The 69,297-nt window shown below is 42.9% G+C and overlaps 1 protein-coding gene across 1 annotated transcript; it reads right to left on the minus strand.

Moving 5' to 3' along the window:
• Window positions 1-14,147: 14,147 nt before the first annotated feature.
• LOC142842422 (dual specificity protein phosphatase 16) lies at window positions 14,148-56,502 on the minus strand. The gene is made up of 6 exons (XM_075959151.1): window positions 56,140-56,502; window positions 54,320-54,458; window positions 38,175-38,338; window positions 22,305-22,464; window positions 17,758-17,881; window positions 14,148-16,467 (listed from the first exon to the last, which is right to left on the minus strand). The coding sequence occupies exons 1-6, from the start codon at window positions 56,365-56,367 to the stop codon at window positions 15,306-15,308; spliced, it is 1,977 nt and encodes a 658-aa protein (XP_075815266.1). The 5' UTR covers window positions 56,368-56,502; the 3' UTR covers window positions 14,148-15,305.
• Window positions 56,503-69,297: the final 12,795 nt, after the last annotated feature.

Below are 69,297 nucleotides of genomic sequence, written 5' to 3' on the forward strand. Positions count from 1 at the left end.
TTTGTCAGCCACTTTCTTCTGTGTCCTGCAGAATATCTGACAGACTCTTTCATGAAGCAGGAACCCTGAAGGACCATCTCACCTTTAGGCAAGTTCAGCAGTCATCTCTCCATGGGTCCCGCATGTCCAGTTCATACGGCATAACATCAAGCAGTCCAGGCAAGAGCAGTTTCTTACCCAAATGGCTAGCAAACTCTATAAGGAGCCTCTTCGATGCCCATCTTCCTCTTGAAGTAATTGGTGCTGCCAGGAACAGATGCGTCTCATTTTTATGAAAGTCTTAAGTTATTAAAACATTTTAAATGCTATATTCAGTAGTCTTTGAGAGGTTTGAAGAATAACTATCCATATGAAATATACCTTTATACATCTAGAAAATCTAACAAGACTACAAGCAATTATAGATGACTATTAACCTATATTTCTTAATTATACATTACATTTTTAAATGAGCTGCACAAACACAATACCTTAATTAACAGCTAAAATATACATATAACAAAATGGACCTTAACTTTGTATCAAGAAAGCAAGATCCATACCAATGCAAATCTCTATAGTGTGTCCCCCCCTTTAAATATAAACAAACATTTATAAACAGTCATTTAGGGAATTTGGGCATAGTTCTCTCCAAATGCTTTCTGCTTTTTGTTGGGTAAAGTAATTTTTCAGGGGTGTTCATTGGGATCTTGGTCCATCAAACCATATTAGTCTGGAAAGATTACACAGGTTCTCATCCTCTCTGGAAACAAAAGCAGAACCTCTTTTCTAAAACAACATATCCTTAGACACAAATTTTGAAGACAAGATACCTTTAAATTATATATGTTGGTTAGTTAGCTACTTCACAGTCAAAAAATTCAAAGAAAATACAACAATGTATATAATCCGGACTCTCTGTGTATATTCCATCTTTACATGGCTTATTTTTCTTTATTCCTATTACTTCTTCTACAAGTTTACTCTGTCTCTTGAAAGACTTTGCTTTATTTTTTAAAACAATTTACTTCCTTTTATAGTATTTTTCTTCTCTCTCCCAGGTCTACATATGTATTTATCCAACACTGTGACCCATTTAGAGGTCCTTTTTTTTTTATCTGAATCTGTCTTTATTGTGTATCTGTAAACTGTTACATCTTTGTTGTAGTAAGAGCGGCTAGCTTTATACCCAAAATAATTACATGGAAACTGTATTCTTTTAAACACTGCTTGGCCCATAAGTTTTAACCTCTTATTGGCTAGCTCTTACATATTGATCTAACCCATTTCTAATATTCTGTGTAGCACCACGAGCTGGCTTACCAGGAAAGATCTTAAGCTGCGTCTGTCTGGAGTGGGAGAATCATGGCGACTGCCTGACTCGGCTTCTTTCTTCCAGCATTCTGTCTGTCTACTCCACCTACCTAATTTTCTATCCTATTAAAGGCCAAGCAGTTTTCTTTATTAATTAACCAATGAAACAACAGATAGAAAGATGACCCTCCTCCATCACATCTTAATTTAACCCATCTCCATTAATCTGTGTATCACCATATGGCTGTGGCTTACCAGATGTAGGTGGGTCTTCTATCTATCTGTTACTTTCATTGGTTAATTAATAAAGAAAACGGCTTGGCCTGATAGGTTAGAACATAGGTAGGTGGGGAGGACAGAACAGAATGCTGGGAGGAAAAAGGCAGTGAGGCAGACATCATGGAGCCAGCTGCCAGGTCAGACATGCTGAATCTTTCCCGGTAAAGCACCACCTTGTGGTGCTATACAGATATTAGAAATGGGTTAGATCAATATTTGATAGTTAGCCAATAAGGGACTGGAGATAATGAGCCAGGCAGTATTTAAATGAATACAGTTTCCGTGTTATTTCCAGGGCTAAGCTAGCCGTGCAGGAGCCAGGCAGGATGAAAAGCAGGCCTGCTTGCCTCTTCACTACACTTACCAGATAAAGTTCTATCCAGTGTCTGTCTCTGGCGGTGGCCTTCTTTCTCCCAACATTGTTTAGTTTTCCCCATCTAGCTAAGCTCTGCCTTGCTATAGGCAAAAGCAGTTTCTTTATTCATTAACCAATAAAAGCAACACATAGGCAAAAGGACCTCTTACACCAGGCACCTTTCATGTGTCTGTGCAGAATGTCCCTGGTGTCCTGATAGAACTTGATGGGTTTTCTTTTCTTTCTTTCTTCTTCTTTTTTTTTTTTTTTTTTGGCTTTTCGAGACATGGTTTCTCTGAAGCTTTGGTGCCTGTCCTGGAACTAGCTCTTGTAGACCAGGCTGGCTTCGAACTCCTAGAGATCCACCTGACTTTGCCTCCTGAGTGCTGGGATTAAAGGCATGTGCCACCACCGCCCGGCGATGGGTTTTCTTAATACAAATTGACAATACTAATTGTTTTTCTAGATACAAATCCCTCAAATATATATGTTGTGAATATTTTCTTTGTGTGTGCATTGTTTTTTTTCATTTCTTGTTTTATATTTATTTATTTATGTGTGGGGTATGCACATACCATGTTGTGCAGAGTAGTCTTTTGAAACATTCTGCTGTCAGAGACAGCATGTGGTGATGGAGGACAAAGTTTGAAGAGGGGGCTAACTGAATGGTGAGATCTTAAGGGCAGCGTTATCTCTTTGTGGTGTTAGTATCACAGACCCCCACATCGCAAAGGCTTATGCAACAATAATTGTTTCTCCCTGGCCTAGCACAGTGGCTCTTAACCACAGAAGCCCCATGGCTTGGGCTTCTTGTAGCTTCCCTCCCTGCCAAGCCATGGGCATGACTCACATGTTCTCCCTCAGCTGCAGCAGAGAGGATGGAGGAACTAAGCAGACAGGGAGCAGCTCACTACCAGCTGAGCTGAGAAACGTTACTCAAGGCTGCTGTGCCTGACACATCCACCAGAACAGACCAGGACACAGGCATGTGACCATAGGAGGAAGGGTTTTAAAACACAAGCTGTTCACTGTTTATTAGAAAATCAAATTGTTTATTTAAAAAGTTAGGGCTTCTTCTAGAAGTTCCCATAACCTAGTAACTTGCCACTTTTCTCTTTCTGGGCCTGCTTGTGTTTCCTGGAAGAGTAAAGTCATGTTAATGTGCACACAATGGTGTGGAGGGAAGGAGTTTGGGATTTGAGTGTCTCTGTCCTTGGGAGCCAGCATGGCGCATGGCATGTACCGAGAGTCACTGATGTGGAATGGCATCTGCATTGTTCACCCCCCGAAGTGTCACCTCCCCTGCAGTATCTACATGCCCAGCTGGATATGGGGCCATGCAGGCAAGTGTGTGCATCCTCACAAATGCTTCACAAGTTGGCTGGAAAACCACTGAGCTTCATGCGTGTCAGGATCAATGAGTTGATTGCCAAGCACTTTAGTCATGACCCATAGGAGCCTGGGGGGTCAATTCAGGTCACCTCCTATATCTGACTTCATCTGTCTGTCTCTGTGGTTGTATCAAGGATGGAGAGCAGAGGATCTCCTAAGCAAGGTATTCCGTGATAACTAGAGAAAGTTCTACAGTATGAGCAGTTGTATGAGCTGTGCTGGTTATCCCTTCCCACTACCACTGCCCCTCACAAGAGGTTTATTTTGGGACGTCTTGGCAGGCCCAGTGGCCAGCAACTGGCACAGTGCTTCCTAAAAGCTAGGGAGTTCATGTGCCCGTCCTCTTAAGGTACATAACTTTGACACTGAGTTCCCATTCAGGTGGATTTCTTTTGTTCTTCCCCTCCCACCAGCTCCTCTTTGTCTCCTGAACATTGGAAAATCACTGAAGAGGTCCTAATAATGCCCCACCCCATCTCACTCTAGAAAAGTAGAAGGATTGGCTTTCTTCAGGCCTGGCCTGGATCTCCCATTTTTGTGAAAACCTTTCTCAGAGGCTCGACGTGGTCAGACATTCTGTGCTTCATGCTGGAGGCAGAAGGGAGTAAATAGGAAGAGAGGGGCAGGAGGAGTGAGCGTAGTGTTCAGAAGTTTGGAGTGAGATGAGCATCTTGTAAGGGTTTGGTCAAGAAAGGGGTCATGTGTAGGTGTGGGGTCCTTGTAGAGCGGTGCAGGCATATAAAGCACAAGAGATGCCCTCCCTTACCTCCAGCTGATATCTCTGCAGCTGAGGAAGGGGCATTCCAGGGAGTGTTCAGGCTCTGACGTGGTGCTCTGGTCCTCCACGTGGTCTAGAGGTATAGTTAGCACTTTGTGTCCTGGCCTAGGAGCTGTGACTTCCCCTAAAGTTTTCCCCCTGACTGATCACAGCTTCACTAAAACATTCTGGGAAGAAGAGAGATGAAGACCAGGTTTTGAAAAATCCTGTGTTGGATATCTGTGTGCACTGTTTTCTTTCCCACAACTTTGTAAAGACAGGTGTGGCCTTTAATGACAGATAGATGGTCTAAGAACTGTGTTAGGGAATTTCCTCATGGCATGTGAAGTGTGAGCATGCACCGCTGTATGGTGGAGCCGCAACACACTCGGGCTGTGGGCAGTGCCTGTGAGTCCTCGGCTGCAGCCTGCACAGCATGTTCTGGGGCTGGATGTCAGCTGGAGACACGGTGGCAAGGGTCTGCTCGCTTCCACAAAGCCAAACATCAACAATGCAGCAATAGAGCTAGAGAGCGGGGTGCCCAGGAGGGCACTCGGGGTGTCAGTGAGCGTTGAGGAAGCTACTCTACCTGACTACACTGGACACAGGCCACACTGCCTTATAGAAAACGTCTCCTGGCCAGGCAGAGCTGGTGCACGCCTTTAATCCCAGCGCTCAGGAGGCAGAGACCGGTGGAGACCAGTCTGGTCTAGAGAGCAAGTTCCAGGACAGGCACCAAAGCTACAGAGAAACCCTGTCTCGAAACCACGCCCCCTCAAAAAAAAGTTTCCTCAATACATTAGTTTTAGCTTACTAGAGGGCTTTTACTTTATAAACTCTTAGGGTTTTTTGTTGTTTCCTTTGCTTTTTGTTTAGAGATAGGGTCTTACTATGTAGCCCTGTTTGTTCTGGAACTCTCTAGTAAAGGTTTGTGCTTGGCTAAACTTTTTCTGTAATACACTTAAAATGCACATTGTACTGCTATGCAGAGTTCTCTTCATAGCCATATTCTGCAAGCTTTTTCCTAGTAGCTTAAAATGTTACCTTTGAAACTTTATTAAAAGTTGCTTTTATTATGTGTATGACTGTGTTTGAGTGTACCTGTGTGCACCACACAGGTGCAGGAGCCCTTAGTGGTCAGAAAACTCCCTGGGATGGGAGTATGAGGTGGGTGTGAGCTGCCATGTGGGTGCTTGGATCTGAGCCTTAGCACTCGGCACCTGTGAATCACCTCTCTGGCCCCATTCAGGGTAGAGCGAGGCTCATTGGTGTCACCCTTCCGGTCCTCAGCTTGTCCCATTTCCCTCCCTCCTTCCCTCCCTCCCTCTTTTTTTCCTTCTCCTCTCTCTCTCTCTCTCTCTCTCTCTCTCTCTCTCTCAGAGAGTTCTCTGTAAAGCAGAGACAAAGCATCTAGCATAGGTTCTCGACCTGTGGGTCACCACCTTGGGGGCCAGCCCTTTCACAGGAATCACCCAAGACAATCAGAAAACAGATGTTTACATCGCAGCAAAATTACAGTTACAAAGTAGCAATGAAAACAGTTTTATTATGGTTGGGTCAAGCATGAGGAACTGTATTAAAGGGTCACAGCATTTAGAGGGTTGAGAGCCACTGGGAAGGCTGGGTGTCCAGGTGGAACTCTAGAGGAAGCTGACTAGTGTCAGAGGCAGTGACCATCTTGAGGACTATTGAGACCCGTCCTGGGATATTTGGGAGTGTGTCTTACTCATTCCTTGTTGAGATTTCTCTCTGTGAAAGAATCCTGGGGCCAGTGAGATGGCTGAGTGGGTAAAGGTGCTTACAGCCAAGCCTGATAACCTGAGTTTGATTCCTGGGACCCTCGTGGTGGAAGAGAAGAACCTGTACTCCCCAAGTTGTGCTCTGATCCCCACAAGCGCAGCACGGCACAAGGAACACCCCAGTACACACAACTGAAAACAAACGAGCATCCTGAGTGTAGGCACCAAATGGAGGAGCTGACTGCCTTGGTCGAGTGAGCTGCTGGAATCTATACCTTCTGTTCCCTTCTCTGCAAGAAGAAAACTGCACAGCAACATTGCTTTTTTTCTTGATCACTAATTATGTTTTATTTCCTCTGGGTGTACACAGCCTCACCCATGTGCAAACGGGCCAGAGTGTGCCTGTGGAGGTCAGAGGACACCTCGGGGTCAGTTCTCACCTTCCACCATCTCGGTCACCCACTGAGCACAGTGCAATGCTTCAGCCATTATAAGGTTGTCCCTAATACTATAGCAGATAGAAACCCCCCATTGCCTGGTCATGGCCATGTGGTATGCCAGTGAAATAAGCACCAGTTACATCCATGTCCAGACTCAGGTACACACAAAATGGCTGCCGGGCACATCCATGACCAGCACTCGGGTACACAGAGTGGCATAGGAGTATTGAAAACGCAGCTCTTACTGGCTCACTGCTGTGCTAGAGCAGTGGTTCTCAGCCTTCCTAATGCTGTGACCCTTTAATACGGTTCCTCAAGTCGTGGGGACCCCCAATCGTAAAATTATTTTTGTTTCTATTTCATAACTGTGATGATATTGCTATTTAAATAGCTGATATACGACCCCTGCAAGAGTCGCGCCCACAGGTTGAGAACCGTTAATCTAGACACTTGCTAAACAGGGTATAATGTGTGTGTTTGCTTCTGTTTGCCTCCTACAGATGGATCTGTCCGTGGAAACCCTCTTTTGCTTCATGCAGGAGCGCCAGAAAAGATACGCCAAGTATGCAGAGCAGATCCAGAAGGTTAACGAGATGTCGGCCATACTGCGCCGCATCCAGATGGGCATCGACCAGACGGTGCCACTGATGGAGAGGCTGAACAGCATGCTGCCCGAGACTGAGCGCCTGGAGCCCTTCAGCATGCGGCCTGAGCGGGAGCGGCACTAGCAGGCACCTGCCCCCCTGGCCGCAGCTCCTCCAGCCTCGCGGGGCCCTAGTGTTTGCTTAGATGCGGTTGACCGACACCCGACTTTCCCAGGTGGTCGTTCTTGATTCCTGAAGTTGGGACAGCTGAATTCCTATGAGTTCTTTAAAGAACATTGCCTCCAGAGTTATTTTTATTTTGCTCAGATTTTTTAATTAAAAGTGTATATAGACTAGCTCCTGCAATGAAACTGGAGAAAGCGTTAAGAAACTGTGTTCTCCTTGGCACCCGGGAGACTCCTGCTTCTCTAGGTTGTGGTCGTAACTATAAGATCTAAGTCCCATTTCTGTCCCCACGACAGCTGCCATCACATCAGGGGGCTGTCTGGCGGTGTCCTTTTCCCCTCCCGGAACACTGCCTGTTTCCAGGTACCTGCCCCTCCTGTGGGCCGCTGGAAACTGAAGGCGCCCTTCACCCACTCATGAAGTTGTCCTCTGTTAGAGCTGCTCTCCCATACGGAGTTCAGCCTTCTGTGACCGCGGGCAGACCTCGGCCTCCATAACAAGGTCTGCACCAACATCTGATCGTACCCAGAGACCCGCTGATGCTCCAGGGACATGTGGGGCTACCTAGCCTCTGCCTTCCACTGTCTGCTGTGGATCATGAAGCTGAGAAAAGAACTTCTGCCCATCTCAGGAGTTCAAGGAAGAAAGGCCAAGGGAAGGAGGGGTGGAGTGAATGCGGGGCAGAAGAGAAGAGCTGGGGTCTGGAGAGATGGGGCTGGAGCCTGCAGCCACGACCTTGCTCCCTGTATTCCTTCAGGAGCCAGAAGAGCCTTCAGTGTTTTTATAAGATTAAAATTAATCTGCTTAATTTATTGTGTAACAGCTAAACTTGATCTGATTCTAATCTTTTTTATTTTTAATTTTATTATTATTGTGATTGTGTATATGATGTGTTGTGTATGGATTGTCACAGTGCGTGCTTGGAGGTCAGAAGACAAATTTGTGGAGCTGGTGCTCTCCCACCTTTATGTGGGTTCTGGGGATCGAACTCAGGTCTCTTGGCTTGCATGACAAGCATCTTTACTCAATGAGCCATCTAACCAGGCCCACAAAATCCTGGTTCTTGATCAGATACTAATTTATAATGTTTTTAAAACCCCAACTAAAATGTAGGGCATAAGACAGTCGAATGGCAGAGGAAGTATGACCGTATACTTGTAGCTGGCCTGGAATTCACTCCTAGGCCAGGCTGAGCTTGTGGCCGCTTCCTGCCTCTGTGTCCAGTGCCAAGGTTACAGACTTCACCATTCCCAGCATGTCTAGTATGTTCCAGATGACTAAATACATAAAGATTGTCCATTTGTTTGGAGCTGGAAGAACCCAGAAAGGACCTACCACTTCCAGGGTAGCCTCTGGGTCATAGTCTGGAAGGGGCTGATGTCTTCATCCCTCATGTGGAAGGAGGTGAGGTGGGCTGAGAGAGCTTTGGGGAGCTGCAGCAGCGAGCTGGGTGTGGGGCCATGGTTTTCCCTGTGTTGAGCCCCCAGTGAAGGTGGTCTGTACATATTTTTTCTCATGACTGGAGCTTTAGCCATTTCTAGAGCAATTCCCAGGAGTTACAATGTAAAGCAGATGTTCTGTAGCATAAATCCTACTAAATACCCTGAGATGGTTCTAGAGCGTGCCCTGGGTGAAGGAATGGCAGCCCGCATCGAATAATCCCTCCAGTGTTTCCAGTGCTTTGCCTTCTGTCTCCCGGGCATGCTCAGATGTCAGATAACTGAGACTGGAGTTCCAAACTGAGTTTGCTCTTTTTCCATTGATCTTTTCTCCCATAGCGTTTCGTTTTATTTTTGATTTTTCTTTTTTTTTTTTTTTAAATATTTATTTATTTATTATGTATACAATGTTCTGTCTGTGTGTATGCCTGCAGGCCAGAAGAGGGCACCAGACCTCATTACAGATGGTTGTAAGCCACCATGTGGTTGCTGGGAATTGAACTCAGGACCTTTGGAAGAGCAGGCAATGCTCTTAACCGCTGAGCCATCTCTCCAGCCCCTTATTTTTGATTTTTCATACTGCTTTAATATTATTTCCACAAAGCATTTTAATATGTGATGTAGCTAAATGAAGCCCGAGTTGTCCTCAGAAATAGTTTTTTCCTTTTCTCGAAGTTTCAGATGGGCAGAAAGTTGCAGAGTACTGCAGGAGGTACACATGGACTGGGGGCTTCTTCTCAGTCACCACCACCATTGTTTTCCCCTGAGTTTCTGGAATATTTAGAACCCAGCTCTATGCAGAGATTCTCCTAAGCCTTCAAAGAAAGAAGGGCTGATCGATCGTTCAGAGCTGTGTGTACAGTGCAGGCTTCCGTTGCTGCCATCAACTTGACTTTGTGTAGTGAACGCCTGAAGTGCAGCGCAGACTCAGCCCGAGGGCTGCGCGCTCTGGCCATCTCCTCATTTCATGGCAGAAGGGTTGGGGATGAAAGAAGCTGCAGCAGCCAGCTCGCTTTCTTCAAGAAATTAGGGCGAGGCTAGAGCTTGTGTTGGGGATCCTCCTAGTTTAATGTGTTGCTGTGGGGTGGGGAAGGTGGTGTGAGCTTGGCTAAGCTGAACTATTTTTTTCTTTCTTTCTTTCTTTCTTTCTTTCTTTCTTTCTTTCTTTCTTTCTTTCTTTCTTTCTTTCCTTTTGTTTTTTTGTTTTGTTTTTCGAGGCAGGGTTTCTCTGTGGTTTTGGAGCCTGTCCTGGAACTAGCTCTTGTAGACCAGGCTGGTCTCGAACTCACAGAGATCCGCCTGCCTCTGCCTCCCGAGTGCTGGGATTAAAGGTGTGCACCACCACCGCCTGGCGCTGAACTATTTTCTAGAAGCCCCTTCTGGTCTCCTTTAGGGTGAGGCTGGCCACCAGCAAAGTTCCGCTGAGATTTGGAAGAGGGTGCGCCCCCTTCCGTCTTCTACACCGCTACTGGGATCTGCTCCAGCCCGGGGAGTGTTGGCTTCTTCAGAGCATCCTTGCACCTGGATGAAAGCTCCTGTGTGAGGAGAAGCTGCCGAGGGCTTCTGGGGTCCTTTTCCAAGGGAATCTGGGAAGGCGAGTGATGTATCAAAACCTCCTCATGCTGTGTCTCTTGGATGACTGCTATTCTATGTGGCCAGTACAGGTTTTTGTGGAAATGAAGAAATAGCCTGGAGTTGTCAGAGAGCCCTGGATGGAAGTTTAATTTTTTGGTAAGCCATTTTTATTTCCCTGAGCCTCAATACTATAGTTTGGAGCTAATGTCCCTCAAAGGTCCATGAATGTGAAAAGCCCAGTCAGTCCCCAGAAAATGGTGCTGTTGGGAAGAGGGGGACCTAGGAGATGGGGCCTGGTGGAAGGAAGTCTGGTCATTGGCAAGCATGCCCTTGAGAGAACAATCTCTCACTTCCCATCCACTGTGAAGTCTATGATACTTAACTCTAGTTGTTTGTTTTGGTTCTTGAGATAGAGTTTCATGGAAGCCACGCTGCTGGCCTTGAACTCGCTATGTAGCTGAGGATCTCAACTTTCTGATGGTCCAGTCTTATGAGGGAGAGTCTTCTGTTTTGTGTTAATTTCATTGGTTAAATAAAGAGACTGCCTTGGCCCTTTAATAGCACAGAAAATTAGGTAGGCGGAGTAAACAGAACAGAATGCTGGGAGAAAGAAGCAGATTCAGAGAGTCGCCATGGTTCTCCTACTCCATACAGACACAGGTTAAGATCTTCCCTGGTAAGCCACCTTGTGGGCTACACAAATTATTAGAAATGGGTTAGATCAATATGTAAGAGCTAGCCAATAAGAGGCTGGAACTAATGGGCCAAGCAGGGTTTAAAAAAATACACTTTCCGTGTAATTATTTCGGGTATAAAGCTAGCCGTGCAGGCGGCCGGGTGCCGGGGACACAGCCCCACCGCTCTTATCACACACCAGTCTCTTTCCCTGAGTGCTAGGATAACAGACACCCAGCACCTGGAGAGCATCTTTACCTGTTTAGACTGTGAGCTCCCAGCATGGGGTGTTCCTCCCTCTTTCCCTTCCTCCTTGCTTTTTAAACCAGGGCTCCACCCTGCCTCTAAGATCCTGCTTTGCTTCCCTGTGATGCACTTACCTGTATTTAGGGACAAACAGAACACTGACTGCAGATTCTTTATTACAGTGAAAGGCAACTGAAGCTGGCCTTCACCTCTTGTTCTATGTGCAGATGTTTTCATACTTGTAGAGTGGCATTAAAGCCAGTACTAATGAGGCCTGTGGCGCACACTTCTAGGCTCAGTGCTTGGAAGGCTGAAGCAGGAGGATCACTGTAAATTCAAGGACAGCCTCAATATCCACAAACACACACACACCATGTTATACTCTTAGGGCATTGTAGGTTTCACTTTTTGCTGGCTACTTTTAAGTCAACTTGACACAAGCCAGAATATTTGCGAAGAGGGTACTTCAATTGAGAAAATGTTCCCAATAGATTAGCCCATGGGCAAATCTGAAGTAATTTTCTGGACTGATGTAGAAGAGTCCAGCTCACTGTGGGCAGTGCCACCCCTAGGCTGGTAATCCTGGGGTCTATAAGAAAGTGGGCTGTGGAGGGCAAGCGAGTAAGCAGCATCCTCTATGGCCCCTGCATCAACTCCTGACTCCATGTTCCTGCCCTGCCTGAGTTCCTACCCGACTTCCTTCCATGATGGACTGTAATATGCAACTGTAAGCCCAATAAGCCCTTTCCTCCCCAAGCTGCTTTTGGGCATAGTGTTTTATCACAGCAGCTCAACCCTAGGACATGTCTTTGTTTCCCTCAAGGTTGTATCATTAGTAATCATATATATGTGCTTCGATGCATGTCTGATTTCTTACCTTTTCAAGTTAACGCCTCAGAATATAAAATATACCGTGAACCTAGATACCTACAGAGTAAATATTTGATGAAATCAGTTTCAGGAACACCATGGGCTAGAACAGAAGAATGGTTCCATTTTGTTTGGGTTTTGTGGTTTCTTTGGTTCAAGTGCTAGGGAATCAAACCCAGGGCCTTGCACATGCTAATTAGGCACTCTGCAGCCGGGCTCCATTCCCAGCAACAAAGTCTCTGTGTGGACTCTCCATGGTGTGTGTGTGTGTTAGTTCTCAGAACGGCGGCACTGGTTCTTCTCTTGTATATTGACATGGGCTCTGGGGAATCTTGAAATCAGGTTGCCAGGTTTGCATGGCAAACACCTTTACCCACTGAGCCATTTCACTGGCTAACGATTTTCTTTATACCCATTCTGTCTGCCTTGTATTGAACAGCATTTCTCCGCCTGCCTCTGCCTCCCAAGTGCTGGGATTAGAGGTGTGCGACACCACTGACCGGCTAGTGTGTACTTTTAAACTGGTTAGGCTAAGCTTCTCATATGATTAAATATCTAAGTAGAAGTCATTGAGGCATATATAGGATGGAGAACAAATTTTTGTTGTTGAGACAGTATATCATGAGGTACAGACCGGCCTCCTAACCCACTGTGTGGCCAAAGATAACCATAAACTCTGAAGTTGCTGCTGGGATCCACTGTTTACCATGTCTGGTTTATGTGGTGCTAGGGATCAAAGTCAGCGCCTTATGACTGCGGTGAGCACTGTCCCAAATGAGCCTCATCCCAGCCTCCCAGGACAGCGTAAGAGCTGCCCTTCCTCCGTGTGTCTGTCCTTGAAGGACTACAGAATCCTGTTTGTGCTAAAGTCCATGCAGGTACCTGTCTTTTCCTTCCTATGCTGTACTTGTATACCCTGAAATCAGGCAGGTAAGAAGGTTCTACAGTGTGCACTTGGCATAGGGAACGCAGGCCAGCACCCACTGTTCCATGTGATGTATCACCCGCCACTTCCATTTTAAAAGGCTAACCTCTCATCTGTGGTGCTATGACCCCCTTCTTTTGTAACAAATAGGATGGCTCCCATCAAGGTAAGACCTGCAAGGAGAGGTTGCTTCTCACACTTATGTATAAACAGGTACCAGTTTCAATTTTATTTCATCATATTAACATATATGACATCAAAACGAGAAATGCACAACCGAACCATTCAGCAGCTTGCCTTACTCCACACAACATTATATTCATATTACACATTTATACAGTCTTTCCACTCTGACTTTGCACACGGTCTCAACGGTTCCAGCATTTCTCAGTGTCTAGTTTTGCTCATTAAAGTCACTGCTCTGCATCTGCAGAAGACTCCAGGCTTCCCTGTGCTCACAGAGCCAACACCACACCACCCACAGTGCGCCGCAGAGGCAGCCCTTTCAGTGCGGCAGTTGTGACCCGACATCGGGTAAGATGACATTAGTGATGAAGACTGACCGCTGTAGAGAACGACTGTCACTACACAGAAGGGACCATGGCCCAGAGAGCCCTACACGACATGGCAGAGGCAGCGCACCACCCAGATACGGAATGATGGAGCTGCTGCTTTCATGTTTAAATTATGTCTTACCAGCGTGAGCAGATTTTAAGAGGGTGGGCTCTTACGCATTTAGTGTGTGTATTGAAATTTACTGTGAAGCATTGAGAACTTCGGATTACATAAGAGATTTTGATGTATATCAAAAACACAGATTGCTGAACAGAACCTCCACAGAGTGGCAACCTGTTCCCCGGGCAGTGTTCTGCCTTCGTCTGTGTCCAGACACAGCTTATCTGTACAGGACGTCCATGAGGACCATAATCCTCCTGATCAAGCCCATCAGCTTCGAACCATGTCATTCTATGCTGGTTTTAACAATCACTATAGGAAACATTAAGTCACATCCTAGTCAAAGGACTGTCCATTTCACAAACAGAGAAAAACCTGAGACGTGAGTCAGCCCCTGCTACACTTAGAGTAAAGAACAATGACCGTACCTGCCCCACCCATACCCTGCTGACGTGAATTAAGGCCTTGAGAAGGACTGTACTCTGGAAGATAAAACAAGCCAGGGAGCTGAAAGGCAGATAGGCACGATCATGTGCACACTTGTTCTTACTACCTTGTGTTCTCCGCTGCCAGGATTACGTCCACACGGTGATTGTCCGCCAGAGACTGAGAAACAACCGTGGTCCTCCATCTGACATGGCCCTTCCTCAGCCTGCTGGGACAGCTTTTGAACACAGCTCTCCTGCATTCACAACTAAACAAAAATCCAACAACCCCTTTGTGACTTTTGTAGTATGTTTTATTCTGAATAGGTCTTGCTTGCCAAAGCCCATGGTAAGTCTGGAAGTCTAAGATGATTCTAGAAATAGTACCCTTATTGCATACCACAGGAAAAAAAGACACCAAGGAAATTTGTTTCCTGCTTCAAGTTTTACCTTCTCGAATCTTCCTGTGTGCCACGAGACAGAACTGAGAAGCATCTGTTCTGGCTGAGGACTGAGGGCGCTGTCACTCTGCTAACCAGCCCAGTGATTCACATTTATCTCCAACCCAAGTCTGTGGTCGATTTAAGGATTAACAACCCCACTTTAGATAATCAAATGTTTGCTGTCCCATCCCTGGCTTCAGTCTCTAAGCTACCTGACTGCGCAGTCTCTAGCTATGCTGAACTCTAGTTGGCTTCCCCTCTTCTGAAGCTGAGAAGAAGAGTACAATGGCAGCTGCCCATCCAGGCACACTGGGATTTTGTGCACAGATGGTATGAATTTGTCTGGAAAGTGATAAGTTATTTATTCACAATGCCTAGAAAATGGGCTCCTAGACATGGTAGTGGTGATGGCCCCAAATGTCCTGTCTGAGGTACTGGATTGGTTGAGTAGATCTGGGCAGGGCTCCTAACAGTTCATCCAGCAGAATGATGCCCATGTCCTTCAGCTGCCAATCAAGCTTGAATTTATGACTCAGCTTTGGACAGGATCATTGCTCTTGGACTTACCACTAGGGTCTGTCCCTAAAAGGGTCTTTCCCCTGACCCACAGCTGGCTCAGTCTCAGCGCTAAGGTGCACAGGGAAGGGCCCGGACAGAGGTGAGTTCTGAAGATCTCTGTTGCACATGAAAATAGGAGGGATTTTACCCTCTAACATCAAAAACAAAAACCCTCGCTTTTGTAGGAACAAGATGTGCAATTCACTGAACAAAATCTCTTCTCCTGGCTGGGGGAATTCTAATATCTACCCTTCCACTCTTCTGAGAGAATTAGCTGCTCTCAGTGCAGGTGCTGAGAGAATAACTGTGTTGATCCATCTTTTGCTTTTACACCGTAGCTCTATATTCCAAAAATATATATGTATATACATATACATATTTCAGATTTACAGGGAATATTTTTTTGTGAACAAGAAACAAAACAAAATGTCATCAGAAGGGTCTTCTTCTCAGGAAACCTCAATGATTTCCATGCTGCCTGAAAAGCTAGACTGACTGCCCACTTTGCCTAGCTCCTCCCTCGACCTGTTCTCTGACATGATGCTCTCTCCGAATTCCATCTGGCAGCTTCTGCGTTTAAACTGCTTTTCAAAGGGGCTCTCTTCGTGCCAGCTGCGTCTCGAGTCAGCTCTGTCGCTGGGCTTCTGCCGCCTGCGAACAGAATAGACTTGGTCAGTGCAAGTGGGCAGCTGGCTACAGCTATAGGCAGAGTAACCGGTGTTGCCTCCGTAGATGGCGGAAGCGGAGTAGAAGTGTGAGGGCTCTGTGGCAAAATACCAGCTGCTGGGCAGGGAGGGGGCAGAGGACTGGGGCGCCAGAATATCTGAGTGCCAGCCCTTGAGACCGTGCCCTGCAGCAGACTTGGTGAGGTGTTGCTGGCTGGTGGAAAGGCCGAAAAGAAAGTTGGTGTGGTAATTGTCCTCAACACTCCCACTCCGATGCAGTGGTGAGAAGAAGGACCTCTGGGTGGTCCCACTACTGCTGGTTCTCACTGAGTGTAATCGCTTGCTCTGGCTCTCTGAAGGCCTGGTGGGTTGGGGCTGCTTGGGAACGTGGGCCTCCTCCTTATCTGGGCTGGTTTCTGGAGTCTGCTCTGATACCTCCTGTACGGGGGAGAACTGGCAAAGCTTGCTGGTCCCATCCAGTGTGGCAGAAGGCCTGTAGTACTCCACAGCATCCTCTGACGAGAAGCCATGGGAAGATGCTGCCACACTGGCCGAATACGAAACACACTTGATATCAAGAGAGAAGGAGCGCTTGAGCTTATTGCTGTCTTCCAGCTTCTCTGAGGACAGCTGGAGCCCGTTGAACGCCTGTACCAGGGGGCTGTCCTCTAAGAGTGACGGCTGTAAGCTGGGCACACTGGCAGGATGCATAAGCCTTTGCCCTGATGCCTCTGAGGTAGAGCTGACACAGGGTGGACTTAGAGACAGCGCACTCTTCCATCCGCCCTCCGAGGCTGCAGACTCGCTGCATTTGTCCAGGTGCAGCAGCTTGAGTTTGCTCTTTGGCCCTGACATTCCAGTCTGCTTAATAGTCTTCTCGTAGTCCATGAGTTGGCCCAGAAAATTAAAGTTCGGCGATATGGTAGGTCTTTTTTCTTTCACAAATCTACAGAGAGGACAAAGCAAAACCCCTGAATATTACAACTGCACTTTGTCTTGAGGGCACCAAGAGAAAGTGAGGCATAGAGTTACTACACCTTCCCAGTGCTTTGGAATCGGGTTCATTTACAAGTTTAGGACCAAGGTGAGATACCTTACTCGGGGAGCCATGTGGGCGGTAGGATGTGTGCCAGTGGGCAGCCTCCTAAGAAGCCAAGGCTTCCAGTGCAGTGGATAAGAGGACTGTTTGCTCAGCTCCGCCCCGTTATACACACATCTCCCAGAGATGGCACCAGATGGCAAAGCATCGCAGCACTCAATTCTACAGTTCTTTTTATATTCAGAATGACAGAACAATAGGCTACAAACTGACCTCTGGGTGCTAACTACTCCTGCTGTGCTGCCGTGTTCCGTCCTTAACCTGCCTATCCAGATAGCCACCAAGTCCCAGAGTGAACACAGCTGGATGTGATGGGGCGGGACTCAAAGCCTGGACTGTCTAATGCCTGGGCCCATTTTTGTGACCACCATGTTAAAAATTCATCAAGACATAAAAACTCAAATAATAAACTGTAATATGAGGGTGTGGGCCTTCCCACCTGGCTTCAGCCAAGACAGAAAGATGACAGGGACAGAGACCTAACTGGAGAGAGCTGGTGCCAAAAGCGGACCCATCCCTTCAGTGATCAGCAAGAAAGACTGTCTAAGAAGCTCACTTCGTTCTAGAATTTATAGTTTGAGAAACTCAAATATTAAAATAAGTCAGCAGGGCACATCTATATTCTTGTTTTTCATATGAAAACCAGTTACTTCTTGCCGACAGGGCGGGTGAACTCAGACTCACCTGTTCTCACAGTCCTGCCACTTCTCGCAGCCTAATCAGATACTACCTATAAAATCTGGCCAGTTAGACAGGACAGGAAGTTTTATTCAGATTTTATGAATGAGTGCATCAGACTTTTTCATCTAGGAAGTACGGTCAAGCAGAACACTGGTGGGCACTGTGCAAGAGACACTTTCCCCGCTTACCAATCAGAAAAGGCCATGCTTCTCTAGCAAGGGAAGGGAATACACTTTACTGACCTATTGTTACGAAAAGGCAGCTGAGGGTGAACATATGGCTAGAGAGAACGACAGCTAACCCACACTCTTTCTCCATCTCTGCAAGGCCATGGCCACCAAGGACCTGTGACCAGAATCATCTGGGTCTGCCTTCATCTACTCAGTCGCCTTCACAGGTCTTCCTGTTTCAGGGGAAACGAAAAGCATGTTCCATAAGCCATGTTCCTGCCCTCACCTGTAAGCCTCATCTAGAGACATGTCCATCCTCTTCATGATGTAGGCAATAGCAATGGTGGCAGAGCGAGAGATTCCAGCTAAGCAATGTATCAGCACACAGCCATTGGAAGCTTTTGCTTTCTCTGTGGGAGCAAATTTAAGAAAGGTCACTAGGAATTCCTTCAGTAAGGAAATCTTATACTAAGCATTACCCTGAATGTTACCGTCAGTGATTTCACCTGAAACTTCAAAGCAGGGCTCACGTACTGAGCCTCCTAGTTATCCGTTAGTGCTGTTTATTAGAAGAAGAAGAAAGGCCATTAAGATCCCAAAGGATTACTAATAAGCAATGAGTTACTACCTCAGATTGCTTGGTTCTTATTTCAGAGCATTTACCATGCAGAATGCATGTGTGTGTACAGAGAATGTATGTATGTATGTGTGTAAGAATACAGAGTGGAAGACATCAACCGCAGCTACCATTCCTCAGGTGTAAAAAGGAGCACAGGTGTATGTATGGTTTTCAGACACTATTTCACGGGTCTGGAACTCACCAAGTAGGCTAGGGTGGGTGGCTGGCTAGCCAGCAAGCCTCGGGGCGTTCTTCTGTCTCTGCTCCCCAGTACTGCATTACAGGCAAACACCACGGTGCCCATCATCTTTCTGTGGGCTTTGGACATCAAACTCAGGTCCTCATGCTTACACAGCAAGCACTTTAACAGGCAGAGCTATCTCCCCAGCTATTTATTAACTCAAAACTCATGTGTATGCTGGACCAGAGCTCACTAATAGGAAGCAGGAGTTACTAACATTTTGCATCATCTTAATCCCCCAGAACACGTTAGAGAGACTCGTGGAGACCATTAGAAGCAAAGCCAGGGGATGCACCCGGTGCTGCCCTCTTTGCTGATGAGGAGCTTTAAAAGCTTACATGTAGGAGCAGATGACAGTATCCCAAATGGCCTGGAAGCAACTGCCATGACTGATTCGGTTCTGAACAACTACAAATGTGCTCAGCCATGGAGCCAAATCCTTCCCTTTCCATTTATTAGTCAAAGTTGAGGTTAATTTTTGAGACGGATTTTTCTCTGGATAGCCTGGAACTTGCTCTGTAAACCAGACTGGCTTTGAACCCAAAGATCTGCCTGCCTCTGCATCCCAAGTGCTGGAATTAAATGTGTGAGCCACCACCACTGGCAGCGAGGTTGAAATTCTTAAAATTATAAGAACACAAGGAACCTGCACTGGCTAATGAATATAAAGCTGGTTCAGCCTTGCAGCCTGTGATACAGACGTCTAGTAGATGCGATTTATTATTCATTATATACTCGTTCATATATATAATGAATATGTATATGTATATTCATTATCATTTAAGAGTAAGCAACAAGCAGTGTCCCTGCTAGAAAAGGAAGCCATACAAGAACAAATGAACACGACCCACACTGACACACAGAACCAGGCTGACATAAATAACACATGGCCTGCATGTAAATCCTGTTGTATTAGCAACACATTTATCTTCTACTCCATGTTCTTTCTTTCCCTTGGGATGTAAACTCAAAGCTACGGTTTACACCTAATGGCAATTCCGATTTTCTGCCACAGCCACTGTACTTTTCTTGTAATTTGGTTCTTCCCCCTTTTTTCTATCTCAAGGTATAAAATGTGTCTACACTGATCCCAGTCCCTAGCTGAACGCTGCTCCACACCCAGGCCTGGAAGCACTACAGGGGAAATGCAGTGCAGACCACTGCCCACCATGTTTAAAGCCCCAAATTCCACTCCCAGCACACACTAAAATCATCGGTTTCGGCTCTCTTAATGTTGAGTGTATTTTCTATTATGCTAATAATGATCTGGGCTGGAGAGTGGCTCAGTGGTGAAGAGTACTTGCTGCTCTTGCTGAGGACTGGGGTTTGGCTCCCAGCATCCACCCTGCAGTGTGCGAGTCCAGAGCCAGAGTATTAGATGTCCTCTTCTGACCACCTCAGGCACCAAGCACATACACACATGCAAAAAAATATGCAAAAGGATAAATATAGATCTAAAATAAAAATTTTAAATAATGATTATCTATAAAAACTAGACTATAAGAACCTATAATGGTCCTGTTCTCACACTCCTCAATGGTTCAAAACTAGCAATATTACACAAGCAGTTAATACTGACATATTTTTTAAAAGATTATTTAAAAAAAATGGGGGAAATGGCAGGAAGGCTCAGCAAGTAAAAGTGCTGGATGCATAAGCCTAACAGCCTGAGTTCAATCCCTGAAATCTACGGTGGGGGGAAAGAACCCATGCCCCAAAGCTGTCCTCTGTGGTGGCACACGTGTGCCCACACTCATGCATCACATTCGCAAATAACAAAAAAATTAAAAATTTTGAAGGAGGTTGCAAAGAGGTAAAACTGACAGCCATACAGGCAACAGCCTGAGTACCAGTGAAGCCACAGAACAGAAGAGATGCTGCCTCCAAGCAGAAGTGAGAGCCGACTCTAGACTGTCCTCTGACCTCCACACACGCTCATGTGACAGGTCTGCTGGGTCACACACACGCTAGACTCAATACATAAAAGTAAGTAAACAAATGTTTTTGGAAGCCTGACAGTAACACACACTGCAATGTGGATGATGGATTTCCCTCTCCCCTCCAACTTTTTCTATTATGCTCATGCTGGGTTTACAGCCACAATAATTTTTTTCTTTTTTGTTTCTCGAGACAAGGTTTCTCTGTGTAGCTTTGGAGCCTGTCCTAGAACTCGCTCTGGCCTTGAACTCACAGAGATCCACCTGTCTCTGCCTTCCAAGTGCTGGGATTAAAGGCACGAACAACTACTGCCTGGCTCATCTGATTTTTAAAAATTAAACATAAAAGTGCTTATTCTATAATGGATTCATTTCACATAGTCTTGACAGACTGAGTGTAACCCGAGTCTCTAAGTGGAAGTCTCACACACAAAGACTTGGCCAAGAGGGGAAAGGAACCGTGCACAGGAAAGCCCTATCAGTCCTGAGCAGGGTGCTCAGGAAGCAGCCTACCCAGGCTGACACTCACAAGCCCTCCAAGAAATAGCTGGAGCTGGCTGCAAAGATGGGAACATTTGGGGGGGGGCAGTCTTGGGAACATTAGGCTAAGAGACATATTTTTGTGTAGGAAACTAAGGAGCCTCTACAAGTTCTGAAGTGGGGAACATGAAGACAGAGATGGTGAAGCTGGAAATAACAGCAAGTTAGTACTACAGAAACCCAAGAACAATGTTTAGGCTTAAACAGAAAAGTACAGAAACCTTTGTCTCCAACAACAAATAATCAAGACGGAGGGAGAGGGCTGGAAAGTTAACTAAGGGAGCACTGAGGAGTCCCAGCTCACAGAGGGAAGTGATGGCCGGGGAGGTGACAGCACAGACCTACAGATGGGGAAAAAAACTGCTCCTGGCCATCTCTAAAATGTTCGTTAGTCAGAGAGGGCAACCTGTGCCCGCAGCCCCAGCGACCTGGGATGAGTGCCTAGGCCCAAAGTCTGAGGCCAGCCTCACACACAGCGGGAGCCTGTGTAGGAAGAAGCAAGGGTAGAAAAGGAAAAGTACAAACATTTCTTCAGAGCTGACTCTGAGCCAAGACTGCTGTAAAGGTTTGATGCATACAGATCATTGCTTTGGTCCTTATATTATCCCTATGAAGGTCCACGACCTTCAGCCTCTACTTCAGGAACCAGGCATGCGAGAGTTTTAAGTTAGGTACACACAATCACTTAACTGATAACCGGGGAGGAAGGGCTCTTAGTTTGGCGCCAAAGTACATCCTTTGAATCAACTCTCTATGTTGCCTCAGTGCAGAATCAAGGACTTGGTGGGGGTGGGGTTGAGCAGGAGCTTGAAACATGTCTCTGAATCAACACGACATGCAATGGGAACATTAATCACAGATGGTTTCTTCTTAAGGACAACAAATGGAATAGTATGCTGCATATACTTCTCAGAGGTGCAATGAAAAAGTATTAGTCTGGCGAATTTTCTTTATGATCATTTTAGTGTGAACTGTACGGTACAAAATAGCTTCTGTCCGTGCGCGTGAGAGTATGTGCTGGAATTTCACTGCACCAAAAACTACTTGAAACTATCCATGCATGACCTGAGGCTCAGGAAACCTTGTAACAAATAAAAGGACTTCATACCTAACAGGGTATTTTCACAGGACCTGACTTTACCCAGGGAAAACACAACACCAAGTAAGAGGGAAAGTCAGCCAGATTTATCAAACGTTTTCAAAAGATTTGCAAAGTGGAAGGGTGAGTTAGCTCTGAAAGCTTAACTTATTTTTAAGAACTTGCAACGCATAATCACAGATCCTGCAAGGCTTAACCTTGGTGCTGTTAAAAGTCAGCTAGTAGGTCACAAGGCCAACGGCATGGCACACGTCCCCTTGACCACTAAATGTGGAAGTGACATCATATACTGTTTTCAGACATGAAATCTCTAAAAGAGGCAAAAAGGGAGGGGTAGCTATCCCTACCCGTGACACTATGACTCGAAGGGCCTGTCCCCTGGTCTTCAGCTACATACCTATGAAATCCACAGACTTGTCCAACCAGGGCAGAATTTTTTCACAAAAGCTGTCATTCACAGGCACTCGCAGGAAGTGAGATTCAGGAATGAAGTCAGGCTTTGGACACGTATTGCTGGCATTTAACACGTAGCCAATCCCATTCTGTTGCATCAGTTCCTGTAGAGGGAAAGAGCAATTAAAGAAAGGGACTAACTGTACTAAGAATCATTTTGGAAGATTAATGTTTAATACTATGACAAATATTACCAGTTTCTTTGTAAGAATTACTCACATAGTAAAACCCCAAAATCCAATGAAGTGACATTTACATATGCTATGAAATAATCCCCTGTACACTGTAAAGATTTGTCATTCAAATTGGTTTAATAAAACACTGATTGGCCAGTAGCCAGGCAGGAAGTTTAAGTGGGGTGACCAAACTAAGGATGCTGGGAAGGAGAAGAGCAGAGTCAGGGGTCACCAGCCAGATGCATAGGGAGCAGGAAATGAATGTGCCATGCTAAAAAAGGTACCACCACATGGCAGAGCGTAAATAAGGAATATGGGTTAATTTAATATGGGTTAGTAAGCTGGGTGGTGGTGGTGCACGCCTTTAATTCCAGCACTTGGGAGGCAGAGGCAGGCAGATCTCTGTGAGTTCAAGGCCAGCCTGGTCTACAAGAGCTAGTTCCAGGCAGGCTCCAAAGCCACAGAGAAACCCTGTCCGAAAAACCAAAAAAAAAGGGGGGGGGTTTAGGTAATAATAAGCCTGAGCTATTGGTCAAGCATTTATAAGTCATATTAAGCCTGTGAGTGGTTACTTGGGAATTGATGGATGGGAAAGAAATGTCTGTTTACATACACATTTAAAGTTGAAAGTGAAAATAGTAAAAGCCATTTAAAATAGTATGCCTGAGGAGCAACTACACGAGATCAATACAGTGAACCTCAGTTGTCTCCATTGCGAGAGAGAAGAGGAGGACAGAGAACACAGGAAACAACATATACAGCCCTTTTCCCACATGGACCAGGCTGGGTGTTCTCCAAGACCCAGGCCTGGGCATTCTTGTTGCTTGGTTTAAACAAACTTTTTGAAGGCTACATCTATTTATGTGAGTTCACATCTACTAGATATTGGGATGTCCCATAGGCCTTTCCCATTCAAATCCCAGAAACTAAACACAGTATCCTTCTCCCTTTTTTGTCCTGAACTCCTGTTTCCTCTCTCATTTCAACACTGATGAAAATGACACATTGAGAACATCCACCCAGCCAGTTGGCAAGAAAATATCACACGGCTCCTTTTCCTTTCTCATAATCTAATCCCAATTTCAAAGGCCTACTGTAGTGATGAGGTGAGCAGGCCTGCTTTCGTCCCGCCCAGCTCCCACATGGTTAGCTTTACACCTGAAATAACAACAAATTGTATTCATTTAAACACTGTTTGGCCCATTAGTTTCAGCCTCTTATTGGCTAATTCTCACATCTTGACTAACCCATTTCTAATAATCTGTGTAGCACCACGAGGTGGTGGCTTACCGGGAAAAGATTCAGCATGTCTAACCTGGCGGCTGGCCCCATGGCGTGTGACCAACTATGCTTTCTTTCTCCCAGCATTCTGTTCTGTCTACTCCACCTATCTAAATCCTGCCCTATCAAAAAGCCAAGGCAGTTTCTTTATTAACCAATGAAAGTAACAAATAGACAGATGACCCTCCTCCATCATTTCCCCTTTTTCTATTTAAATAAAAAAGAGGGCTTTCATTTTAACAGAGTAAAATTACATATAGCAAAAGTTATAAAGCGAGAATTATAGTTACAATATTTATATCTATTTTATCTTTTATCATAACTATGGAAAACTATACTATAACCATTCTTCAACTCCATCAAAGACTCCAAAAGGATATAGTATTACCTAAGTAAATAAGAAGTAAGCAACTTCTAAAACTCTAGAAATGACAGAGACATCTCACTGCCTGGACAGTCACCCAAAGTTCCTCTGTACCGTTGGGGCATCTATCTTCAGCCTTCAGGCCCATAGTATCCAGAAGACTTTTCCATAAAGCAGGAAATTTCAAAGACAGTTCAGTCACTTTCTGCTGTGTCCTGCAGAATGTCTCGCAGACTCTTTCATGAATCAGGAACCCCGAAAGACCATCTCACCTTTAAGCAAGTTCAGCAGTCCTCTCTCTAAGGCCTACCAAATCCCTTTGGTATGACTTCCTCTATTCATCCTCTCTTCCCATTCACCATTCAGCGAGTCTTCAATATGACTCTGTAGAAAGCCACCAGGGCGCTCCTGATATCTGGGGTGCATTTTCCCTTCAAACCATATTCAACAACTAGGGCATTTTTTTCTTCCCTCTTTGAGACAGTATCTTGCTGTGCATCCCAGCCTGGCCTCAAACTCCAGACCCAAAATGATTCTCCTGCCTCAGCCTCTAATGTATCTGGGACTACAGGTGCATGCAATCATACTCTGCTAATCTTTCTTTACAACTAAGAGTAGGCTAAGTGCTCCTGATGCACACAGCCCGAGAGCCGGGCCTGAGATCCACCCTCCCTCTGTGTTTAGGAGGCTCCACTCCCGTCCTCCTGGTGGCTTTCTTCCCACTTTCCCTACTCAGCCTGACTTTATGAATTCCTTCCCATGGACACACAATTAACTATTCCAGGTTCTGACCTTCTAAAGTTCTGGGTTCACACCATTATAACAACCCAGCATTGTATGTTATATTAACAGTTAATTGTTTTTTTTTTTTTAGTTCCCACACCGGGAGTCGAACCTGGGCCGCCTGGGTGAAAACCAGGATAACAGTTAATTCTTGTCTCCCCCATCAAACAGTAAGACAATGAGTAAGGTCCTTGAACTGGTTTTGTTTTCCTTGCGTAATTGCACTGATAACGAATTTGTTATGTGATAAACATTATCTACCACAGATCCATTGACTAGGCTAGCTGAAGCCCCACCTGATGAGTCTACCCATGCGGCCTCTCAGGACATCTAAGCCTGGAAGATTAGACTAAGCAACTCTGGTCATTCTTTTTCTTGGAATACCACCATTTTTACACTTTTCCAACTACTTTAAAGACTAATGGTAGTTTCCTGAAACATGTGGGATCTCTCTACTCATTTTACACACTTGGCATAGCAAGTGTATTTTATTTTGTACAAAGGATACAGATTGTCTGTGCAACCCTTTCTCATTTCTGAGATAACACCAAGAAACACCTTTTGACTTATGTGGCCCTCTTGGATTGACAAACCCCTTCTTTACACCAGGGCACAAGGCTCCCTGATGGGCTCATCTGCTCCGGTGAAGCTATGATCAGACCATGAAGATCTTAGTGGTATTCATGACAACCTCTTCTCTTCAGAGTTTGAGGCAGAGCACACCCGTTTGCCTCCAGGTGACCCACAGATACACTAAGTACCATCTGACTCACCACAGGCCCGTATGTCCCTGATAAAGACTGAGGCTTTTCTTAGTAATGTTTTTGAGGAAGCAGGCAATACTTTTTTCTCTTCTTTACCAATAGTATTACTAAGTTACATTATGTTAAAAAGCAGAATGAGGCCGGGTGGTGGTGGTGCACACCTTTAATCCCAACACCCGGGAGGCAGAGGCAGGTGGGTCTCTGTGAGTTCGAGGCCAGCCTGGTCTAGAAGACCTAGTTCCAGGACAGGAACCAAAAAAAGCTATGGAGAAACCCTGTCTCGAAAATCAAAACAACAACAACAACAAAAAAGCAGAATGAGGGGACTGGAGAGGTGGCTCAGCAAATAAAAGTGCTTGTTTTTGCTGAGCTGAGGTTCTGTTCCCAGCACCCACATGATGGTTCACAATCATCTATAACTCCAGTTCCAGGAGCTCTGACCCTTCTTCTGAACTCCATGGGCACTGAGCATGCACGTGGTACTTATCTGTACATGCAGCCAAAACTTTCATATATGTAAAGATAAATGAATCTATTTTTTTTCTTGGTTTTACAAGACAGGGTTTCTCTGTATAACACTCTTGGCTGTCCTGGAACTCACTTTGTAGACCAGGCTGGCCTCAAACTTGCTGAGACCCACCTGCCTCTGCCTTCCAAGTGCTGGGATTAAAGGTGTATACCACCTGGCCTAAATTTTTTTAAAGAAGCTAAGGAAAACAGTAGCAGAGTGCTCTACCTACCAACTCAATAATGAAGACACAGACTTTTAGAAAGGGTGCAGTGTGCTTACTATAACAGTCCCAATGCAACAGGCAATGTTAGGGACAAAACACGCTGCAAGTCACTGATGACCACACAATATGGCAAGGGGCCTGACATGCAGCCTGACAGCCACACTTTACAGAAATGACAATTTAACCTATATTCAAAAATACTGATGACCTTTATTAGAGGACTATTAATAGAACACTGTGATATGTAGTACGTATTAAAAAGATAGCATCTTAAATATTAAGAAGCTAATACCTACTATATGCCAGGCACTGTACTGAACATTTATGAGTTTACTGGATCCTCACACTTTCTGTGTGGTATGTGCTAGTACTGTCTCCATTACAGATGAGAAAACTGAAGCTAGAGGTTCTAGAACATATCCCAGGTCTCACCTCCACACGCTGGTCTTGCCTGCTATACACAGATTTAAATTCAAACACACTCACTCCAGAAACTATCCTTTTAGTCCCATAATATGCAAAACTTAAGTTCCTTTTATTGCAGATTAGCCTGAACAATAAAGCAACAACCCCAGAGACCCACAAACTAAGTGTTGTGGCACCTTTCTTTAATCTTAGTGCTGGGGAAACAGAGGCCGCCAAATCCCTGAGGCTCCCTGGCCTACCACCCTAGCCTACAGGCTAGGACAATGAGCGACTTGTCTCCGAAAGCAAGGTAGACAGCTCCCCCAAGAACAACCCCAGAGTTGACCTTCTGGCCTCCACTCACAGCATGCAATCCACCCCTCCCACAAAACTATCACCAGCTGCTGCTGAACATTCCTTAGGGAATAAGACAGAACTTGCTAAACGTAAGGTCAATTTTTAAAACAAAAAGGCGAACAAAATACTAACATGCCACATAAGATGAAAATGCAACTTGACTACTAAGTTAAATTCCATGGGTACCTTTGTCTATAGATTTGTAGCTACCACATCAGTGGGAATGTCAGTTAAAGAAGAAAATCATTAATGATGAAATGTGACTTCTAGTCTAAAATTACATATTAAATTATTATATATAACATAAAGTAAGAACAGGGCTATCTGGGAAAAGTAAGAGAAATAATTATGCAGGACAGTGGACAAAAATGTTTCGACCACAGTACACGATACATTTGAATGAAAATGTCTTCATGAAACCTACTACGACATAGGTAAAAAGAACCCCAAGTCAGCCTGGGCTAAAAACAATTAGTAAAGCAAATGCGCATGAATTCACTAATTTCTAGGGCAAGTTCTCTCCTTAGAGGAGTAGGGTTTAGGAAAACCACATGAAACACAACCATCTGTTTTTACTGTGTAAAAGAGCAAGGTCTCCCAACGGGCTGGAGATGTAGCTCGGTGGTAGCACAGTTGCCTAGCATACATGAGGCTCTGGGTTTATTCCTATTACCAAACTAAAAAACAATAAATACATAGTAAAAAAAAGAAAGAAGTAAGGAAACAAAGAACTTAGGAAACAATGTCAGTACAGACATCTCCATTACGACTGCCTCCAAACATTTACAGCTGCCTCATTCCCACCTAGTTTACTTAGGTCATTCAGAGACAAGTCTCTTCCCTCACCCTCATTTCATCAGCAATGCACTATTCTAATTAATGCACATAATTACAACAACAAGCATACTGGCCCAAACAGGCCTGAGGCAGACAGCTGGCTTCTGGTAAGCACACTAATCAGACTCTAGTGTCAGGTGTGCTGCAGGGAGAGCCACGGCCAGACTGAGGGCACACGGATTTGACACAGGATCTCTGACGCTAGTCAGATACATTTTAGTTCAATACAACTCGATTAGTTGTTCGCTTTACTGATGTTTCTTTTATATTTTGATGAATGTGCATATAAGTGGCTGATAGGGTATATTAATTTAAACTTTCTTATTTTTGTATGTGGGTTTATAGATGCAACATGCATGCAGTGCCCACAGAGACCAGAAAAGGGCGTCGGCTCCCCTGGAACTGGAGTTAGAGGCATCTGTGAGTTGCCCACATAGGTGCTAGGAACCAAACCTAGGTTCTCAGAAAGGACATTTACTGTAAGTTTTAGTGGTATAACTTAAAAGTACATTTATGAAGAATAAGTATTTTGTGAAATGATTGTTATTCCTCATAAGTGGGTGCTAATGCCTTTGTCATAAATTAGATACATTTATATAATTTTCATTTTATTTTGTCACATTATATAAAATATATATAACTGAATAATTACTCTGTTCTGTAATTAAATAGCACAATCTTTAAGCTTCTAGACTAGTCATCTTACACTGTTAAATATTTAGCTTGGACTTTGAACTAGTGCTAACAGTGCCCTTCCAATGATAAGATAAAGCTCTGGTCTTCAATATCCCTGACGTCATGGTGCTTGCGTTCTTTGGACTCCCCTTCACTGCTTACCCTCAGGGCCTCCAGCCTGCCGGGTAATAGCTACAAAGTTTACGGAACTCCCACTGCCTACAGCCCACTCCGGAACTCTCTTCGGTTTGCTCACATGCTCTTCACTCTGATGATCCTATGCAGGTCCCTGTTCTTCTGTTCTTCGTCCCCATGGAAGCTGCCTCCCTTGTCCACCTTGCACTCCAGAGGCAACTGCTGCAGCCACCCCCTTGCTTCTACCCCAGTTCCTTCGCCCTATCACTTCTCATGCTTGCCAACTCTAATTACTAGTTGTCATTCATCCTCCACTGAATCTGCATGTGTGCTCATGTCTCCGAACGCGGCTATGGAAAAACCTCGGCAACGTCATCTGCTTTCACTTTTGATTCCGACTCCTCAGCAATCAAGGTTTCCCGTCATGTGCTGTCCCCTCTCATGCCATTCCATCATGTCCCTTCCCCTCAAAACTTTGATTTCTGCTCACCCTTTCTTACTCTTAGTTGATGGGAGATCTCGTTTTCCTGCTACATGGATTTCATCCACCACAGGTCCTCTACTAGCCACACATCTGTCCAGTCTATCTTCCCAGCAGCTGTCAGTCCCTCTACTTGCTAAGTAAATTCAATTTTTTCTTATTCAAGGATGTGACTCTAGTAATTGCTGGCTTTTCTCCTACATCGGTTTTCTACTGTCTGGGATGATCTCCTCTACTAACAATCAAAGCATTTCTCCCATCTTTAAAATAGCTCTTTGCCTTAAGCTCTTCTTTTTAGCAGAATTCCTTGGAACAGTTGCTGATGCCGGTATCTCCATTCCTTTCTATCTATTATGTCTTGCACCCATTTATCCCACAGGCTTTCCTACCCCTCAACAAGATGCAGATCATATGTTACCCTTGATCTCCATGTTACCCTATCCAATAGCCAATCCTTAGCTTTCATCTTTCTTGACCTACAGCACCATCGGGCACACTGAATTAGACCCTCTTTCTGGGTGGGACCATTCACTTGCTTCCTGGACTAGTCTCCATTTCTTCCCTTTTTCAGTATTTATTTCTAAGAACACTTGGTTGAATACTTTCAGTGCTAATTGCCCTATGGCTTAATCTACTTCTCCACTTAGATTTTCTTAATCTTATTTTTATGATACTAAAAACTGGCCACATGCTAATGACTCTGAAATGTATACCTCCTCTTTCAAAGACCTCATTCTGAATTCAAACCCCACCTGGCTACTCAGTATGTCCACCTGGAAATTTAGCAGGCATCACAAACTTGGTGTGCCCATCCTGCACCCTTCCTGCACTTGCCAGCTGCATCCCAAGTCTCCTTGACATCAGACACATAACACACACACACACACACACACACACACACACACACACACACACACACTCACTTCTGCCATCTGGTCTACCAGAAAACTCTCAGCTTTGCATTCAAATCTAGCCAGAATCCAACCACTTGTCATTCCTGTTACCAACTTGATTCCAACTATTATCAGACTACCAGGCCTGCTTTATGGCCATTTTGCTTCTGTCCTGTAGGTCACACAACCTATCTTCCAACACTGGCTCTAAAGTGATGTCATAATATCTTGCCCTGTTTCTCCCAGAGGAAATCTTTACAAGGCCTCAATGCACAGTCCTGCCCTACACCCTCCCAGTCTTCCTCTCTGGCCAAGCCTTCCATGCTCATGCTGTTCCGGCTACTCTAGTCTGCTTGTTAGCCTCTGATCCAATTCACTCTGCTCTCTTCCTAGTGGCTTCTTCTGCCTGCGTCCCTCTTCTCTAGATAGCCAGATGATTTGCTCTTTGACCTCTTTCAGGTATTTGTTTAAAGTTATCTCAGTGAGATAAATTTAAGCTTCCAAGCCCTTTTCATTAAAAACCATACTACACAGATAATCCCAACCTCTTACCCTAATTCGGTCAGGGTACTTATCTCCATAAGCACTTATCACCATAACACACAGGTAATAAATAATGGATTGCACTATATAATTTATCTATATGCTCCACTTACTGTCTATTCTCTTTACAGATGTATCCCTAGTACTGAGAATACTATCTGTCAAACAATAGAGACTCACAAATGATCAATGAACCATTGATCTTTAACATATCTTTAAAATGACTAAAATTATGATCTAGTAACTACTTTATTAGTATCTTTTGATGAAGAATCTCCATAGATGTTTCTAAAACATGTTCATTTGGGAAGGCATAATAAAATGTGATTAAACTATGATCCAATCATTTTATAACTTAAGAGAAACTGTTTTACCTGGGATTCCCATATTTATTTAGAAAAAATGGGGGGCTTCTGAGTAAATTAACAACATGGGGAAAAAACATTTTAGCAGCTGTGCTGAAGTAGTTTTTAAGGACAAGTTAAATTGCCTGCATCAGGTCGCAACTGTTTACATATAAAGTTATAAGTATTTGAAGAATAATCATACATATAGGGGCTCATCAAGCATCAAGGTGCTCTTTAAGCATGTTATGGGGCATGAAGAGCAGGCCGTCTACTGAGAGGGGAACAGTGTATAAGGCAGACAGCTGACAGAGTTGCACAGATATCAACACCAAGAGGAGTCTGGTGTACATGGCAGAGCAGAAGAGTAGCACTGGCGTGAACCCAAAAGGAAGGATTCTGAAAGGACCCTCAGTGAGAACGCCAGCCTTCATCTGAAGCTTGGACAGAGACACAGCATTTCTACAGTACCCAAGGAAACTGTTTCATACCTACAAAGATAATAAAATTACTGGATGTCCAATCTCTTTATTAAAAAAAATTCACAACTTTTGCGTATATCCTCTTGTGTAAACACTATGTAAGCATATGCAATACTACATTGTTTCAGGAGGAAAGACAGATGCGAAGTTTGTATAGGTTCAGTACACATGTAAGTTTTTGCATATTTTTAATCTGGAATTGGTTAAATCCATCATAGACATGGAACCCAAAGATACAGAGGGGTAATTGTACAGTTACTGTGAGCGGAATGCAGAAAAGAAACAAAGACAAGAGTGCAGCAGTGTCCAGAAGCACTGGCTACAGTCCATTCTGACGCTGAGAAGATAAGCAGAGAAGAGATCAGAAGAGCTGCAAAATTACAGTCAGGTCATAGGATGTCTTAAAGTCAAACTAAGGAGTCTTAATGCTACTATGCATCAACTCATGTCTGCAATTTTTGCCCTCAGAGGCTAAAGCAGGAGGATTACATCAAGTTTGAGGCTATCCTGAGCTAGATAGTCAGTTCCAGGACTTGCTGGCCTAGAGACTAGGATGCAATCTCAAGAACAAAGCAAAACTTAAAATGAAAAGACATCTAGGCATGTCATGCTCCTGGACAGCCAGAGCTACATGGCAGAAACTTGTCTCAGCTACCCCATAATCCACCCCACTTACTGTTAAGTAAAAAGAATTTTACCAAATGCCATAATAAGAAGGCTGATGAACACCAGACTTATTAGAAACAATTCATAGATAGTGTGGCATGGAATAATCAATGAGTCCCACACGCCCAGAGCACAGCCCAGCACATTTTCAGTCCCACAATGTCCTGGGTTGATTCCCTGTCCTCCCTCAGCTTTAATTTCGTCCTGTTAATTAAGGCTGGTGGTGAGAATTTCATAATGAAGGCAACAGTATGAGGACATACAGTATGTGACATAAAGTCTCACTAAATATTACATCGCTTTATCCTATTTTTAAAACAGCTTGTAACTGGGCATAGTGGCACATGCCTGTAATCCCAGCACTCAGCAGGCTAAAGCAAGAAAGTTCAAGGCCAGTCTGGGCTCCATAATGAGACCCCCCCTTTCTTATAGGTAGAATGTAAGTTATGTGATATATGAAATTTTATATATATTTTTTATCCAAAAAGCATGTAATGTAAATTTTCCATGAATTCCAACTTTTCCTTTCTTTTTCTTTTTTTTTTCTTTCTTTTTTTTTTAATTTTTCAAGACAGGGTTTCTTAATGTAGCCCTGGCTGTCCTGGAACTTACTCTATAGACCAGGTTGGCCTTGAACTCATAAGAGATCCACCTGCCTCTGCCTTCCGAGTGCTGGGATTAAAGGTGTGTACCACCACCACCTGGCTAATTCAAATTTTACTTCCTCTTAATTGGCATTAAATAAAGCAGGTCAGCTCTAGGAAAGGGTTCTCCTGCAGAGTAAAACCATGAACTTAAACAATGGTTAACACATAATAAATATGTCCAAAAATAATGTTTATGGCCAGGTGTGGTGTTACAAATCTCTCTGAGTTCATGAACCACCTGGTCTACATAGTAAGTACCAGGAAGGTCAGTCAGGATTCTATAGCAGGACTCTATGTCAAAACAAAACAAAGATATTCATATTTATGAGTCAAAAGAGAATGTTTAATTCTGTTATTGTAATTTCCATTAACTTACTTCTTTGAGACAAGGTCTTGCTATACACAGCAGGTAGCCTGCGCTGGCCTGGAATGTTCTGTATCCCCCAGGCTGGCCTTGACTGGCAGCTCTCCTGCCTCTAAAGTGCAGGGGTTGCCTGCCTGCACTATCAACTCTTGGCACGTCACACTTTTTATTTCATTTAAAAGTTTATCTCCTAGAGTAGGAAATACACTCTCTCTATAGTTAGAACTAAGTCTATATTCTGTTCATAAGATCATGGAGTCTTATGGATACTGATGAAAAGATGGCCTTACTAAGACTGTCTCCCTACACACACAAGTTCTTTATGTTCAGCTAGTCTGAGAGCAGAAGATCTCACTGAGTCATACAGGCATTACACCTCTGATTAATGTTACTTTAATTTTTCTGAAGTCAATTTGCATTCAACATTGACCTCAAGTTCTACCTCCTCCTCCTCCAGCCTTTCTCAGACCACTCACTGCATGTGCCCCCACCATTTCATCTGAGCATTACATGGGGACTAGAGTTGGGAATTATCAGTTTTCAGGGGAAGAAACCAAGGGTTAGCAACTCAAAGTGACAGAGAGGCTAGGTGGAGAATTGACATGAAAACTGTTTCTACCCAAAGCTGTCTCTCAGCCACCGAGTCAGGCTGCGTCAGCGGGTCGTGTGAATTATTCTTCTCCTCTAAACGGCCAGAATGAACACTGCATGGTGTTCTACACAGGTACCTACAATATTCTTAGTGATAATCTGGTCATCTTCCCCCAAATCAGCCCTTGACAATGCTGTGTACAGGCTATTAACCAGCACCTACACAAAATAAATACGTCAGCACAAGTCCTACCAGGAGCATAAGAAAACAGTGTGGGAAAAATCAATTTTGCATGTTAAAAGGCCACAATAAAACAAAAAGCACCACATAAAGCAGCAAGCCAGGTAACAGCAAGTCTTTAATCCCAGCACCTGGGAGGCAGAGGCAGAGGGATCTCTGAGTTCAAGGCCAGCCTGGTCTATAGAGTTCCAGCACAGTCAGAGTTGTTACATAGAGAGATACTGTCTCAGAAAACAAACAAACAGAACACACACACACACACACACACACGCTGATGGCAGATACTTTACTGACAGTGGGTCGCTCCAGACACAACAGTTTTAGGCTACTCACAGTAGGTAATTTTATCAGCACTCTTTTACTTTTATGGGATAAAGGAGGAAACTAATCAAAGAACTTGAAGGCTGGACAGCCAGCTCAGTGGCAGAACACTTGCCCAGCATACACAAGGTTCCAGAGTTATAAGAGAAAAGAAAAATAATCATTCAAATAGCGGAGAGTCTCAAACTTCTCTCAGTCCAGATAAGAAAAAGGCATCAGCAATGACTTTAATACAGTACAATCAACGCTTCTCATTTCAACTGTAAAGACCAGAGAACAAGAGAACAGATTATAAGAAACAAACAGTACAGTGTAAGGGAAAGAACAGTACAGTGCAGCCAGTGAGTTCTCATGGTTTTCAACAGACGGCACACCTCTAGAATGTGAGAAGTAACTAGTTCATGCGAGCAGTTGGACCTTAATGTCCACTAAGATACCTGAGGCTTCATATAGCTCTTACCATCTAAAGCGTGGCCACGCCAAACTGAGCTGTAAAGTATAAAACACATGGCAGACCTCGAAAACTTAATACAATGAAAAGAACATAAAACACATTTTTATACTGACTATTAAAATATTGACTTAAGTGAATGACTTAATTAAAATTAACTCTAAATTGTAGTCAACGTTTTAAATAAAGCTACTAGAATATTTTAAATTATGCATATGACTTGTATTATATTTTTACTGAAAATCACTGATGAAGAATTGGTTGTTAAAAAAAAAAAACAGAAGGAGGCAGAACTCAAGTATGATCCCAAAGACTGATGGGATTTGCCAGTCCTTCTGTACAGCCTGATACAGAGAATTCCATTTTCCAGAAAACAAGTAAGATCTCTGCCACTGAAGCCCATGACAAGATCTTGGGTGAATGACTTAACAATTTGGGGCCAGGCTACATCCCAATCCTATGTGGATTAAACACAACAATGTAAACAGTCTGAGCTTGAAGACCTCACTATATAGCTCAGGCTGGTGCATGTTGGGATTACAGATGTAAACCATTATTCCTAGGAGCCAAGCACTTTAAATATAGTAGCATGTAATTGAAATTTGGGGTCAACTTATCTTCAACAACTTAGCATTGCATTATACTCCCTCCATTATATTAACTAGGAGCCTCCTAAGAAAATAGCTGTGCTTTTAACATATTTTGGTGGCATTTTATTTTGTGTGTGCATATGCATATTCACATGAATGCGTGTGCGTACATGCGTGTACTGTGCATATGTTTGTGTGTGTATAAGCATGCTCACATGCGCATGTGGAAGCCAGAGGTCAACCTTAAGTGTTACTCCTCAATAGCAATCCACTTTATCTTTTAGGTAGGGTCCCTTACTTAGCAGGACCTAGGGCTTGCTGAGAAGACTAAGCTGGCTGCACAGTGGACTCCAGGGATCTAATTGTCTGCACCTCCTCCATGCTGGAATTATAAACACAGACCAGTACTCCGTTTTTAACATAGGTGGTGGGGATGGAATTCAAATCCTCATAAATGTGCTGCATGCACTTTACTGATCAAGCTATCTCCCTAACCCCAACACACATGCTCAAGCCACGGCCAGTGAGACAGACCACTTCCTGTAGCCTGTGTAAGCTGTAGAACTCTCAGCTGCCTCTCTAGCACCATGTCTGCCTGCACACCATCATGGCAATGGACTAAACCTAGGCACTTTTGTAAGCCACCCAATTAAAAGTTTTCCTTTATAAGAGTTGCCATGGCCATGGTGTCTCTTCTCAGCAATAAAAACCCTAATTAAGACAATGATGCTTATGAAAGAGTAAATCTGTGCCATGTATCTGTAATCCCAGCCTTCTGAAGGTAGTAGCAAGAGGATCAGAAATTGAAAGCCAACCTCAACTAAAAAAGCTCAAGACTAACCAGGGCTTATGGACCCTAAGAAAAATGAAACTTAAACAACTAAAAACAAAACGGGGTCATGTTGTGAGTTCACTTAACACTTCTGGAATAACAATTTTCTCACCTAGCAAAATAAAAGTGGCTAACTAAATCTCTAAAATCTTCAGCTCAAAAATTCTTGTCAACAATGAACCTCGTGGTCAAAAACAAATTCCTGTCCAGTGTTTCGAAGTTGCTCAGCTTTCCAATGCGTCTTCAGCTCTCTCTCTTCCACACCTTAGTGACAGTCTTCCATAGTGACTTCTGCTGAAACTAATGTCCCATAAACTTCTCTAAGTCCATTCTCCACCCACAAAGACTCTACATTCTCTGTTTACTGCACACCTAGAAGTCCATGCAGCAAGTGACACCAGAAAGCTGTGCATTTCCCAATTCTCAATCCAGGTTCTGGGCTGATTGCCTTCACCCCGTGAGTCCTCACCCAGTTGTTAGGATGAAAACGGAACAGAGAAAACTCAATGTGTCATTGTCAAAAATAAATAATACAATGTTCTGTAACTATTTGTACTAACTGGTTAAGGTTTACCAAGAATAAACAGAAACCTTAACTAGTGTTTTAATTGTTTTTAACCTGGATTAAAGAAGCCAAACATCTCTAGCTTTGCTACAGGAACACATGTAACTTTAGAAAATTAATTTTGCTTTCTGTAACACAGTTTACTAATCTGTAAAACAGGATTAATAGTAAGCCACATGCTCAAAGGCACTGTGACCCCACCAGAGGGGTTCTGTTCATACTTAAACTGTCAAATCTCAAGTAGGCAGATCTCAGTAAAAAGCAAAAATATTAATAACACACTGTGGAGGCAAATCCTACAGAAGCAGGGGCTGTGCTGTAAAAACAGTGAAAATGCCTCACCGATGCACAAAGACAATATTTTTCCTCCTAAAACATTTGTTTTCTATCCGCTAAGAAGACCACTATGTCCTTTCCAGCCAGTCTGACGGTTCCCATCACTCCAGAAGACACTAAGGGTAACCGCTGCCTTTATCAGGCAGTGTTCTCAGATCACCAAGAGCTGCATTCGGATCGCCACGTGCTTCTTCAATTAGTAACACCATAAATTAAGACATTTTTAGAGAAAATTCTCTTTTCCAAACAGGAAGAGAACTTTTATTTTTTAGCATTCCTGCTTAAGAGCATGTAAGCTACAGAATCAGATCATAGTTCTACTATTGTTGTGATTGTGCATTAGCACAGAAGCCTCCATCCAATCTGCGTTTCTACAGGTTATGCCTATTCAGTGCTATCCACAGCTTTTCAGCAAGAATCCATAATCCTCTCTCTGCAAATTGTTCCAGCCAGCTTCAAACACAGCGGAACTGACAGAGCACACTTCTGAGTCTCTGTCCTTGGCATTTTTGATCATCTCTCCCCATTCTGCTGCCAGCTGTCACCATGAGGACCTTCCTCAATCCAGGCCTGACCTGAATGCATTGTAAGTGTAGGACACCCAATTACAGTAATACAAAAACTACCAGCCCAAGAAGACAAAGCTAATGGTATGAAAAAAGAAAGAAAGAAAGAAAGAAAAAAAGAAAGAAAGAAAGAAAGAAAGAAAGAAAGAAAGAAAGAAATCTTATTTCAAGTTTCTTGGACCTATGAGGAAAACAAACAGCAACAGTTTGGGTGTCCTATGGCAATAAGTAATACCAAAGCAATACTAGAAAGATAATGCGACCCCTGTGGGAGGGAGCTCGTCGCCGGCACACTAACGGTGCTCCTCCTCTCTGGGATCACAGAATGTTCCACCACTTCTCCAGCTGCTACCAACAGACACATACAGAAAGGCGTTTGGAAGCACCCACCTTGTTGAGGACATCTCGTTGGCAGCCAAGATAGAGATTGGGAAGAATTCGAGTTGGCCCAATGTTGGCAACAGGTAAGCAAGGCTGAGATATGCAGGTAGGGACTAGAGTGGATTTTCCTTCACAGAGGCCAGGGAAACAACGAGAGAACTCAGCAAACCCACCTAAGAATAAACATTGTATGATTATGCCATGTACAATGTAAAATAAACCAGCCTTCTGGAACTACTTGACTAAAACCATTTAAAACAGACCCAAGCAGGTAACACTGCCTATGCGCATCCTTCCTACAGCTGCTGATGCTAAAACTGGTGTAGAATCCAGCGCTGACTCCAGCTTATAAGGCTGTAGTATGGACGGGCAAGTTCCAAAGGCCCTGAAGATAATCACTGCCTTCCTTAGACAGTCTCTTAATCCTCACATACTCTATGACATGTGATCCCCTTTCTCTCTCCATAAAAAAATGTTACTATGGGACATTAAGGATTTTAAGTCAATAGCAAAGAAGTCAAAAATAATTATTCACAATAGCAAACAAATGGGTATTTTAAAAAGTGATAAATTGAGTGTTACTCGTTTAGAGTAAAAATAATGCTGTAAATTCTTCCAGGATTCTGGGTAGTAGTGGTGGTGGGATAAGACAAGGTCATGAGCCAGGCAGTGGTGGCACCCGCCTTTTATCCAGCACTGGGAGAAGGGAGAGGCAGGCGGATCTCTGTTGAGTTTGAGACCAGAATGGTCTATAGAGTGAGTTCCAGATCATCCCAGGCTACATAGAGAAACCCCATCTCAAAAAACAAACAAAACAGACAAGGTTGTGAGTAAGCCTGTTTGCTTCAGTCAGTCAGGATGTGGCTGCGGATGGCCCTGAGCTCCTCTCCTCCAACCTGGGTCACCCTTGCCTGGACAGTTTTCTTAACCTTAAAACTTATCTTTATAACAAGTCATTACAGTTCTGCAGGCAGTCAATGCTCCATCATCACTACTGTTCATTTTCCTAAGCACTAAAACAAATGCTGACAGAGCCTAGATCTATAGTATATGAATTCCCGTGGCAAGAGTCCTGGGTTCAGATTTAGAACTTGGGGTTGTCCCCCATCCCCCCCGCCAGGTTTTTTTAAAAAAAAAAACAACACATATTTATTTAGTGAGTGTGTGTGTGTGTCAGTGTGTGTCAGTGTATGTGTGTGAGTGTGTGTGTATGTGTCAGTGTGTGTGTGTGTTTAGGGGGATGGTACGAAGGCCAGAGGACAGCTTGCTGGAGTCAGTTCTCTTTTTCTACCACGTGAGCTCCGGGAATGGGACTCGGGTTATCAGGTTTGCCAGCAAAGCCTTACCCCACTAGGCCACCTCACCAGTGCCGGTGCTGTGGTCCCAGGTGTCTATTTCTAATGCACTGCCCTATGGCCTTCATGAAGTGTCAGAGTCTGGCCACAGTTCAAAAGAGAAAAATCCCTGGACTCCTCTGAAGAGGGCAAATGTGAGCAAGGTCTTCACAGGGGTTTCCAATTTAAGTAAACACTCCTATCCAAATTAAAACACAGGAACCAAACTGTTTCTGATAAATTCCTTACTACCCAAACCCTTACTTCTTAATATCTCAACTCAGGAACCTTGAAGATTAGAATTATGGGAAATACTTGCTCAGCTCAAGCATAATCCAGCTGGACCCTGTTTCTACTTATGTGCAATCCAGGGTCCAGGGTCCAGGACCAGTGAGAGACAACAGAATTTGCAAAGCAATTAAGCCATAGCAAAAATAAGTCAACATTCCTATCTCCAGTCTAAGTAACTGTAATTTTAAAGCTATTCTTACACATGAGAAATTGAAAGGTCTTAAACTAAACTGGTGGATCAGATCAGATTGGCTGCAGAAATTCAAATTACTCTGTACAATGAACAAGGCCCTCAGATCTGCCCTGCACCATACACACACACACAGCAGGGAAAGCAAGAATACGAGCCCCTAAACTCAGGTTCACTCCGGGCCCAGCACATTCTAGATGTCTGATGTGGTTAAGGTTACTGAATCCAACTCCGAGTTTCCTCATCTAAAAGTATTAACTTAGCTCACTTGCAGTATTGCGTGTGGCACACAGCAAGCACTCAAGCAGGTATCCATGGTTATTACTCCACGACAGCAACCATCCTCGACCCTGGCACCTCCTTAGGATCTGCCTAAGACACACAGTGAGAAGGCAGAGCCTCTAAGCCTTAGAATCTAAGGTTACATTTCCCAAGGGTATGGCAGAGCACTGGCGTCCTGAAAGAAGCTGACAGACAGGACTTGTCCAGAAAGTAAAACACTGCACGTATCTCCCTGAGAGAGTCACAGCTCCTATAGCACAATAAGGACTCCAAACATATTACCTCCAAAGAAAATGTCTTAATTTACTTAAGACAAATAAGCTTTTCCAAACTGATTTTAGCATGGAAATCCCTCTAAAATCTTTAGCCGATGGTGGCATTCTATACAAGTAAACGCTAGGCTGGAACTGCCGACTGCGATCAACTAGACGTCCTCCACCTAAGTGTAGCCGCGAATGGTCTCCGAGGCAGGCAGCACGGGCCATGCTGTCCACTGTTTAGATGGATTTCTGGTTACAGAATACAGTTGCTGTAAGGTAGGGCCCTGCAGGTGGGTCTACAGCAGCACAGTAAAGGCTGTCTCTTTTCTTTCTTCAGTTTATGCCAACTGACAGGCAGGCACTATTTTGATTATAATTAATTGTATGATAAAATTTTAATATCTATATGTTGTTGTTTAACCTAAGAATTGTTTTGGAGTAATCTCTGGCTCCAAGACAGTTCATAGGAAGTCTGTCATTTGCTGTAGGAAATCCTACAGCCAGTAGCCTCTAAGTTACCCGGCCACTGAGGAGTAGCCTCTTACACTATTTATGCCGATGTAAAGCTGGCCTCTTTTCTGGCTGCAGAATTCGGTTGCTGTTCTCTGGTCCAGAAGAGGATTCTGATTTGTGAGTCTACCCCTAAACAAACAACCATCTATTATTCTCAATTCTGAGCTAGTGTAGGATTTCTCTTAAGCATCCTACTTCAGTCATTTAAGACAACAAAACCACATTCCAGTATAATATTTTTAGAGAATGAAAATCCAAAAAACACCCCTTGACTTACACTTTAAATTTGTAAATAATCAGACTGAAAAATAACAACAGAACATACAGAACAAAAACTATGACAAGCAGTACTGTGATTACAGGTGTGGCCTACATGCTTAGCTCTACAGGTATTGTCTTAATCTTTATCATATGCTATGAAATAAATGTCATCACTATTCCTTTTTGCATACAAGAACACAGAGGCTCAGAATTACATTCTGTGGTAATTAGCTGAGCTATGGAATGAGTTTACTTCGTAAATCCTCTAACTTGTGTGCAGGGACAGCCTTAGTGTTACCTATGGTGTTCCAAGCTTACAACTCTCATTGGCTAGTTCTCAGAGCGAGTCCAACAGTGGGTATAGCCCTTCCCCAAACTGATGAAAAGTCTTATTTTCCCCAAAGAGAGGGTGTAAGGGTGTGTCTCTGTGTGTGTGTATATGTGTCGCAGAAGTTTCACTAAGAGAGAAGAAAGAGAAGTATATCTAATATGACCAGAGATAAGAGACTTACTAAATACAACTGTTGGGGGAGATGTAAACGATGTCTATTATTAGGCTTTCTTACAAAGCAATGGGTGAGGGGTTATGGACCCTAAGGCAGCCACACTGGAAGGTTTGTATGATGGAATACTCCCCTCATATCCCTTCCCCTAGTTCTCAAACTATATACTCTAGCCCTTCCCAGGACCCAGAAGCCACAAGCAATTAAAACAGAAGTGTGTGAACTGCTTGTAAGGGGTAGAGGGATACTCAAAAGAAGGTCCCATGACCCTGCCTACCCCCTACTTCTACAAGGGAATGTCAACTATCAAGAAGCCCAGCTAAGATGATCTTTGGCAAAGTGACCCAATAAACTTCTGAAGATAGTGGCAACATGGCTTAGGGGATAGTCATGTACAACAACTCACATGGAATCCATAATAAAGTTCACAAGTAACTAGCTAAAACGTCAAGACACCATGGTTTCTTCATGATCAGATTCACAAGCTGACAGTTAAGCAAAAGCTTTGTCTTAGCTTCCACAGGCTGTCTTTCAGAGGGACTTCTGCATCCTCCAAAAACAACTTTCAATCATATTAAGTCAGTCAGCCTAGCTGTCCAGGGTCCAGCTGTACCATTAATTAGTACAGGGACCCTAAGTCACTTTAACTTCAATGCACCTCAAAAGTATGGTTGGTTCTAGAAAATTCCATGGCAAGGAATTAAAATTAAATGACAGAAACCACTATTCAACCTCAAAACAAAAACGCCAAACCAACAATACATGGTAAAATGCTCTATAAAACCAGAGAAGCCCTGCGAGGTGGTGCACACCTTTAATACATGCCAGCACAGGCGGCTGAGTTCAGGCCAGCTAGGTCAACACAGCAAGTTCCATCCAACCAAGGCTACATAGTAAGACTGTGTTGCTAAATAAACAGACTTTTGCTGGGTATTTTCAACTAATATTTCAACTAGTACAAACACTAATAGCCAAACTTTGAAATATTTAATAGTTTTCAATGAAATTGGAGCATCATTTAATGCTCAGTCTGGCTTGAAATGTTCCAAACTTCCAGAAACCTCTCCATCTGTCAAAGAGTACATTTCCCTGCTCTTTATCTGTGACGGCATCCATTCTGCTGGCTGACTCCCGCCTTCACCGAGTGTTTTCCACCCACCGACCTCTCAGTCACTGGTGTGTTCTAGCGACTCCAGTTTCATTTCATTGATTAACAACAGATGAGACACTGAGCTACCCTGAACCTTCCGATGCTGTCTGTAGCCTCATCAGCAACTAAGTTTCAAAATATCTAAACTGTCCCCTTTCCTTTCAAAGATTCTCTTGCAAACAATATCTACATCAAGAGAAAGGCATGCACAGCATATTTATGTACATTTTATTCCAAAGGGCTGCCAGATACAAACTAAAAGCAGCAAACTATCTGACCTTGCCACAAGGCTCGCTGTCCTAAGCAATCAATGTTTGTGTATTATAAAACCCATATCAGCATTTTGTTAAACTTTTCCCTGTGAAAAACCATACTTAAAACTCTCGGTATTTTAAGAGTCATCATGGACGGTCTCACTGATACTACTCTGCTCCCTACATTCTCTGCTGTTCACCTGGGAATGCAGAAAACCTGAGATGGCAGTAACGCCCATTATTTCCCTAACACACAGCTGAGCTTCAGAAGAACACTAGTCCCCGTGGCTCTGAAGTTTTACCAGGCAGTCAGAGGCTTCTGGTTTGGAGAGAAAAACAGACACACTACAAGGGTGCTGTTAGTTAATCTTTCACCAGTCAACCAAAAGAATGCATATATAGAAATAAGAACATATTATTTTGGACAGAGAAAACATCTGGTATAGTTTCAAAGGCATGTATCACTTATATGCCACTGTGTTCTCATTCAGCCAAGAGAAAGTTCTTCTCTGAGGGCACCTCCTTTATAACACCAATCAAAGGTATTATTTTCTGCTAAAAAAAAACAAAAAAAACAAAAAAAATCACTGTGAGGTGCCATTACATTATGGTGGGAGGAAATATGTAAAATAAGATGCAAAAGAATTCCACTAAGCAATTCCAATTACTTCTCTTTCTTGGCTCATTTGTAATCAGCTATAAAAGTTATGGTCTAAAAGCAAAAAAATTACATAATTAACAAAAGTAACACTTCACTATAACTCAGTAACATTTCATTTTTAATTAATTAGTTTTTATTTTATTTTTGAGACAGGATCATACTGCGTAATAATATAGTTCTAAAATTCACCATAGGGACCATTCTGACCTAAAATTTGCATTTGCATCCCAAGTCCTGAGATTATAACTATGAATATATAAGCATATCTAGCTTCACAATTTTTCTAAGTCTCGAATTCTAAAAATCAAGCCATGTCCCTTTAACCAAACTAAATACGATGTCAACTACTTTAAGGCTAATTCTCTATAGCGAGAAAGAGCGCTTTCATCCAAACAGACAAGAAGTCACCGGAGCTTTAACCGATAGAGTTGCCTAACATGGGAGGCAGAATTAAAAAGAACAACCCACTCCACATTCTGAATGAAGTCTACGTGCAGAAATGGCATTTATAAGAAAATTTACTTTCTAGAAAACATTTTTCCAAATATAATAAGCAAATTTAACTTTAATTTTAAATAATTTTCATATACTTCATATTTTCTTATTTTAAAACAGTTTTCTAGCCTGATGATCCCATAGGCAGACCTTTCTGTGACATGAGCAGAATCCCTGTTTGATTATTGTAGGATGTAGGAGGAAACTGAAGCAATCGTCACCTCTAGAGATGTTACTAGTATAGGTTTGCTCTTGTTGGGCTTAGCATATATTCATCTTATAAAATAATGGGATGCATATGCTATCTATACACGTGCATATAATATACTCTAGTCATATTGAGAGTGTGATTTCAGTTCCCAGAAAAAGCAGAGTGGCGGCTAGTTTACTAACATTGGCCTGTCAGTCAATGCACAGTTGGACCTAGAAACAACTTCTCTTAAATACACACCTCCAGGGTTTCTAACAAATGCCTCAAATAAGCAAAGATCTTTGAAAAGAGTACGGCACGGGCTGGAGAGGAGCCAGGTTCAACTCCCAGCACCCATAAAATAAATCTTTAAAGTTTTTAATAATGCAACAAAAATAATCAAAAATAAGACAACCCAAATCCATCATCTCACTGTAAAAACCAACAAGTTCTATAAATAGGAGAACCAAGTTCACAGGGAAAACTGTCCCATCCTCCAGTACAATTAGGATGAGAAGACAACAGCGGAGTCCACAGATTTCGGGGGACTCTGCTTCCAACAGCAGGGAAGGGGAATCATATGTTCATTTGTTACCTGGAATGCAGAGTTCTTAGCTTGAACTTTTAGGCTTAATGCCCTAACCTCCAAGCTTACATTTCAACCTCCTTTGGTCACTTCAATAAAAGGATCTATGGCTATCTAAATGTAAGTTCAAAGCCAAACCTCCCTCCTGACTTCAGTATCCAGTTAGTGCTTGCTCCACTCCCCAGTCACCTGAGGACACCAACGGTAATTCTACAGAATGTCTCTCTCTTCCGCTCTACCACACTACAAAGTTTAAAACCGCATATGCCTCATACTTGAATAAACTCAGAACTCCCTCAAATTCATCTCTCCTTTTTTGTAATCTATTTCTACTCTGCTGCCAGATAAAAATTACAAAATAATGTTTTGATGTTATTCCCTAACTATTCCTAAAATCTAAAATATGTGGCAAACAACCTAATCCCAGTCTAATATTTAGGCTACCGCCCCTATCGCCATCTTACATATGCCTATTTGGATGGGCTCTGTCAAGTCAATGCTTCACTTCATATGTTCTTAGAAACTATAAAACTCATACTGGCTATCGGGCAGAGTTATGACTAACCTGGTAACTGAATTTGTGTGTGTGTGTGTGTTGTGATCTATAACCCATTGTGAATAACATTCTTATAATCACTTCACCATTTAACAAAGTGCCTAGCATATAATTAGAAATCAGCAAATGTTTATTGAATCCTTTTTTGTTACAATGAATAACTGTTGATGGACACAAGTTTTGTATATTTTTAGTATTCAAAAAGGATTTCCTGATTCCATTCAAAGACAAAAGTTAGGCTGGCATGGGTGGGGCACAAAGCCTGTTTCCTATTTGTAGATGACAATGTCCCAGAGACTCTCAGATGAGAAAAAAGGCACAGAACAAGAAAATAATTTTCCGGTCCTAAAGGGAAAAAGGTACATCTAGTGACTGCCATTTTGGTCAGCCAAAAGCAACACTGTAGCCTCATGTCTTTACCCAGGGAACTTTTACAAAGACACAGCAAGCCAATTTTGTCAGACATCCTAAGTGGCCCAGTCTATCTTTATGGCTCAGGGAATCACGGGCATAACACTTTACAAAACCTTTAGGACAGTGGTTACAATCACACCCCAAGGAGGATGAGGGGGCTGCTGGAAGTGTCAAGACAAAAGGCAAGCATAAGTCTCCTCTCCAGAGAAGGATCCCCTCAAATCCAACTATTAGCACCAGTCATCAGTGCTCAGCGCACAGGCAGTCCTCTTAGCGCCTTTCTGTGTGTGTGCAGCTCACAACTCCCTAGTCTACTCTTGACCTCTTGACCGGCAAGGCCATCTGCGCACTCTGCTCTTACCACCAGTATTTAGCTCGGTCTGGTGGAGTAGGCCTGATAGACTAGTTATTTAGAATCTGAGTCTGGAAGATTGCTGATTCAAGGCCAGCCTGGACAATTTAGTGAGACCCTGTCTCAAAAGTAAAAAGGTAATAGCTGGGGGTACAGCTCAGTGACAGGGCATTTGCCTACTATGCATTAGGCCCTAGGTTCAGTCTCCAGTAGTGCAAACAACAAAACCCTGTCCTCTTTGACCAACTTCACAATTTCATAGGAGACTTTAAAAAATAGCAAAGGAAGAAAATGATCCCTATTCAATAACCCAAGCAACAATAAAAAACACACATGTTTACGTTAAAAAAAAATGATTCAAGATCCTGGTGTGTGGTGCACACCTTTGATCTCAATATTTGGGCGGCTGAGGCAGGTGGATCTCTCGTGAATTTGAAGCCAGACTGGTTTACAAAGGGTTTCAGGACAGCTAGTGTTACATAGAGTGTATAGGTCTCAAAAAAGGAAAGAAAAGAAAAGAAAGAAAACAACGAGCATACAAACAAAATTAAAATCTTTCAATGAGCAGGTGCTGTGATCTAGACAGAGTGCTAAGCAAAGGAGCCAGTGGACCAAGACAGAGGCCATTTCTGGAGTTCACAACTTAGTGAGACAAATTCTAACCAAATATTAAGATGAACACTTAATTAATTGTGTTTGGTAGCCAAAAAACTGTGGTAACCAACTGTACCTGTAACCGGGAGAAGGTTTAAAATTACATTGACCATAGGAGACACCTAGATTAAGTGGAAAGAGACCCTGAGGCAGAAAAGAAAAAGGTTTCTGTGGAGGTCCAGAGACCATAAGGAATGAAGACTGATGGTCTAAAAAGGGAGGGGGAAGAGGAAGAAAGGGTCAGGGGAAGGGAGGAAGGGATGATACAGAAGAGGGGAGCAGAGCATAGAGGAGAGAAGAGAGGGAGGAGGGGAAGGAAACAGGAGAGAAAAGAAAGTGAAGAGAGAATGTGGCTTAGCTAAGTCAGAGAGGCGACGGATGTCAGCCACTGTTAGTTAAGGATTCTATAGTCTATCCTAATATTACTGGCACTATTAAACTGAAAGTGAAACAATCTAGCAATAAAGTACATTTAACTTTGGTTCCAACTGTGCATAATGGGCTGGAATATGGCAAAATGGGATATAAAGCCAGTTAGAGGCTCCTAGAGTATCCCCGACATAGAGGATGAAGACTTCTTACAGATAGAAGTCAGGCCTGATGATTGAGAGATGACAGGCATGACCGTTCACAATGCCCACCGCATTGAAACGAACTCTTAAGTTGAAAGAGCTTGTATAACTAATCTCAACTCATCTCAATTCCCATTCCCCTCTGCAGAAAAAATCCACACCAGTCTCCTCACTAATCCTCTAAATCTATCTTCATTCCTGAAAGTTGTTTTGTTTCTAAACCTCGAGTTAGCCTAACGTGGCCTTGACCTCACAATTCTTCTGTGTCAGCCTTCTACAGGTTTGTGCCACCACACCCACGTTTTGTGGTGCTGAGGATTAAATCCAGAGCTTCAGGAACACTAGGCAAGCACTGTGCTAGCCTGAGCTGTATCTCCAGGCTTTAAAATAATGTGTTATTTGCAGAAGGGGAGTGTGTCATGGCACACATATGGAGGCCAAAGAACAACCCCTTGGGGTTAGCTCTCCCTTTTACTTTTATGTGGGTTCTGGAAATTGAATTCAGGTCACCAGGTTTGTGTAGCAGGAGTTTTTACCAATGAGTTAGCATACTGCACTTCCCCCCACTGAATCGGAAGGAACTTCAGCACTCAAATATTATCAGTTTTCAAAGTTCAACAAAATTCCATTGCTGTAACTAAATCTTCCCCTAGTTTCATTTTTTTAAAGATTTATTTTTATTTTATTGGTGTTTTGCCTGTGTGTAAGTTTGTGTGAGGGTACTGAATCCCTTGGAACTGGAGTTGCAGACAGTTGTGAGCTGCCACGTGCTGGGAATTGAACCCAGATCCTATGGAAGAGCAGTCAGTACTCTTAACCACTGAGCCATTCTCTCCAGCCCTATCTTCCCCTATTTCTACAGACTTCACACTGAACTGTCTCTTATCACCATATCACACAGCACATAACCACGTGCTTCCCTTTGTTTTATTCTATTTAAATGTTTCCCCAAATTAGCCAGGAAACTCTCAAGGACAGGGACAAGCCTTTGCTCTCCCAGTGGCCCCTTCCCTAGAGCCAGGTACACAGCACAACCACAAATGTGCCCATCAAATTCTGAAGGCTCGTAGTAAAAAAGCTAAATATACCTAGACCTGGCATCTCTCCAGAGCACCTAACTGGCAAAAGTGGGGTGAAAGTAGATGATGTCACTGTTGTCTTCCAGGGTACTTTTGTTTGGCTTGTGAAAATGTAGGCATGAGGAAACAAGTAACAACTTTAGTTGGCTCTGTAGCCCGATTTATCAAAAGGCATGCTCTCAGGCATTATGTCTTAGTCACTGGTAGCTAGGAAGTGACAAACACACCAGCAGATAACAAATGCAGAAAGACAATCTAATTTAAATAATTTCATGCAAACTAAGATTCAGAAAACACCAGGCAAATCCATGGCAACTAGTAGGCAATAGTGATTCTTTTTTGTCTAATTTGCTTAAGTATAACTGGCAAGTAAAACTTATATTTTTATAAGTAATCATTTGATACAAATTTTAAAATGTTTCCGTAGTTTATATACTATCTTTTTTGTGGCTCTAATATTAACACATCCTATTCTCTTAGCAGATTTCAAGTATATTATTCACTATACTCACCAAGTTGCAACCTCTAGAAACCTACTCAATAGCTCAGATCATTTAATCAGCACCCATTCAACTGTTTCCTTTTTGCTTTGTTTATGTTTGTGTTTTTAAGCAGGGTCTGATTGATCACCTAAACTCCTCACACTTCTGCTTCCACTTACAGGCCTGACTTCAACCCTCTCTGTCCTGGTGCGGCACTGCTCCTCTATACCTGGCTGATCACTCGGCATTTTTCTTTACTGGTTCATGGTACAGAAAATAGCGTGAGTTTTCTTTCCCCAATCCTGAGCTTGATCCCAGAGCAACAACTATGTTGGGCAAATATTCTACCATTGAGCTGTAACCCCCAGCCCTTTGCTTTGTAAGGCTAAATAATTCCATTGTATATGTAAATGTTTTTTCTATTTTCTGTGACTCTCAGTCACTTCAATTTTTTTTTTTGGTTTTTTGTTTGGTTTCTGACAAATAATAACCAATTCTGAATAACTGGAGTGCTTTTATTGAAATATATTTATTTTAATCTTTTACCAGATGCTACAAGTTTTGGTGTGGAATGACTGAAAATGTTATTTCATTTTCAAAGTGAAGAGACGTCATACTAGATAATAGAATTAATAAGAGTAGCACAAATAGCAACTCTATAACAAGAAAAAAGTTATTTCTATTATGCTTTCCTTGGGAAGTGCAGTAATTCTGTAAAATAGAAACTTAACATTTATTAACAACGCTATTAAATCACTCTAGATCCATTTAAAATACATAAAGACTCAATATACAGCCGGGCAGTAGTGGCGCATGCCTTTAATCCTAGCACTCGGGAGGCAGAGGCAGGACCATCTCTGTGAGTCCGAGGCCAGCCTGGTCTAGATATTCCAGGACCACCAGCACTACATAGAAAGGCCTGTTTCAAAAAGAGATAGAGACAGAGAGACAGACAGACACAGAGAGAGAGACAGAGAAAGCACTCTTGATTCCCAATCTAGACTTAAGAAAACTCTAAAAGATTCTGGAAATACTTGTAGGTATGAGCCTTAGGCAATGGTGAGAAATTGAAGACTCAGGTCACTGAGCCACTCCCTTGCATGTGAAAGAGCGGAAGTCTGTGATTCATCTGTGAGTTTTATCTGCTGTACAGTTATCCTGTTACTCATCACAGGACAGAAATGAGTTAGGGATACAGCTGAGTGGTTCAGAATTTGCCCTAAGCTTGACTTCTATGAGGAGAAGGGGAGGGGGAGATGAGGAGGAGGGGAGGGGAGAGGAAAGGCAGCGAGTGCATGGGCCTATCCTCTCCACCATTCCTTCTAGAAACAAGGGGATGATGAGAGTCAACCGGGGACCTTACATGTGAAGCACAAACGCTACCACTGCACTACAGCAAAGCTGCCCTTCTGCATCTACTCAGCGGGGAAAGAGAGCCGGGCACGGCTACACCACCCATAATTCCAACACTCCAGAGGCTGGGCAAGAAGACTGAGTGCCACACGCAGGCTGGGGCAGCACATGTGGGTAGGATATGAAGTGGAGGCAGGAGGATCACGAGATGTGAATGTGGGTATATCTCAAGACTAACAAAAAAAAAAAAAGCTGGGAGAAAAGAAACAGAATAGTATTGTTTATCTGTAGATTATCTTTTAACCTACTTGTTATCAAATTAATCCATTTCTGCATATACGTTAGCCAGAGTTAAAGGAGCTTTTCTCCTATATTTATTTAAGTTCTGTGAAATAAATCTAGCACTTAGACAAGGACAAGGACAAAAAGACTAAGATGATAAAGTGATCAACAGTGGGTAAGTAAAAGCCAAGAAAAAAGTTTGTTTTTTAAAGTTTTCTTAAGGTTAACAAAACCAAAAATAGCTGATCCATAAGTCAATGTTAGCAACTGATTATTATTGTCTTCTAGTTTGAAATGGTGACCATCTTCAAAAAGACTACGGAAACAGATTTCACATGCACTATCTGATTCTCACAAAAATATTCTCAAAGTGAAGCATCTATTTTTTGATAGCTGGAAAAGAAAAAAAAAACCTGTAAGTCCAGCTAAATGACTTTTTACAGACATTCAGCCACGAGAGGCAGAGTAAAAACATAGCCCCTGTTTTTCTCAGCTTCATGGACTGTGTCGATAAAGACGTCAGAAACCTAGGAGGCAGTGCTAGCCTTGGCACCAAGCCCTTCAGACGACCTGACTCTGCTTTTACTCGTCCAGTCTTGCTTTCTTCCTTTCAGCCCTTCCTTCTGTCCATATCTAAGGTTTAGAGTAAAGGTGTCGTCAAACACTGAAATGGCTTGTTTGTACTCTCTTCGCCCCGCCTCTCTCTTCCTCACAAGCCTGAGCTTTATTTCGACAGATCAAACAGCAGAAATGGGCACTGGATCCAGTACAGAGCAGAGCAGCTGCATCCTGCTTGCTCTACCTTCAGCGACTTCTAATCTCACCTGACCCGACACTCTCTTCCCATTCACCTAGCACTCCACACATCTAGGCAAAGTTTCTTACATGAAATGGGAATGAGGTGTTCTGACTCGGTCTGTCATACGGTTGGTCCAGCTACCTAGACTGAACCCTCATTCTCCCTTGTAACCCAGTGAGAACCTCTCCCAAAGTCACACATGACTGATAACCTTTTCACAAAACAAAGGGATGCTCTTCAGCAAAGGGAATAAATAAAGGCCCGTAAGACATCTACCCAGAAACTCACTGTGAACACATCCACAGAATGGCTATCTGTTGACCAAGCTGTCAGGTCAGAACTCCCACAGGGAAAATGTTTCAAAAGGGCAGGGTGGATGTCCTGACAGACCAACTCTTTAAAGACTGGGACTAGGGGTATGGTTCAGTAAATACTGTGCTTGTCCAATGTGAGTGATCCTCTCATTTCATGGATTAGTGAAGCAAGATCACAAGAAACCTTGCACTCACTAAGAGCCCTCTGAGGTAAAGTCCATCACGGTGGTTACAAAAACTCGAAATGAGTACCAAATATACCCTTAGTTGAATTCGAACAGTTGTCACAGCTAGCGCTCTTATATACCCCTTTAAAAAGTGCCTATCAAGATGGGCCGGGCGGTGGTGGCGCACGCCTTTAATCCCAGCACTCAGGAGGCAGAGGCAGGCGGATCTCTGTGAGTTCGAGGCCAGCCTGGTCTACAAGAGCTAGTGCCAGGACAGGCTCCAAAGCTACAGAGAAACCCTGTCTCGAAAAAACTAAAAAAAAAAAAAAAAAAGATGGGTGAAAGGGCAGAGGTTGATTAGGCTCAGTGCTAGAACATCTGCTAAGCATTACACACATCTATAAACAGAGACAGGCAAAATATCAGAAATTGTAGTCATAGAACTCTATAAACTACCATTCATAGAGACCCGAGAGAATCAAAGCATAAATATAAGATGTGGTTAGAGATGACCTGAGGGGGGGGAAAGGCAAACAAAACAAAAACTAACAAACAAAAACTATCCTTCCTCCTAGAGAACTGAAGCAAAAATGTGTGACAGAACCGGAGATTTTATCTAAATCTGTATGGAATTTCACAGTGTTAAATTTAAAAACAATTCATACACCAACAACTGACCTAATCTAATCACCAATAACAAATCAAGCTCACTCTATCCTCCTTCCAATAAACACCAAAGGTGGAAAATGACAATACCTATATCTTTTCTCAGGTCACATTAAAAAAAACAAAAAAAACCTCGTGGGTATTATGGCTGGAATCTGTCTGGTAGTAGCTTTATGTTAAGGTCCAACACATTGGTCAACTGTATTTACCATTCTGTGTGCCTGCCCCTGTAGCATAAATTCTAATTGTTCTTAATAATAAGAATCCAGAGTCGGATATTAAGGGGGTAAAAGCTGAAGGATCAGAGAAGCAGAGCAGCCAACAACTAGAGAGTTCTCACCTCTACCAATGCTCAGACCAAAGGGGTGACCCTGTCTCTAGGAATCCTCAGACTGCTGCTGTCTCTAAAAATCCTCAGACTGCATCTGAGCTCCTGTCTCCTCCCATATTATATTCCTCTCTCTGCCCAGACATATCACTCCTGTCTCCACCTCCCTAGTATTGGAATCACCTTTTTGTGAGTTCTGTTTCTATTTTAGGCAGATTCAATTTTGTGTAGCCCAGGGTGGCCTTGAACTCACAGAGATTCCTCTACCTCTGTCTCTGGAGTACAGGGATTAAAGGTGTGTGCCACCACTGTCTGGCTTCTATGGCTAACTAGTGGTTTAGCTTTGCACTCTGATCTTCTACAAGCCCCATGGAGAGCCAGTCTGCAACAAGTAAGCCAAGGATGAACAGTTTTGTTCAAATTCCATGAGATGCACCTGCCACACTGCTCTTTCTTGGGGAGAGCAGTCCTTCCCATGTGCCTTACAAAATGACCCAGTTGCTTAGCATTTATATATTGAAACCTTTTTCTAAGCATAAAAAAAAAAACCAAAAATCACACACATACACAAATACATAAGTAAATAAGTTTTTTAAAATCTACATAATAATTTGAAGAAACAATCTGCACAATTTGTTCCTGATTTTATTATTCATATGCCCAAGAAGTCTCTGGAGTCTTTTTCAAGTGTTTGACACTGTAAGGCTGTGGCTCTGGCCACAGGGAGAGAATTCACAGGAGCCGAGATGTAGATTACTCAGTATTCTTACACAGCAGGGACACATAAAATCATCAGACAAAAGCAAGTGGCTCTGAGCTGGCCTTATGTGACATTTCCAGCTAATAAAATGCCAAGAGGAATTTACGCTGGCCAGATCACTCTGAGCCAGGGGTGATGGCTCACACCTGTAATTCCAGTACTAGGAAGCTGAGGCAGAGAACTACTTCAATCTTGAGGGCAACCTGGGCTACAAAGTGAGACCCTGCATCAAAATCAAACAAAAAACAAAGTAAAACACCACTGACTAATTTAATGTGGAGAAATAACAGTATCTAAGATCAATGGACCATTCATCAAAAGCTGCAGTTCACTTTACACACCAGTTGTGGTACCGCTGTCACACAACAACAAAGGCCAGCAGGTCCTTCCAGCTGCACACACTCACCTGCAAGCAGACGGACAGAGCTGAAGCTCTTCTCCAGTTTACCCAGGAGGACAGTGAGAAAGCAGTCTGACGACAGAGAGGCAACATCCTGGGAACTCTGGTCATAAACTACCACCTTCTGGTTGTAATCAATGTCAACCTAAAATGCAAATGGGAAGCTTGTTAAGAAGGAAGGTGTGAGCCTTCAGTCCCAGCACTTGGAAGGTGAAAGGAAGAATTAGGAGTCAAGGTCACGCTCACCTAACACAAATTCAAAGCCAGTTTGGACTTCTTGTGACTGTCTCAAAGAGGGATTAGGGCGTAGGGGATGGTTTGAGAAAAATAATCTAACAAGCCACTGGCTTTGTAAAAGCTCACATTTTACTGATTTTGAAACAATTAATGACTTGTTTTCCATTAATAACTTGAATAAAAATCAGATTCAATTAATTTACTGGATATAATTAGCACAGAAGCGGTTAAGTGCTTGTAAAAATTATTTTTTCCAAAGGCAAAATTGATGCCACTTTTATGATGCGCTGAAAATTTGGTAAAAGGGTAAAGTTGACAAATGATATAATTTGCAAAATAAAAATAACAATCCTTCACCTAAAGAAACATGTTAAACCAGGCAGTGGTGGCGCATGCCTTTAATCCCAGCATTCGGGAGGCAGAGGTAGGTGAATCTCTGTGAGTCTGAGGCCACCCTGGTCTACAGAGTGAGTTCCAAAGCTCCAAAGCTACTGAGAAACCCTGTCTCTCTGTCTCTCTCTTTTTAACCCTGTCTCTTTAAAAAAAAAAAAAAAAGAAGGAAAGAAGGAAGGAAGAAAGAAAAGGAGGGAGGGAGGGAAGGAAGGAAGGAGGTTGGTTTGTTAAAATAGCTACTATAGGAGTCTGGCGATCCGAGTTCAATCACTGGGATCTACCAGTCTAGCCTAAACTGCTGAATTCCAAGCTAGGAGGAAATTTCATCTCAAAAGGAGGTAGATTACATTTCCCAGGATAATACCCAAGGTTTTCTTCTGACCTCCATGATGTGTGCGCACATCACTCACACACACACACACACACACACACGCACGCACGCACGCACGCACACGGTTCCTAGGTAACAAGAAAAAAAGCCTATGTGATAGAAGATGCTGTTCATTAAAAGATGCACTTATCAGGAGTTCAAGGCCATCCTTAGCCATATAGCAACTTTGAGAACAACCTGAGCCATATAAAACTTCGTTTAGAAAAACAAAAGGGGAGGGGAAGGAACAGCCCATGTATGCACAATACTTTATTATTCCAAGAATAATAATTTCCCAAACATAATGCCTCAACCAGTTTTACCACATATGAATGTTAATTCCACTTCTAATTATTAGTTCTTACTTTCAGAGCACATGAAAAGAATGACTTTCAGTGGATTTAGAGAAAGACAAAATGTTGTTTAAATTGATTTCATCGAGACATTAATATACAAATAAATACAGTATATGTCCAAATTACAATAAATTAACTATCATGTAAAATATTATTTTGTCTTCCCCTGACATTTTTGAGACAGGATTTTACTATGTAGCCCAACCTTGCCTTGAACTTGTGGCAATCCTCCCCATTAACCTCCCATGTCAGGATTACATATAGGCATAAGTCACAATGCCTGACTTAGTTTAAAATATTCTTAATGTGACAGTGCGATTGTTAATTTATTTTTAAGTATTGCAAGATTGCTAACATCTAAAAAGAAACCAAAATTTCCTCAAATTACTTTTTGTACTAAAAATGAAGCTTCAATTGAAATTATTTCCTCAATATGTCCATTTAATTTAAAAAGTCATAAAAGAATTTACCTTCTGTTTTGCAGAATGCTGGATAAGTTCTGTAATTAATACTTTGTCCTGTTGCAACCTTCGCTTCATCAGCTTGGAGCAGTTGATATTAATGGCTTCCAAAATGTGGGATGTATTGTACTCCACAAATGGCCGGCTATCAATTAGCAGCACTTTTTCCGTTCCACTTTCCAGCAGAGCCACCAAGCTCTCAGTAACAATTTGAGTTCCAATCATCTCATGGGCCATGACAACAATAAGTCCTCTTTTCCCACCTCGTTCTTTAATTTGCCCCAATGATGTAATGGTGGTGTGCTCAAAGGCTCAGCCACTCCATTGTTAAGAATGTATGAGGTCAGGCTAGTGGTGACTGGCAACACAGAGTTAAACCCATTTCAGCAAGAGCCCTCCAGCTGAATGTCTCTCTTTCCTGTCGATGCACTCTTGCACAGGACTCCTTCCACAAAGCAGCCCCTCACATTTGATTCATAAAGAGATGACGGGAATAACCATCCACAACAAAAGATGCTTTAGGGCAGCCAGGGCATTACATCATCCTTTACCTTTGCTCCCTCACTCCGCAGCTTCACACTGGACTGACAACCTATATGAAGAGAGAAAGAAAGACAGAACACAAAACACGGGGTCAGAAAAATAAGAATGAGTATCAGATTAGAGAGTTGTGACTCATAATATTTACTTCATTAATCTAATTCCCTACTTAATGCATGCTTCATTTGAACAAACAAAAAGATCAAGTAGACAAAGTTTCAAGAGGGAAAAAAGAGTATACTATTAATTCAGTTTTAACCTCAAAATATAAAAACTTCAAGAAAACAATACATAGCATTCATAATTATAATCACCTGAGATCCCAAACTAAATGATTTGTATAAAACTAAAGGGCTAAAAAAAGGCAGGTCAAAGTATTACTATTCCAAATGGTTTTCTTGCATTTTACTTACATATGTCTAAAAACAAAAACAAAAAACCTGCACAGAGCAACAGCAAAGATTTAGGTTAGCAATTCCATATTATTAGGAGAAAAAAAATTTTTCTCCTGGCTTAAGAATTCCTGTGCTGAGTGGACAGGTGCAAACAGTAGCCCCTCGAGAAGGGTCAGAAAGCAAGGCTCCACAAATTTCAGCTACCCTTTAAGAAGAAAGGGATTTAAAAAGAAATGGCTGATGTGTACATCACTGCAGAAGGCCAGTGATGTACACAGCTCTACGGCAGTTGGTTTCACAGCCATAGCCCTGGCCATCTCCTTCCCAAGCCCATCTCTCCATCTCAAGTTTGTTGACCTGTCATAGACTTCCCCTTCAGTTTTCATACCTCATTCTCAGGAGAATCATTGACTTCTAGCCTTAGAAAATTTCTCTCTCTCTCTCTCTCTCTCTCTCTCTCTCTCTCTCTCTCTCTCACACACACACACACACACACACACACACACACACACACACACACACACACACACACACACGGTGGTTAGAAAGAAAAGGACCCCCATAGGGAGTGGCACTACCAGGAGGTGTATCACTGTGGGGGTGGGCTTTGAGGTCTCAAGTTACACCCAGTGTGTCACAGTTGCCTGCAGATCAAGATGTAGAATTCTTCTCCAGAACCATGTCTGCCTTCATGATGCCATGTCCCACCAGGATGACAATGGACTGAACCTCTGAAACTGTAAGCAAGCCGGAACTAAATGTTTTCCTTTCTACAAGTTGCTGTGGTCACGGTGTCTCTTCAGAGCAACAGAAACCCTAACTAAGCCCCTTAACCTAGAACTTGAAGATAGCAGGCAGAGCCTTTAAAATGCTTCCCCTATCTCATCAAACTCTTGTAAGGAACCATTTCCTAAGTAACACTAAGTGAGGTTTAGTGGGTCAGGTCCTAGGCTTTCATATTCTGAGATTTGTATCTCTCCTGGTCCATTTTTTTCTTTATTCCTTTTATTTTTTTAATTTTTATTATTTTTTTTTGGTTTTTTCAAGACAGGGTTTCTCTGTGGTTTTGAAGCCTGTCCTGGAACTAGCTCTTGTAGACAAGGCTGGCCTCGAACTCACAGAGATCCACCTGCCTCTGCCTCCCGAGTGCTGGGATTAAAGGCATGCGCCACCACCGCCCGGCCTGGTCCATTTTCTTTACAAGAAATATTCTCTGTCTAGAAGGAGACATTCGCTGTTAGCAGTCATTAGAGATGAGCATTTGGTGAAAATGGCTTATATTAATTTCTTACTTCCACTCTTCTTGTAGATAAGATGCTCGATTTAACTTTAATAATAAGTAAAACCTTTCTTGTTCCAAGGACAATTTAAGATTATAAATAAATATTTGATTACCTGATTTCAGAACAAGATGGTAGAGATTAAGGTCATATTCTCTCATTTTAAACTTAAATTTCAAGCTCGGGGCATGGAGAAAAAGAGACCAGGCTATAAAGAGAAGTGGCCTGGAATGTACTGGCTTTGTAGCTTCTACGAAATGCAGATGCAGCAGTGACTCTTTTTTCTTCACAACTGCCTAATTTATCTAAGATTCATAAATGAAAGGGACCATCATCAGAAAGAGGGAGGAGGAAAACTGCACTCCAGAAGGAAGCACTGGTGAAGCTGGGCATGACAGCACCTATCTTTAATGCTAGGACTCAAGGGGCTGAAAAAGAAGGAATTTTGAATTCCAGGCCAGTCTGGGCTCTGTGGTTAGAGTCTCTGTCTCAGACGCGGGAGGCAGCACTGGTGAACAAAGCTCACTCGTGTCTGGAATCAAGAAGGCTAGAGACACGGTTCAGTATTGAGAACTCCAGCAGCTCTCACAGAGCCCATCTCTAACTCTACTCCCAGGGCATCCAAGACCTTCTTCTGACACCTTCTCAAGCACCAGGCACACACGTGGTGCACAGACACACATGTAGACAAAACATCGATACACTTAAGTATTTTCTTTTAAAAGAGACATCACTGAGTGACGAAAACAGAATTCCACTCTCCTATAGTCCTTTCTCACAAAGCCTGACAAAGAAGTCCCTGAGAAATCTTATTTTACAAATCCTACATTTAGTATATTGTAAGTCCATGTCTTGTCTACTACCCTGCAACTTTCACTTCAATTAATTTTATTATATTTATTTTCAATACACTTTTATGTCAGTGAGGAATGAGAGTCACCTCTAAGTTCAACTGAAGAAGCTAGAGCAAGAAATTTGTCTTGGCAATCAACAAACTTTAGCAAAGTACCCAACACGTCCACAGGACTGAATACAGTCCTGATTGCTCAGTGACACAGATCAACCAAAGTCCCTACACTGAGGATGCCTGACTTTCAAACCAGAGCTTCTACTGCTGGGTTACCCAGTTTTCTCTCTGGACGGGGGAAGAATGATGTGACTTGTACACAAGGTGCCCAGAGAGCACAGAAAGCAGAAATCTGAGAACAAGAGCAAGCTGATTCCACCCACAGCACTGGGTCTCTGAGTGTGGTTGGCTCCTCTCAGTGATAAAATCAGGATGAGACACAGCAGGGATCTGGGTTAGGAGATCGAGACAAAAAGAGAAGATAGCAAACACGCACAAGCTGAATCAGAAAATGCTCGTCTTTGCTCCCCTTCAGCAGACAGTTCTTCAGGCATGAAATGGCCCTAGCTGGCTCCTGCAGATACAGAAAGACTCTTGTCCTGACCAAGAAAGGATCTTTCTCTGCTCAGTCACTCTAACACGGGATATAACTTAAGCACAGGAACGAGAGTGAAGTACATTTGTACACATTTAGTACTGGGCCGAAGTCAGCTGGAGTTCTCTTGTCCCTTTACACCCAGATCTGATTTTCTGTAGTCCTAACTTGAATATGTGACAGAAGCCTGACAAAGGGCTGGAGAGAGTGAGGTATCGATGATCTTAACCTCTTTTCTTTATCAATAGAAAATTTTAACGAAATACTCACAGTCTGCTTCTACCCCGCAGGCTGGGTATATCTGTGGATAGAGTACACCTGCTTATCCAGAAATTAAAAATTCTCTTCAATTATTGTTGAAGAATGCCAATACCCTGAGATCAGAGGTCTATTTGTGGTGGCTTTGTTTTCAGACTTTTTTTTTTTTTTGCTTAATGTGGGATTTTAAAAGGGCAAGCAAATAGTTCATTGTTTGCAAAACAATCCAACTAACTTCACCTCCAAACTTCCTCATTCTCTGCCTCATGTCTGTGGGTGACATGTCTGATGTGTCTGTGACTATGCCACAATTAGCATGCAGAGGTCAGAGAGCAACCTTTGGAGTTGGCTCTCTCCTCCCATTGCATGAGGGTCTGGAGTCTGAAGCTCAGGTTGTTAGGCTTCTTGTACAGCAAATGCTTCTATCGGATAAGCCATCTTGACAGTCCTCCTCAAAATTTCTACTCAAAGTTCAAGGAATAAATATTCTTAAACTGAATCACACGAGCATAAATTCTTTTTCGTTTAATTTTTTTTAAACTCTCCACCCTTGTGACCCCGCCCCAAAAAAGAAGAAAAAAAAAGTCCAATTTGTTCTACAATATACTCACTCATGGTCAAACTCCCCGTGGTCAGATCCTTCCCCACCTGTACCCCCCACCAGAAGCCGTCAATTTTGGAGCTATACTCCAGCATCCTGATCACTAATTTTAAGAGCTCTCTTCGATGGTTTTCGATCTAGGCTGTTAACTTTTTGGAGGTGAGGGAGGATAGGGGTTGTCACAGAAGCCTTCTATGTCCCCCTTTCTCAACTGTGAGTCTGTAGTCAATATTACAAAAGTAGTTTCTTTGCCCTTTACAGTCAGCAGGAACACAGATCATGCACTTACACATGGTTTTCGGCAATAGCATAGACCATGACATCCACATGGTCTCCAGTGCCAGCATGTGCTACGAACTTCAACACGGTCTCTGGATAGCACAGCACAGGCCATTGACACCAGCATAACCCTTGGTGGCAGCACAGGCCACAGACACCAATATGGTCCCCAGTGATAACCCAGCCCATAGACATCAACATGGCTTCAGGTGGCAACACAGAAAACAGACATCCGCCAGGCTTTCAGTGGTAACACAGGCCACAGACATCAACATGAACCCCAGCTGCAGCAGAACCACGGACCCAGACACGGCCTTATTGGCAGCACGGCCCTTCAAACACCAACATGGTTTCAGGCAGCAGCACAGACCACAGACATTCACATAACCTTCAAGTAACATTGACCACAGACATCAAAGAAGCCTCCGGCTGAGTTTAAATTCTTATAACCTACTACTTAGCCAAATTTTAAAGCTTTTACTTCCTTCTATTTTTCATATATATTTAAATGGTTGAAAAATCTAAAATTGCACGCATAACATGTCTACAAGTTGGATCTTGATGAGAGTGTTACAAATTGTCACAAGACTGAAACTTCTAACACTATTCTGAGGTTTTTTAAATGTGTTACGTTGTAGATGCTTCTTATCTGTTTTTTTAAACACATAACTGGAGACCACTGTTCTTCCTAAGATTTTTTAAAAATAAGCATAGAAAACAAAAATGTTATTTTTTTCTCCTTTGTTCAGATAAGTTCACCGACTATAGCTTTTATATCTTGCTTTTTTTCATTCACAAGACTAATAAAAAAATAAAACATTTCATCTCATTAGAAACCGAACCAATCAATATACCCATAAGTCTTCTATATATACCATTTCAGAAATCTAAACGAAATATGTAGATAACAAACTTAAAAGACAATGCCCTCTTTCCCCTAGAACTATATCTGTTCAATTAGCTCTGTATCTAGGTACCTAACAACTAAAGACAACTATGTTTTGGTCCTGGAGAAGTGATGTCATGGTTAAGAGCATTTGCTGCTCTTGTAGGGGACCTGAGTTCAGCTCCCAGCATCCACAAGGTAGCTCAAAGTTGCAGGGAAGTCAACAACTACTTCTGACCTTTGTGGACACCAGGCAAGCACACTGTATGCACACATGCATTCAGGCAAAACACTCATACCAAAAAGGAGAAGCAAAGAGAAAAAAGAAAGAGGAGGACGGGAGAAAGCAGGCAGGCAAACTGACCTTTTTGTAGGCTGAGGAAATAGCTCAGTGGGTAAAGCGCTTCCTGTACAAGAATGAGGACCTGAGTTCAGAACCACAGCACCTACATAACACCAAACAGGTACTGTAATTCCACTGCCCCTTCAATAGGATGGAGGCAGACACAGGAGAATCCTCAGAAAATAACAAACCAGAAACCTGATGTATGCAATAGTGAACAAGAGATCACAGTCTGAAAGGCAAGAATCCACACCTGAGGCCATCCTCCGACATCTGACGTGTCGTGGTGGCATGTGCACCATACTCAGATACACCAACACACACGTCATACACGTACACAAAGATTAAAAGATTAAGAAATACCGTTCCTAGTATAATTTACATTTCATCAAATAATTTATGCTGTGACAGCTAACATCAAACACTGAATAACTTACCCCTTAAATTTATAACTTTAGTAGTTTTATGTAATATATTTAATGTTTAGATTCATCAAAATTTACTCTATAAATAACTCTGAAATACATCAGTCAAACATACTACTGACTTTGTTGTGAGTGGAAAGGTGGAGTTTATTGGGCGGAGGAAGCTCATCGGCGGGGCCACGCGCTGGGTGCTCCTCATTCCCCGGCCCCTGGGAGGGTCTGAGACTGGGGCCCCCGTGGCCCTAACAGGGCCCTCCACGAGTGGGGAGGTGAGTTCCCAGAGAGCAGGGCTCCCCGCGCGGGCAGACTGGGCAGGAGAGGCCCGCACCCCCATGGCGGGCGGATGCCCCCCTCGCCCGAGCTTGGAACAGACTCATGGCCGGCGGCGCGAGTTCAATGGCTGAGGTGAGGCACACGCCTCATAACCCAATTCAGACTACTCTCCCCCGCCCGCAAAAAAAAAAAAGTGGAGTTTATTTTATTAAAAGAACAATATAAAGATTAATTTTTAAAAAGCACCAACTATTTGCCTTTAACGTAATTAAGAGGAAGACATTTGAGTTGACTTTCCTCGGTACATGCAGCCAGCAGTGTATACAACTAGACTCCCCCACCCCCACCCCAGTTCTAGGGATTTAACCCAGGGTCCTCATGTGCACTAGGTAAGCATCTTCACCTCAGCTGTATTATCCTATTCTGGTTTGTTTTGCTTTGTTTGTTTGGGTTTTTTGTTGTTGTTGTTGTTTTGGGTTTTTTTTAACTTTCTATTTTGAGGGGATCTTGTAAAGTTTTCTACACTAGTCTTGAACTTGCTCTGTAGCCTAGGCAGTCTTGACCTTGCAATTCTCCTGCCTCAACCTCCAGAGAGGTTGTAGCTCTGTAGCCCCAGATCTTGCTAGGACCTCCCCACCCCCAGATTATTATTAAATGAGTCTATTAAACATTTTCTTAGATGAAGCATTTTTCTCTTAAACTTTCCAATAACACGACCATGATTCCAAGGTCAGTCAAATGAGGACATAAGCAACTGCAAAACTAGAAAGTTCCAGGTGCTAGAGAGATGCTCAATGGTTAAGAGCACTGAATGCTCTTTCGAAGGACCCGGATTCAATTTCCAGGACTTACATGGCAGCTCACAACTATCTGTAACTCCAGTTCTTCTGGCACTCTTACACACATATGCAGGCAAAACACAACTGCACATAAAATTACAAAAAATTCCCCTTTTCCTTCTAGTCGTGATAACAATAAGGTCTGCTACTGGGTACTGCTGCCTTGAACTCACCCACATGGCCTAAGACAAGCAGGGTAAGAAAGGAGGCCCCACAAACATTTCAAAATGGCATCTGGAAAGTGTTAGAAGGCAGAGCAATTGGGTTCTTGCTCTACATTCAAACGCACATTTTAAGTATTTCCTTTACAAAGGGAAATGCTCAAGGAAGGGAGAGCATCCCTATGCCCAAATGGTGCTTCCAAGACCCATTCTTGAAGAAAAAGATTCAGTCTTGTTTGTGGGACTAGAGTTCAACTTCAAATTCTCAGCAAGTCATGGGAGAAGGTTAGAATCAGGTGAGAAGTCTATTAAACTAGACTTAATTTCCTCTCCCCCACCAATAAAAATCGACGAAACAGACTACAAAATAAAAGAGACTTTTATGGGAGTTCTAAAGGGATGCTAGTAACAGGAAACAGTACAAGTCTACAGGGAGGACTAGACTCGCTGCCGGGAAGCCGGCAAGAACACCTTAGGCTTTGACTGTTGTATTTGTGGAGTTCAGAGAACCGACAGACGGCTGAGTGTATGGTTTAATAGCAGAGTGAGGCCCTGAACCAATCCCCAACACTGTCGGTATAAAAATTCTAAAAACAAAACCAAAAACCTGACGGAAATTCAGAGATCTCATGTTAGTAAATATGTTCAATTAAAACCCACCCTAACCAAAACAGCCTTGAACATGTTTTGTCCACATTTTCTTATCCCAAACCAGAAGACAAACACTGACACGCGATGGTGTATCAGAAGAGACTACTTGAAGCAGCTCTACCCAGACAACCAGCGAAGACATGGAGACAAAAGCACAGTAAAGCCAGCCTCCCACTGACAGGCAGCACTGCTAAAAGCGGTCACCGCGTTCAGGCTGTTTTCACGTTGTTCCCAGAGAACCACAGAGGAGGTGGAACAGCAGCTCACTTTCAAAGATTAACTCTCCTTTGAGACATAACCAGATCTGAGGACCCTGTCTTGAAAAACCAAAAAAAAAAAAAAAAAAAAAAAAGTTTCTGCTAGCCAGGAGCAGCATATTCTCGGGAATGGCTCAACAGGAGCTTATGCCTTCCTTCTCAGCATTGTTTCCTGTTTGCTTAGATGACCTGTGTTCCCTGACCCACCTGAGCCCTGATCCTTCCCACACTACCTTCCCCTTTCCTCCATCACCCATGCTCCTGCACCCACAGCTCATGCTTCCTCCTAGCACCCTGAAAACTTAAGGTCCTGCCCACTAGAAGAGGAGCCTGGATATGGGGTGGTCATCTGGGAAAGGGAATGCAAGGATTCCTAGGAGGGAGCCACCAGGCAAGAGGAAAAGGTTTACTCTGGGAGCACAGAAAATGTTCTGGAAGGCTTTTCATGATAGAGGTAAGCTGGTGGTGAGGAGAGATTTACAAGTTAGAGTCAAGGGAGACTAATGTGTACATCCTGGTCCTCCTGAGCATCTCCCGGACAGGTTGTAAACAAGTCAGTTAGTGATTACTGGACACCTAAAATGTGCCAGATACTGCGTTGGAAATGTAGCAATAAATAATAACTGTTCGTTACAAATTATAAATGTAAATGGATTACCTAGTTATATATTATGCAAGTAAAAAATTCTTGCCATCTTAGAATTTAGTACTGGGGTGCTGAGTAATTTTTCCATTACTCTAAGAAAATCTGGCTGGGTGGCACACACCTTTAATCCCAGCACTTGGGAGGCAGAGGCAGGCAGATCTCTGTGAATTCATGGCTAGCCTGGTCTACAGTGAGTTCCAGCACAGTCAGAGCTGTTATTATAGAGAACCCATCTCGAAAAACCAAAACCAAACGACTAAAAAAACCTACTGAAACAATTAACTCATTAAAAGAAAATATTGTGTATTTATATGCATGTCCATGCTTATGGTGCCAGGGGTCAACTTTAGGCGCCATTCATCAGATGCTATTCACTTTGTTTTTTTGAAACGGGCTCTCACTGCAACTTAAGGCTTGTAAATTAGGATAGACTGGCCAACCAGAAACCCCAGGGATCTTCCTTTGTCTTCCCAGAGCTGGGATTATAAGTACCATCTTTCCCAATATTTATTATTATTGTTTAAAACAATCTTTAAGTTTAAATATATTTTGATCATATTCTTCCCCTCCCCCAACTCCTTCCAGATACTCTCCCCCCACCTACCCAACTTTAAGTTCTTTCTCAAAACAAAACCTAATATAACAAAATCCCCCACAATCACCACACACACACACACACAAAAAAAAAAAATCCTACCAAACTATAGGTAAATAAAAACGCACACACACGCGCGCGCGCACACACACACACACACAAAACAACCAATGTGGAATTCCTTATCAACCCCTGAACATGAGGTCTGTCCTGGAGTGGTTGATACACCCAGTGTCACTCTATTAAAGAAAACTAATTTTTCCCTCTCCCAGCATGGATAAGTGACTATTTAGTTGTTAAATTTTACCCTAGTGGCTAGATTTTCATTCACTCATTCATTAAAAAAAAAAAAAAAGATAAAACAAAAACTATCACATTGAAGTTGGAGAGGCCGGTGGGTTTCTGTAAGGTCAAAGCTAATCTGGTCTACAGGGCTAGTTCCAGGACAACCAAGGTACACAAAGAAACTCTGCCCCAAAAAAACAAAAAGCAAATACAAGATTCAGAAACCTACTCACATTCACACACTCAGGAATAATCCCGTAAACACTGAACTGGAAGCTGTAACACATGCACAGAGGACCCGCTAAAGACCTGTGCAGGCCTGAGCCCATGGGAGCTGTGCTTGCGCTGATTTAAAAGACTTTGTTTCCTTGGTGTCCTCCATCCCCTATGGCTCTTAGGCTCTTTTTACCTCCTCTGCTGCAGGGGCTGGGGGGTAGGAGGTGGGAGGGATTTGACGGAGACATCCCATTTAGAGCTGAGTGTTGCAAGGTCTCTCAGTCTGCATAATGTCTGGCGACAACATATCCAGCATTTTATGTGGGTGCTGAGTGTTGATCTCAGGTCCTCTGCTTGCATAGCAAGTGGTTTACTGACTGTGCCATTTCTCCAGTTCCTAAAAAAGCTATCTGGCTCAGAGTTTTGGAAACTCCAGTCCAAAATTGAGCAGATCCATTGCTCTGGGTACTTCTTGTGGGCATGTCAAATAGCAATGGGCAAGAATGTGAAGTTAGGCAAACTTCCCACACAGCAAACCTGCATGCAAAAAGAAGCTGAGGCCCCACAATCCCTTTTGAAGGCATGTCTCTTGTAACCTAAAATTTTCCCACTAAGATCTTACATCCGAATGGTTCTACTACCTCCCAAAAATATTAACTTGGGGACTAAGTCATTAATAGATGAGCCTTTGGGAGGGAATTTAAAATGCAAATTCTAGGAGGTACATATAATAAGCAAAATAAAATATATGGTAGTGGGAAGTCTATGGAGAAAAACTAAAGCAGAGGTAAGAGGGGAGAGATGCTAGAAGAGGCTCAGGCCGACCAGAGCCTTCCTCCGAAGGGATCACCAAAATAAAATCATGAAGGAGGTGAGAAAGCAAGTTAAGAGGATACCTGGAAGACTGCAGCTCTGCACCAAAAGCTTAGTTGAAAATAATGAAGACACTGACCAAAATAATCCTGAATTAGGCAAATTCTAGTAAAAGATATAGCAGATACTCAGTTTTTCTTCAAAACTATGGCTGTATTTACTGGAAATGACACATTTCCAGAGAACTAAGATTTCAACTTTAGTGTGAAATATATACAAGAATGTATGTAGGTGAATCCACACACATACTAAAGAAACTGAAAGCATTTTCTTCCTTTAGTACCGCAAAGGAAGGCGCTGCGGTTCCTAAATTAATGTATGTCTTAGCCAAGAAATAAAGAAACTGTACGAGAAAGATTGCAAGTTTGCACAGTACACAGCTTCTAAGAACACAAATGTTTATATATAGTCAGAGTCTTGAGGGGTTTTGTTTTTGGTTTTTCTTCTTGTTGTTTTTGACAAGGAATGGAGTAAAATTTAACAGACACTAAGCAGGATAGACATGAAAAACCTATATAAGAAAAACTTTTAAAAATCTCTTCACTAAAATAGAAATGTTTTCAAGATGTCCTTCTTGTCAAAGGATGGATCAAGTAACTCAAGAACTGGTATTCAAGGGGTTGGTAACAGTAACTTCAGAACCTCTATCGGTATGCAGAACCTTTGGCCAATTCACCATAACAAAATCCACTGTGAGAAAGACAGGCATGCTTCGCTGATGGAAAAGCTAAATTGCCACCATGTGCTAAGTCAGGGCAAACGTGGATAACCTAGAAGTAGTCTAACAGAAGAAAGGTTATAATTTAACTTCTCAGAGAGTGTCAGCAGCCCTAGGAGCAAGCCATGAAATGTAGTATGTTGGCACACGCCTTCGAGTCCAGCACTTAGACGGTAGAGACAGGAGAATTAGGTACTCAAAAGTCATCCTTGGCTATGAAGGGAGTTTGAGGCCATTCTAGATACACATGAACTTGCCTTAAAAAAAAAAAGGAAAGCATTAGCAAATGACATTACACACACACACACACACACACACACACACACACACCTACCTTGCTATATTTCTTAGCAAGACTGACTTAAAAAAAAAAGTTGGTGTGAGTGGACAAACTGGAAGATGAACTAATACAATATATGAAAGTTGATGTTAGCCCTCAAGGGGTAAAAGCCTAGCTGTAGCTTCAGAAAAGAACTTTTTTGTAGGTATAGTATTTGCCCAACATGCTCAAGGATCTCAAGAAACAATACACAAACACACACACACACATGCACATACTCAAAATTCTTTTAAAAAGTCTAAACAAATGTGAAAACTAAACTTTAGTGTGTATGTTTGTATATGTGCAAGTGTTTGTGTGTGCACACATGTGTGTGTTTGCTAGGGCCTAAACCTTATGAATGTAAACTCTGTCTACAGCACTGAGTTTTATCTCGGCTGCCCAGAAAACTAAAGGTTAAAGCAAATACTTGTGACTAGAAACTTGAATTATAAAGCACATCAATCAGTTGGGGTATACTTTTAATAAAGTACTAATACTCTTAAAATGTATTTCGAGTGTTAAAAGTTTCCAAAGCAAAGCTGCTTAAACAAATCACAAATGTACTAGAGTATGACTTTTCATTCCTCACCAAAAAGATGCAAATTCTCCTGGCAAAGTAAAGCAGTAGGCTTAGGTCACCATTGTCAGCTCCTAAGTAGACAAGCACAACAAGGCTCGAACACATTCCAGGCATGGCCTTCAAGCACAGACCACACCTGCTTCCAAGGCCCTGGGGCTAAAAATAATTCTGGAGCCTCAAAAATGGGAGGCCAGCCAGGCCCAGGGGTAACTGCTGGCCCCTTGCTCAGCTCCACTCAGGGAAAGCAGGAGCTATAAAACTGTTCACACACACACACACACACACACACACACACGCACACA

Source organism: Microtus pennsylvanicus, unplaced genomic scaffold (assembly GCF_037038515.1).
Source record: "Microtus pennsylvanicus isolate mMicPen1 unplaced genomic scaffold, mMicPen1.hap1 Scaffold_77, whole genome shotgun sequence".
Lineage (NCBI taxonomy): Eukaryota > Metazoa > Chordata > Mammalia > Rodentia > Cricetidae > Microtus > Microtus pennsylvanicus.

Excerpts from the sequence above, each read along its gene's own strand:
- LOC142842422 (XM_075959151.1), bottom strand. The coding sequence starts at position 56,367 with ATGGCCCATGAGATGATTGGAACTCAAATTGTTACTGAGAGCTTGGTG. Across the intron at positions 38,339-54,319 it reads CTCTGTCCGTCTGCTTGCAG|GTGGGTTTGCTGAGTTCTCT; the intron begins GTGAGTGTGTGC and ends GTTTATTCTTAG. Across the intron at positions 16,468-17,757 it reads TCTCTAGATGAGGCTTACAG|ATTTGTGAAAGAAAAAAGAC; the intron begins GTGAGGGCAGGA and ends TCCTCTCTGTAG.